The sequence below is a fragment of the Coccinella septempunctata genome, chromosome 3 (genome assembly GCF_907165205.1).
Source record: "Coccinella septempunctata chromosome 3, icCocSept1.1, whole genome shotgun sequence".
Classification (NCBI taxonomy): domain Eukaryota; kingdom Metazoa; phylum Arthropoda; class Insecta; order Coleoptera; family Coccinellidae; genus Coccinella; species Coccinella septempunctata.
In genome coordinates, this window is record NC_058191.1 from 19967566 (window position 1) to 20039654 (window position 72089).

A 72089-nucleotide genomic window follows, 5' to 3' on the forward strand; every position below is an offset into this window, starting at 1 on the left:
ATAATTGAAATGACTATTCCATATCATTCTTGATTCAAATCAGTTCAATGAAAATTCATAACATTCATTCAACCTGTATATATGTAATAGCCCATACAATCAGACTCAATAGAGTCTGTTTATTACTCACCTGAGTGTTTTCAGATACAAAAAAAATCTATGAAATTTCCATTTCAATAAATTGAACACATATCATTACACGAGTGAATTGAACACTTTGTGCAAACGGACCGTGAAGATCCTGAAATAATGATTCAACAGAATTTAAGCAAATATTGACGTTTAATAACGATTGATTTTTCATTTTTTGTGATTTTTCTGACTCCATTCACGGAATAATACATATGTATACCACAATATCTGAAAAAAAATCAAATATAAGGATGACCCCAAACTTGAAAAAATGTTTTTTTCTGGTTTTCTCCGGTCCAATAGGTCATATATACGAATGTATAGTAATGTATACAAAAAAAAAGCCACCTTAAATGTGTCCCCAAACTTGACGATTTACATACACATATATATATATATATATATATATAAAAATAAAATAATATATATATATATATATATATATGAGGTTGTATATATATATATATATATATATATATATACAGGGTGTTTCATCATAAACTGGACAAACTCATATGACGTGTAGAGAACATCGGGAGAATCATTTTTTTCTTATGAAATATTTCCCGTTTTCGAAGCATAAGGGAGATACACGGTGTTTAATGTCATTTTCGAGCGTTATTATATTGAGTGTGGTCGGTTATGTATAAGACTGGAAGTAATGGTTTCTTGTCATATCGTAGTATTTTCGGATGCTTCATTCAGAAATGGTGTAGAGCACCGAAAAAAAAATTACAAAATGGCGGAAAACCTGCAATGTTCGTGATTTTTTTTTTCGGTTGCCAAATTGATTTTCATTTCCTAAATTAACATAATTTTTAAAGGATATCTGTGAAAAAATTTTTTCAGAAATCGAACACAACTTTTTTTTTACATGTCTACAGCGAAAAAAAAATTCCACTCGAAATTGATGAAATTTTTCACGATTGTACTTACTTTCATACCTAACACGAATATCAAAACATAATCGAAAAATTGCAAACGGTTTCGTTTTTACAGCCATTCAAATGTCCCGTTCGAATATCTGAAATAATAAAAAACATGACACAGCTTGTGTTCTTAGGCCCATAATTTTTGAATTTGTATGTCGAAACATTCCAGATTGCAAAATGAATTTAAAAAAATCAGTGAAACTTCATTGAGAGTCGAACTCCCTACTCTGAGTTAAGTATTAATGTGAAATATGAGTCTGTTCTAAGGTTCTGAGTATGCATATTAATTTTCGTTGCCGAGCAACAGTAGCTGATAGAATTTGAAAGGGTATTTGAATTTTACTGAATAATTCGAGTATATTGAAACGATTTGTATGCAAACGAAAATGAAATATTCACTTTTAGAAAAAAATGATATGGTTCAGGCTTATTATGAAGCGAATTCCTCAGGGAGAAAAGCAAGGGAAATTTACGCTCGCAGATTTCCAAGCCGAAACGTTCCTAATTTTAAAACTTTCATAGAAACAGTGCGTAAATTACGTGAAGAAAGTATTCTTCACCGCAAGAAGAAGGAAACAATCCGAAATAACGAAGAACGTATCCTGGATTTAGTGAGTGAAAATCCGATGGTATCAACGAGAACTCTAACAAATCATCCAAGTGTGAATAAGAGTAAATCCACTGTATGGAGAGTTTTGAAAAGAAATCGCTACCATCCGTACCATTTCCATTCATGTCAAACCTTAGAAGAAGGTGATTGTGAGAAGAGGAAAGAATTCTGTGAATTTATTTTAAGAAGGACACGTGAGAATAGGAATTTCCTACGTCTCATACTGTTTACGGATGAAGCAACATTCCACAGAGATGGTTTCTTCAACAAAAAAAATAATATAATATGGCAAAGGGAAAATCCACATGCAACAGTAGCAAAAAATAGCCAGAAGAGATTTTCTGTCAATGTTTGGGCGGAAATGAAGGATGGATTCATTATAGGACCGTACATTCTTCCTGAAACATTGACTGGAAATGGCTATAATCAATTTTTGAGGGAAACTCTGCCCGATCTATTGGAAGATATTCCTTTGAGTCACTTTCAAGGAATATGGTACCAGCATGATGGTTGCCCTGCTCACACAGTGAGGAGTGTACGAGAATTTTTAGACTCTCAATACCCTCGCCGATGGATCGGCCGATTGGGACCTGTCGCATGGCCTCCTCGTTCTCCAGATCTTACACCTATGGATTTTTATTTCTGGCGTCATATGAAGAGTCTTGTTTATGATAAGCGAGCTCCAGTGACTTCGAGAGAAGAACTGATTCAAAAAATCGAATCAGCCGCCGAAGAGATTCGCCGAATCCCGGAAATGGTTCGTTCAGCGGTGGATAGTGTGGCGAAAAGGGCGAGAAAGTGTATCCTGAAAAATGGCAATATTTTTGAGAACGAATTATGAATAAATTTTATACTAATAGGTTTTTTTTGTTGCGTTTGTGAAATTGTGGAATTATTCGTAGAAATTTCCGCAATAATGCCATGCCATTAATATCTGGGAAGTATTAACCGCCAATTTCTACTCAAACTGCATAAATTGGTTTCAAAATAGTTGCAATATTATATTCAGTTAAATTCAAATACTCTGTCAAATTCTATGAGCTGCCATTGCTTGGCAACGAAAATTAAAAACCTTTGAACAGTCTCAATTCAGATTCCACATTTATTTTAATAGGTACTTAACTCAGAGCAGGGAGTTCGACTCTCAATGAAGTTTCACTGATTTTTTTTAAATTCATTTTGCAATCTGAAATGTTTCGACATACAAATTCAAAAATTATGGGCCTAAGAACACAAGCTGTGTCATGTTTTTTTATTATTTCAGATATTCGAACGGGACATTTGAATGGCTGTAAAAACGAAACCGTTTGATATTTTTCGATTCTGTTTTGATATTCGTGTTAGGTATGAAAGTAAGTACAATCGTGAAAAATTTCATCAATTTCGACTGAAATTTTTTTTCCGCTGTAGACATGTAAAAAAAAAGTTGTGTTCGATTTCTGAAAAAATTTTTTCACAGATATCCTTTAAAAATTGTGTTAATTTAGGAAATGAAAATCAATTTGGCAACCGAAAAAAACAATCACGAACATTGCAGGTTTTCCGCCATTTTGTAATTTTTTTTTCGATGCTCTACACCATTTCTGAATGAAGCATCCAAAAATACTACGATATGACAAGAAACCATTACTTCCAGTCTTATACATAACCGACCACACTCAATATAATAACGCTCGAAAATGACATTAAACACAGTGTATCTCCCTTATGCTTCGAAAACGGGAAATATTTCATAAGAAAAAAATGATTCTCCCGATGTTCTCTACACTTCATATGAGTTTGTCCAGTTTATGATGAAACACCCTGTATATATATATATATATATATATATATATATATATATATATATATATATATATATATATATATATATATATATATATATATATATATATATATATATATATATATATATATATATATATATATATATATATATATATATATATATATATATATATATATATATATATATATATATATATTTTTTTTTTTTTTTATAACCACCATATAGGAGAGGCAGCGCTGAGCTACCGGACCTACCACGAGGCCAAGGTAGTTCAGCATGTTGTTAGGAACTTCCGGACTATTCTTGTTGTCCCCAGTATAACTTCTTTTTGTGCAGTACTTATAGTTTCTTTGTCCAGGCCTAGGCTGTGAGTGATTTCCATTAGGTGCTTTTCCACCAGCCCATTGGTGGAAATTATTAGAGGATGGATCAACGCGGACCTGAGACCATGCATGTTCTTCATCTGAAAAGCTAGTTCTTGGTATTTTGAAAGCTTTTCGCTGAACGCTCTGGTCACGTTGTCGTCGGCTGGGACGGAGACATCCATAATTATGACCTGTTTTTCTTTTTTATTAATTAAAACCAAATCTGGTCTGTTGTGCGGTGTTGGTCTGTCAGTTTCAATAGTTACATCCCAGTAAAGCTTATATGTACAGTTTTCAAGTACGCTACACGGACTGTACTCAAATGGCTTCTTGATGTTACTTATGAGACTTACTCTCGCTGCAATGGCTTGGTGGTAAACCTTCGCCATTGCATTATGCCGTTCCGTGTATTCTGTTGGTGCTAGCATGGGACAACCGGACGTGACGTGCTGCACAGATTCCGTTGCTTGTGAACATCTTCGACATTTGTCTGTAAGTATATTCCTTCCAGTGATGTTTTTCATGTAAGCTCTTGTGGGAATCACCTGGTCTTGAATAGCTACCAGTCTGCCTTCCGTTTCCGGGAATAAGTATCCAGCTTTGAGGTAAGTTAGTGATTCCTTCTTGTCTATATTACTGTTTTGTAAATTTCCAGGGTACCGTCCATGGAGGGCTTTACTGTGCCATTTCTGAGTGAGCTGTTCGAGTGTCACGTCTCTTGAATCTTCTTCGCCTCCTAGATTTAGTGGGCTGAAGTTGTCGTCTTCCCTGCATACGGATTGGATAAATGGTGAGTGTTTGGACCTAAAATATTGTCGCAATTTAATTACCATCTTATTATGCGCGATTTCAACATTTTGTAATCCTCGGCCTCCTTCCTGCCTTGGTAGGTATAATCTGTTGGATGAGGCATGTGGGTGATGAATACCATGCCTGGTGAGAAGTGCTCGGGTTTTAATGTCGAGATCTTTCAACTCTGAAGCTGTCCAGCCAACTACTCCAAAAGAGTAGGAGACACAAGGAAGGGCCCATATATTAATTGAAGTGAACATGGCTTTTGAACTGAGTTTTGACTGGAGTATTTTCTTAAGCCTGGAAAAATATTTCTCACGGAAGATGTTCTTCATTTCCTTTGTTTTGATGTCTAAGGCCTGTTGCACACCCAAATATTTATATTGCTCTTGAGCACTCAGTCCCGGTATTTTTACGTCATCCGTTACCAGCATACACTCACCCTCCTGTATTCGCCCTCTCCTTACATGCACCACCGCACACTTATCCAGGTTCATTTGCATACCGATAGTTTTGGTGAAGGATGCAACAATTTTCAATAGTTTCTCCAGCTGCTCTTTGTTGGCAGCGTACAATTTCAGGTCGTCTATATACATTTGATGACTTATTTTGATATTTCTTATTTTGTCTACAATGTATCCGTATTGTTGTCTCGAGATAAGCCAGCTCAGAAAATTCATTGCCAAACAGAACCACAGAGGACTGAGTGTGTCTCCCTGGAGAATTCCTGTTTTGATATTGATTGTGTCTGTTGTGTAGTGTCCATCTTTTGTGTTCAAGACCAGATTGGTGCGCCAGGATCGCATCAGGTACTCCAGAAGATCCGTAATCGGTTTCGATATGCCGTAAAGTTTCAGCACTTTTATAAGCCATGTGTGTGGTACCGAGTCGAATGCTTCGCGGTAATCCACCCATGCAACCGATATACTTCTCTGCTTCTTTTTCACTTGCCTGGTGATGATATAATCTATGATCAACAGCTCCTTAGATCCCCTTGTGTTTCCTCGAACTCCATTTTGTTCGCGAGCTAATATATTGTTGTTGTTAACATGTTTCCAGATGTAGAGTGTCAGTACTGCAGTCAGTATTTTGTAGAGTGTCGGCAGGCAGGTGATAGGCCTGTACTTGCTGGGATCGGTTGTATTTTTATCCTTAGGAAGCATGATCGTGGTTCCAAGTGTGAGAAACTCTGGTATTTTGGTTGGATCTTTCAAGGCCTCACGAAATCTGTCAGCCAAATGCCTGTGCGTTGCTGTGAAATATTTCCACCAGTAATTGTGTATTTTGTCTACACCTGGGGCTGACCAGTTGCTTGTTCTTTTCAAGACTGCACTTATGTTATCTTCTGATATATTTACATCTTCCATGTGATACTTGGATGATTCCTCTTCAGCTTCCCGAATCCACTGAGCCTGATTATCATATGTTTTCTCTTCCTCCCATATTCCCTTCCAAAAAGCATGCATATTTTCCTTTGTCGGAGGTTTCCCCTGCAGCACGGGTTCCGTTTCAAGATTTCTGAAAAATTGCTGCTGATTTCTATGATACAGTTTGTTGTTTTTATATCTTTTTACTCTTTCATTGTAGCGCTTGATGCGGTTGCCTAATATTTTTATTTTCTGTTTCAGCTTATCATTCAAGATGGTCAGTTGTTGTTTGAAGGGTTCGTTCCGGGATTTTAGCTTGAATTTCACCGCTATACGGTAAGTTAGTTTCCGTAATCTCGGAGGAGGAGTCTCAGCGTCAAGGTAAGCTTGCAGTATCCCAATTTTTTTCCTGATCTCATTGATTTTTCTTTCCAGGCGGCGTTTCCATGGTGGAAGCACAGTTCCTTTAGAAATATCCGAAACTTGGATCTTTATACCCATCTCAGAGCAAATAGTTATTGCACCGGCATAGACATAATCTGTGATATCCTGAAGGGTATGGCTGGAGTTAATATGACGCTGCATTATCTCATCAATCTTCTTAACCTTCTCCAGCATGCTCTTGGATCCTCTCATTTTCGGTATTCTGGGTCTGTTGCCTGGTGGCATTCCAGCGTACATCAGATAGGTCCGGATGAACCTGCCCTCAAGTCCACCGACGCTAACCCTCGCCCTCGGACTGTTCGACGCGGTATCTTGGGCATAGTCTATAGTGTGGTCAGTGGATGCACCTCTAGGGTAGCAGCTGGCTCGGATTGCATCGAGTTCTATCAGGGTGAACTTTTCCCTTTCTAGTAGCCATCTCACTCTGTTGGCCAATAGGCCGGTGTATAACTGCTTTTCGGGTCTTATTTCGTTCCAGATCTTGGTTAGTGAGTTCCTATACGAGTCATCCGTTCTCTGTTCCAAGTCTTTAGAAATGAAGTGAACACGCATCAAGAGGACATTCTCCTCATCCGTCCATCGTGTTCTTCCATCCCGCCTTCGAGTCTCGTCAGCGGGCCGATCAGATGATTCGGCCAAACTTAGAGCTCCATCAGTTGGAAACTGGGGGGGATCTGGTCTTGCGGTGCCATCTCGGGGGTCTGCGCCGCTCGGTCCGCAGTTACCCCCATCGAGCTCTACCTCCGGACGGTTCCGAGAGAGGCCAGCCCGCTGCCCCTCACCGCCCTGTCTACCACTTCTTGTCTTTACAGCTGCGTTTAAAACTCAAATGCTTGAGGATGCTAACCTCAAGCATCAGGCGACTCGGGTACGCGGGGTCGTCACTCCCCGATAGCTCACAGCCACCCTGCGTATATATATATATATATATATATATATATATATATATATATATATATATATATATATATATAGTATAGTAGAAAATGTTAGGATACGAAATTTCTCCTACTATGAAAAAAATTAAGAATGAATTATTTACTTTAAAGTCCTAACCACACAAAGTTCCTTTCTTCAACGGCCTTAGGTACCTTTTTATTATTGAATATTTTTTCGTCACAATTCTGATTGGTATTGATTAAACTTATCTTTTTTCAAATCAATTAGTTTCCGAGATAGCGAATTCCAAAAATTACTCATCGCATGTCCGGCTTCAAAAAAATAATTAGGTAGGCTCCGTGTCGAAACAACACCCTGTATATCATTATATATAATTTTCAAAACGAGCCTCTATTACACATGCTCTGTAAGTACGTGACTGTCCGCTCAACATTTGCAACCCCTTTTTCAGCTACATTTGATTTCTACCGATTGCCCTGAAACGTGTAGCAAATCTTCAGATTCGGTGACAGTACAATGTACAATTATCTTCGTGTGATGGAAAGACTCGGTTAGTTGAACACAGTATATGGTGACTTGATCAGTCTTTTCTCATAACTGACCTAATTAAGGTATAAAATGAAGGAGCTCGGTTGTTCAGTTCAGGATGAGGCCGAGATTTAAGATGATCCTAGATTGATCTGACCGAACTGAACTGAAATGTCAAAATCAATCTAGGATAAACTTTAATCCCGAACTGAACAACTGGGCCTATTCATGTAGAGTTTCGGATTTTGCGAGAATCTACTACTTTTTCTTCAAAACAACAACTGCGCTGAAGGAAATGTGATTGACTGTTAGCGACACATAATATCAACCATCTAAATTCTTAAGTCTATACAATTTTTTTTGAACTCTCATTATACTATGTAGCAGTCTGATACTGAAATCCGTCATTTGACAAAATGAGTTGTCAGTTCATAGACTGACCAACATTTTCGAAAGCTATTGATCTATTAATTAAATCGTTCTATAAATGGTCCTAAATTGACAGTCGTATTGTGAACAACGATATGCAGCGGATTATCTAAACACGAAATAAATTCTGAAATGTTTCGGATCATGAGGTTAATTGAATAAGTATCTTTTTCGTATCATTTGTTGAACTTCATTATTCTAAATATTCTTCAATGAATGAAAATATAATATCAACACACATAATTTTTTGATTTATTCGTCATCAAATCATTAAATAAATCGTTTCTCGAAAAGTTTCGAGTCTTGAGGCAAATAGAATATTGAATTATTTACATCATTACTTGCCGAACTTCAAAGTTCTGAATGAATTAAAATCTAAACTTGACAATATACGAGACAGTTTTCGCAAGAGTTTCAATGAAATCTGAAAATTTTCATCATTCTGGAGCATTCTGGACATCAATAATTCTCGAATCATCCATGGCATAAATTCAATTTTATCCAATATAACACGCAAAACGAAATGTTACTCGAACGCATCTTGAGCAATTCGTTCCTAAAAAGCTCGAATCAGGTAGAAAAGTTTGAACCCTTCTTATCAGCATTAACACGTGTTTTGCAGTAAACAGATGCCGATTTCATTTCGGGCAACTTTTATATCAATTTTTGCATGCAATGTCTAGTTCCAAGACCTTGCCTAAAAAAGTTGTTTAATGTTGATTGCCTAGATTTCCTCATTTTGAATAATTATACATGGTGGACATGTGTTGATTATATGTCCTGAAGTAATAAACTTAGTAGAAAATGTTAGGATACGAAATTTCTCCTACTATGAAAGAAATCAAGAATGAATTATTTACTTTAAAGTCCTAACCACACAAAGTTCTTTTCTTCAACGGCCTTAGGTACCTTTTTATTATTGAATATTTTTTCGTCACAATTCTGATTGGTATTGATTAAACTTATCTTATTTCAAATCAATTAGTTTCCGAGATAGCGAATTCCAAAAATTACTCATCGCATGTCCGACTTCAAAGAAATAATTAGGTAGGCTCCGTGTCGAAACAACACCCTGTATATCATTATACATAATTTTCAAAACGAGCCTCTATTACACATGCTCTGTAAGTACGTGACTGTCCGCTCAACATTTGCAACCCCTTTTTCAACTACATTTGATTTCTACCGATTGCCCTGAAACGTGTAGCAAATCTTCAGATTCGGTGACAGTACAATGTACAATTATCTTCGTGTGATGGAAAGACTCGGTTAGTTGAACACAGTATATGGTGACTTGATCAGTCTTTTCTCATAACTGCCTCAATTAAGGTATAAAATGAAGGAGCTCGGATAGTAAAATTTAGTGAGCCACGAAAAAACCAAATCGAAGATGGACGCGCCATAAGATGGCGTTTTACATAGTCCATTTGCACAACTCCATCGTCATTTCCCAATGACGATCTGAATATTTTATTCTCACAACTCGCTCAGTTTTGGTATATACAGGGTAAGTCAAAAATGTGTACCGAGCTTTCTGGGGGTGATAGTACATTGAAAAGTAAGTATAGTCTGATATAAACTCCTAGTCCAAAATGCATATTGAAGTAGATATATCCTTCCAAAGTTGATAAAATTAATTTCTCCGCATAACTGTTAAACGGTTGAAATTTCGTGCATAAATGTATGTTGTTGAAATACATTTTTTTATTACACTTCTATATTTCTGTCTGATATTGTTAGAAAGGGTGTTCTTAGAGGGTGAATCATAATATTTTTGGTACTTCTTTCATTGTATTCGTTTTGTTGAAAAAAATAGAAGCATTCGGTGGAGCGAAGAAAATTACATAAAAAAGGTACTCTTCTCCAAATACAAAAAATCGAACCGTTTTCGAGATATTTGAGTTCTTGTTGTCACATGATGTCAGCAGATTCATTCATCGCGAGATCCATCGATGACGATGTTTTAGCAGGCCATGAACAATTCTGTTCTGAATTTTGTCGATGATATAATCATCTCTGCATAAAACTTACAGCAGCATTTGCATTTCCGAAGCACTCGCCAAGCATCAAAAGCATATCAGTTTGTTCAGAGAACGAATAACCTTCCATTTCTTAAAATTCCAGTTGAAAATAGCAAAAAATAAGCAGAAAAACCACACCACACACTACAACAATGTTCATGACATGAACGTCAAAATTAAGAACAAAATTGATCATGGCCTGCTGAAATATCGTTATCGATGAGTCTGGCGATGAAAGAATCTGCTAACATCATGTGACTACATAAACTCAAATATCTCGAAAACGATTCAATTTTTTTATTTGGATAAAAGTACCTTCTTCATGTAATTTTCTTCGCTCCATAGAATGCTTCAGTTTTTTTCATCAAAACGAATACAACCAAAGAAGTTGTCGCAAAAAATCACGATTCACCCTCTAAAAACACCCGTTATAACAATATCAGAAATGTAGAAATGTAATAAAAAAAATGTATTATAAGAAATACATTTATGCACGAAATTTCAATCTGGTGGAATATACCGGTTAGAACTTATGCGGAGAATTCTTTTTAATTTTATCCACTTTGGAAGTATATATCTTTCTCAATATGCATTTTAGGCCATGAGTTTATTTATCAAACTATACCTTTTTTTCAATATACTATCACCCCCAGAAAGCTGAGTAGGTACACATTTTTGACTCAACCTGTCGATTAGGTTAGACTAGTTGAATACAGTACACTACTAAAAAAGTTTCAAATTCTAAATGGCCACCACCAAAAATTGGTAAATGGAAAATTTTATAGAACTCCCTTAGTATGGGTTTCAAATTTTCAGCTCAACTCATAGAATAGAGTAGAGTAGAACAACTTTTCTTCTCCCAAATTAAAAAAAATCGTTTAAATGAATTTTCTCCAAGACTGATGTAAAGTAAAGCTCTTCTAGTTTCGAATTGTTTGATCACAACATGTAAGCATTCCATCACTTGATTATTGATACCGAGTGTGATACATAATAAAATATTGCAGCACCTGATTCCGAAAGCACTTTGACTGAATTTCATACCATCACTTGTTACGTAATGAACATTAGGAAATACATTCGGAAACATAGAGAATAAAATCTTTGATGATCTCTCATATTCATTGGAGTATTCGAAATGTTTTATTCATTTTTCAATTGAATGATTCAATATTTAGCGTGGCGTGGAAAGTATATTAATCTGTATCTCGGTTAGCATGAAAATTCGATACTCTGATGATTCACTCGCATCGGATATTCATTCTTACCTTGACACATAATATACAACTCCCTAATGTTACAACTGCAGCTGCAGGAATGTCCTGGTAATTAAACATTTTATATGTTCAAAAACCATCTCTCTCATGCATAAATGGGTTAATATACCTGAACAGAACGAAGAAAGTAGAAGGGAAACAGGGTGTTTTACAGATAATTGCACAGGCTTTCAGTGCAGATGCAGGACATTTTGGAAAGTCTGAATCAGTTTTCGAAATATGTCCTGAGTATATTCATTCGAGAGATGTTTTTTGTAAGTATGTCATCAAAAACTTTCAGTCGGCATAACTCTTGAACACCTTTATAGGTTTTCGTGGAAATGTCAACAAATAAAAGCATTGGAAAATGACGATGATTCAATTATAATGATTTTTTGATAGCGCGGGTCCGTACTGAGAGTTTTTTTATTTCACATCTTGTAGAACACCCTGTACATCAAATTTTCAAAAAGCACAATTATCTCCAAAATTTACACAAAATTAAATGTCTTTTCCAACAAGCTTTCCATACAGCACATGACGTCCAATAGACGCACATTTTATATCCAAATGAAGTACAAACATCCACGGACCTTACTTGGTCCAAGTCCAATGGATGTACATTGCTGGACCTTTACTGTACGTTCATAAATGGACGTTTTACGGATGTCCATTTAACTTTAAATAAGGGATGTTGGACAAATATCTATATGCGTTTCTTATTGGACATCTTCTGGATACACAAATCTGGATCTTTATTGTACTATCATAAATTGTACGATAGTGTACGTCCATTCAACCTACATTTTTGTATCAACGTAAGTTATTCATGATTGTACATCTATTGGAAGTTCGGATCTGGATCTGAATATCTGCTTCCAGAAATTGTACTTTTCTCTACGACAACTGGATGTATCATTTTAGAGTATTCATAATTATTCATTTCTCAACATTCGTAGGATGTACAGGACCGTATCTTATTTCTACAATCAGCATGGTTATTCAGCAATATTTTTAGATTAACGTGAATTATCCATGATTGTACATCTTTTGGATGTTCAGAATTGTATGTCAATTATTTGCCTCAAGAGATTGTACTTTTCTGTACGACAACTGGATGTATCATTTTCGAGGGTCCATAATTGTACCTATATTTCTCAACATTCGTAGGATGTGCAGCACTGGATCCTATTTGTTCAATCAGAAAGTGTACGTTGATGTACGTCCATTCAACGTACATTTTTGGATCAACGTAAATTATTCATGATTGTACATCTATTGGAAGTTCGGATCTGGATCTAAATATCTGCTTCTAGAAAGTGTACTTTTCTGTACGACTACGACAAATAGATGTATCATTTTCGAGCATCAATAATTATTCATTTCTCAACATTCGTAGGATGTACAGGGCCGGATCTTATTTCTACAATAAGCAATTGTAAGTTAATGTACGTCCAGTGGATGTACATTTTTGGATCAACAAGAATTCTCCATAATTGTACTTTCCTGTATATCCATAGGAAGCCCAATGCACTTTCAATAAGGGACGTCCGTCGAACATCCATATACGTACGTTATTGAACATCTTTTGGATATTCAGAAATGGATCGAAATATCTGTTCTTAAAAATTATACTTTTCTGTACGACAACTGGATATATCATTTTCGAGCATCCATAAATTTCTGAACATTCGTAGGATGTTCAGGACTGAATCCAATTTGCACAATCAGAAACTTTATGTTTGTGTACTTCCACTGATGGATATGCAATACTGTATCATCGTGCATTATCCATAACTTTGGGTGACCAGGCGTCCCTCATTGTGACGGACAGTCCGTCAATCGTCCAAGAAGTCCGTCACTGGAAAACGTCCGTCAAAATCTTGAATTTAATTCAGTATATTTCTAGAGAAAATTTGAGATGGATAATAAAAAAATAAAGTGCAAATTTACGGAAGATATTTCAAAAGAATTTCCATTCCCTAAAAAGACAAAACTTGATTTTCCAATGTACGAAGGGTCAATTCAGCATTTTATTTGGAGAAATGTTTCAAATTACAAACATAAAAAAATAGTTAATGAAGCGTCTTCCTCTCTAACCAAATATTTCAGACATTCGAGTTTTGGGCAACGCCTGAAGCCCTATTCTCATTCCACAGTGTAATGAACAACCATTATATTAAGATTATAATATTTTCGTTTTTGTGTTGTGATAAACTTGTATTATTTTTCTGTTTTCAATAAAAAAAAAATTTAAGCATATACAGAGTGAGTCTTTGACTCGTACAAATATTTTACAGTAGATTCTTGAGGTCAAAGGAAACACTTTTTTCCTTTACCATTTTTTCCAAATCGGCTCGGTTTAAAAAATAGAGGTTGTTGAAAAACATAATTAAATGTTATTATGTTTTCGAGTAATTTGTCGTTCATAAATAAGAACTATAGGTGAAATTCGAAAAATTGGCTACTTTGATCGCATGCAATTCTTTTAAAATCTACCTATATCTTTTTATCAGGGCTAAATCGTAAAAAATATTGTACATGAAAATTTTTTTTCTTTCGACCTCAATAATTTACTGTGAAATATTTTTACAAAGCAAAGACTCGCCCTGTATATAAATATATACACATTCACCAGGTCCGTCCGTCATTGACGCCTATGCAGTGAAATTTCCGAATGTTTATATAATGAATAGAGGACAAAAAGAGCTTTAGGGAGAGGAGAAACTTTCTCTTTGGTATTACTTATGACATTTCGGTATTCAGAAAAACATCGATGACGTCACAACTCCTAGCCCCGAAGACGTTATAACTTTAGAAGCTTTATCGAAAGTTCGCAAGTTGAGAAATTAAAATTTACCTATTTCATATTTTTTCTCGAAACTCAATGGACATATCATCAAGATCAAGTATCAGTCGCTTTAGTACAGGTCTGCCCTTGCTATGAATTTCTTTCGTATAAGAATCAAATACATGTATATAATACCGTATAATTGCATTCAGTATGAATATTTCCTCTTTCAAATATTAAGAATGAGGGGATGAATCTATAATAGAAATACCACAGTTCTTTTACATTCCACTGGAAATGCGTTTTGATAGTTTGGAAATAACAGGAATGTGTATGTAGTATACTCCATTCACTTTTATTTTAGCACTCGGTTGGACATAAAATAATTTTCTCAAGTTTTTGTAACTAGAACGGAGTAAGGTTGGCACTCATGAAATGTCGCTAATGTCATAACGCCGTGGCCACAACTAATATTCATTAACATTACAAAAATGACGAAAGTGATTGAAAAAGAGAGAAGACAGGGTTTCAGGAAGTGCTATTTAGAATTCAAGTCCGCTCATTTAAATAGTAGGTAACCTTACACCCTCTATCTACAATATATCTGACCGTAGCAAACATATTCAATGTAAGCGAATTTATATAATGATTCATCTGAATCTCAACGACTTATATTTCAGCTGATTGTTTTCACAATCAGAAATATTGTGAGTGAAAAGAATGACAAAGAATTTTCTTCTATTGGGAGACCCAAAAAAGTGGTGGCATTTGAGAATTTTATTTTATGGTGAACGAATGCGAAAAGTTACCACCTTACAGGATTTTCGATGAATCTCATCGTGGAATAAATATATAATTATTATCATATGAAAGTATTAAAAATAAACTTCTATGAATGCGATCCAACCTATTAATTGTTAATTCATCTGTTCCTCTTGCCTTGAAACTTCCTTCAATTCTTTCGACTTCTATTGATGCAAGATGATTTTTGTTGAAGAATTTAACATTCTTGTAATTATCCGTTAAGTCCTTCGAGAGATTCCCAACTACTGCATCATATGCATGTTGATTTTTTTGAAATCTACAACTGATGTAAGGTATTCAACTTTTATCTAAAGAAGATAACCAACATTAACTCTCCTGAAGCTACTGCAAATTATCTGTCAATAATTTCGAAACATCTAGGTTTGAATCAAGCTTACAGGTATACATTTAATCTCACTTATTTTTGTCTAGTCTTTCCAATTTTGTGAACAAGATTTCAAAATATTCATATACAAGGTGTTGTTTCGACTCGAAACCTACTCATTAAATTTTTTCGAGGCGGACCTGAAATGAGAAATTTTTTTATTATGGTAATCGATAGCACTCCTGACATTGAACATACGAATCAAATATCACGAAATGTATGTGGTGGTTGATGAGTTAAAATTAATTCAAAAAATTGAGAAAATTAGTTAACCAGTTTGTATCATGGTTACAAAGAATGGTAGACCCATAAATACCATGAGTGTATGCGAATTTCCCAATAAATCACCCTGTATAATAAAAGTTTTGACATTTCTCGAATTCACGATAGCTTAGGAAATTAATATTTAGCATATATCAGTAAATTGAAGATGGAGTCCTTTGACGTATTTGTCCTCCATTCATTCGAAAAAAAAGCCACTATGATGACTATATTACTTTTCAACAAATTTTCTCGTGAAATAGTCATGTCGAATACTAATCGACATAAAAATTCAGGCTTAATATTCAAGGATTTTGTTGTTCGGCAAATTCGCCCATGACATTTTTTTCCAAATCATTTGCCTCATGGCTCGTGATTATCAACATTCGCAAAATTGCCATGCACCAAGCTTTCATATTACAATCGACAAACTTTGCTGGCAAAATCTCTGGTGCTTTTACATATATGAGAAAACCATTTTCATTCCTTGTGTAAATGGAAATGCTTGTGCAATATTTCTGGTTATAATACTGAGAAGAGAATATAGCACAATATTCTATAAAACGAAAATGAGATAATGAAAACGTATTCAATCTTTTTCGCAGGTGATCATTATTCCTGAGTTGCAGGATTTCGAATGATTTATAGTGGAATTTGAAAAAACGCAATTGGGATTAATTAAACGTGAGAAATACATATTTCTATATTCGAAAACTACAATGCCAAGACCGTCCTGGAAGTAAGCAGTATATTACCCTAATTAGGGTCTTGGAAGGCAACATTAGTCATAATATCAATTCCAAGACTGTCTTGGAACTGATATTTGGGTCCTGGAAGTCGACATTAGACATAATGTCAATTCCAAGACCGTCCCGGAACTATACAATTGTCTTGGAACTAGCCGTTAGCTGATAGGAAATGTCACGGAACTCGACGTTAGTCATATATATATATATATATATATATATAATATAATAAAGAGTAAATACCTCATCAGTGTGTTGATCGACATCCCTTATTGAATAATATATATATATATATATATATATATATATATATATATATATATATATATATATATATATATATATATATATATATATATATATATATATATGTATATATATATATATATATATATATATATATATATATATATATATATATATATATATATATATATATATATATATATATATATATATTAATGATGTTGTTTACAGTTGCCCCGAAGAAGAGACGAATCAGTCTCGAAAGCTTGGCTGTATGAATAAAGATTAAAGATATCTTGCTGTTTATTGATCGATATCCCTTAGTTTTTGGAGACTACATACTTGCGATCATTATTTGGATTATATATATATATATATATATATATATATATATATATATATATATATATATATATATATATATATATATATATATATATATATATATATATATATATATTATTTAATAAGGGATGTCGATCAACACACTGATGAGGTATTTACTCTTTATTCATAATAGCCTAGCTTTCGGAAACGGTTGTTTCCTTCCTCAGGGCAGCTGTAAAATTATAAAATTATACCATGAAAAAAACAGACAAACAAAAACATCATAGACCTCCTACCGAATACGAGCTCCAGTGTTATACGGCAATATAGTCATGAAATCAAAGCAGCCAGAATCTAGAAGGAAGGAAATTATCTCCTTAAAGTCCTCTCGAGACATACCACAGCAAGGTTCAATTTTATCCCAGTTGAAATCAATAGCTGTTAGCACCAGTCCTTTGGATATATTCCCGAACAAGTTAACCACATCTAACGATATGACCACATGCTCCGGAGGTAGCTGTAACCCACTGACTTGGGTTGAAAAGTCAAAAGAGTCTTTCACATAATATGGGTTATTCTGGTCATATGCTGCAGTCAAAATTTGTGCAACATATCTTGACAATTTAATTGTAGGACCCTGTATATCCGAAACAATTGGTCGCATTGGAAAGTTGTTCTTGTGGACTTTAGGGTTACCGTACATTCTCGGACTGATGGAGTTGTATGTTCTCATCGACCTCCCTTGTTCCTTGCTGATAATATTTCGTTTTTCAAGAGTTGTAATTATTGTGTTTGTTTTCTTTTGTATGGTCGCTGTTGGATCTTTAGGAATTCGTTTGAAACTGTCAGTGTTTATAATAGAATACATCCTGTCTAAATAATCTGTTTTTTCCATGAGAACTGTCACTGATCCTTTGTCGCTATTTAATACCAAGAGATGATCGTTGGTTTTTAAAAATTCTTTTGTGGTTTTATATAATTGATCTGAATGGTTAGTAACATTTTTATTCCTGTGTAGAAAACTTGTTATGATGTTGGTTGTTTTCGCTCTCAAGGTGTCACGTATGTCCTCTTCCACCGTATCCAGAATGCCTTCCACGTCTGCTATCAAATTTTTGACTTTAACTTCTCTAGGATTGATTGGGACACTAAATTTTCCACCCAACGAGAGGACTGTCTTGACCTCTTCAGGGATCTCCATCGTTGATAAATTCTTAAACCATTTTTCTTTGACTCTATAGTCTGTCTTATAAGATTTCATCTGAAGATTCTTTACTTTATTTAGGTTTGTGGTCTTTATTTTGTTGAATATTCTCTTATAAGTGATCTGTTGACGTCTGTAAAACTCCAGCAAGGTAGTTGATGGTACAAGATGTTCCAATTTCTCCTCTATGTAGGCCTTTTCTTTTTGAACATGTGAAATCTTGAGGTGTGTATGTTCAACCTCTAAGGACAGTAATTTGTGTACCAGCTTTTTGTTGAAATCGGTGACTCTTCTATTAAATTTGTTTCCTACATAGAATTCAAACAAACTGAGTACACTTTTCACTCCTGCTCCTATGTGGTTAGGTGTCAATTTTAATCTCTTGCATTCTAATAAGAATATTTTTCGATTTAGTAGGCCTGCTATTTTCCGGTTGTTATTACTCCACTCTTTCATGAACATCTTGTACCATCAACTACCTTGCTGGAGTTTTACAGACGTCAACAGATCACTTATAAGAGAATATTCAACAAAATAAAGACCACAAACCTAAATAAAGTAAAGAATCTTCAGATGAAATCTTATAAGACAGACTATAGAGTCAAAGAAAAATGGTTTAAGAATTTATCAACGATGGAGATCCCTGAAGAGGTCAAGACAGTCCTCGCGTTGGGTGGAAAATTTAGTGTCCCAATCAATCCTAGAGAAGTTAAAGTCAAAAATTTGATAGCAGACGTGGAAGGCATTCTGGATACGGTGGAAGAGGACATACGTGACACCTTGAGAGCGAAAACAACCAACATCATAACAAGTTTTCTACACAGGAATAAAAATGTTACTAACCATTCAGATCAATTATATAAAACCACAAAAGAATTTTTAAAAACCAACGATCATCTCTTGGTATTAAATAGCGACAAAGGATCAGTGACAGTTCTCATGGAAAAAACAGATTATTTAGACAGGATGTATTCTATTATAAACACTGACAGTTTCAAACAAATCCCTAAAGATCCAACAGCGACCATACAAAAGAAAACAAACACAATAATTACAACTCTTGAAAAACGAAATATTATCAGCAAGGAACAAGGGAGGTCGATGAGAACATACAACTCCATCAGTCCGAGAATGTACGGTAACCCTAAAGTCCACAAGAACAACTTTCCAATGCGACCAATTGTTTCGGATATACAGGGTCCTACAATTAAATTGTCAAGATATGTTGCACAAATTTTGACTGCAGCATATGACCAGAATAACCCATATTATGTGAAAGACTCTTTTGACTTTTCAACCCCAGAGGGTTACAGCTACCTCCGGAGCATGTGGTCATATCGTTAGATGTGGTTAACTTGTTCGGGAATATATCCAAAGGACTGGTGCTGACAGCTATTGATTTCAACTGGGATAAAATTGAACCTTGCTGTGGTATGTCTCGAGAGGACTTTAAGGAGATAATTTCCTTCCTTCTAGATTCTGGCTGCTTTGTGTTTGATGGAAAGTTTTACCTGCAGACATTTGGCTGTATTATGGGTTCACCACTCAGCCCAATTCTGGCCCTCTACGTTATGGACTATTTACTGGCAATAAGCATACCAAAGTTGACGTTTACACTGGCGTTCCTCAAGAAATATGTAGATGATCTTATAATAGCCTTACCGTTGCTAGGAATTGACGAAATTATAGAAGTGTTCAACAGTTTTGACCAGAACTTAAAATTCACAGTGGAGAGAGAAGATGATAATAATTCAGTCCCATTTTTGGACACTAGAGTTTGTCGAGTAGACAATACAATAAAACTTGATTGGTACCAGAAGGGTACGTCATCGGGTAAATATATACATTTTCTATCTGATCACCCCATTGGTATAAAAATAAATTTCATAAGAGAACAAAAGAACAGAATAAACAGAATATGTGACATCACATTTAGAGATTCTAGTATTAGAAGATTGTGTGGATTGTTACTTGAGAATTCCTATCCGAAAACAATGGTGAACAAACTTCTGTTCTCTACATCAGATATACCGAGACATAGAGAAGAACCACCTCAGGATGTAGACATAGGAGAGACGCAGGTGGTGTATCGTAGTTTACCCAATATTCACAACCTTACAAACAAAATCAAGGATTGTTTCAGAGACCGCAAAGATTTAAGAATAGTTTCACAATGCAAAAAGAGAGTGTCCGACCTATACTCCAGGTTAAAAGACCCAGTGCCAGTGAGTCTGAGATCAAGTGTAGTGTATGAAATCGAATGTGATAGTTGCCATGAAACTTATGTAGGCCAAACGTCGCAATGGCTAAAAAACCGAATAACATTACACAAAAGTGACATAAGGACTAATAACCCAAGGTGTGCCCTCTCAACCCATGCAAACCGCCTTTCCCATAATATTGACTTTGATAACGTTAAAATTCTAGACACAAATTCCAACTATAGAAAAAGATGCATCTTAGAAATGATTAATATAAAAACTCAAAGAAGTCAAATTAATAAAAAAAACAGATACGCAAGGTTTAAGTCCCATCTATGCTTATCTGTTAGAGTATACAAGAAACAGACCATTCTTCGATGGTCCAGTTGACGGTTAATAATAAAAATAAAACTCTATGTTCTGTACGTTTCTAACCTTGATTGTTTTTGACACTTCCAGTACATGTGATTGATTTATTAAGAAATTGTAGAAGCTCAAATTGTTTTTAAGTTTTGATTTCATGACTATATTGCCGTATAACACTGGAGCTCGTATTCGGTAGGAGGTCTATGATGTTTTTGTTTGTCTGTTTTTTTCATGGTATAATTTTACAGCTGCCCTGAGGAAGGAAACAACCGTTTCCGAAAGCTAGGCTATTATGAATAAAGAGTAAATACCTCATCAGTGTGTTGATCGACATCCCTTATTAAATAATATATCATTCAACGATCATTATCTAAAGTATTATATATATATATATATATATATATATATATATATATATATGAACCTGTAGTTCGTTGTTACCTCCGTTAAGTTCATTGGGCGACCTGACCTCCGGGTGAAGGAGTTTTTTAATTGGAATAATTTTTATTATATATATATACAACGTGTCCCAAAATTCAACGATAAGCCGGCGCCGTAGGGTGTACATGGTCGTGACTACTTCAGAAAAAATAAGAAAAAAAATCCAGCTCACTTTGTTATTTAATTACAAAATAACTTAGAAATTCTTCGAAAATTAACAACCTTCATGACATTTTAAGTTACTACGGCCACAATTTTTCAAAAATTTTTGTAAATTTTTTTGTGTCGGCAACTTGAGTAGTACTGCTGCCCACCACGATTCCTAAATCTCCTAGAATACTTATAGTTTTTACACAAAAAATAATCAAAATATGTTTTTCCCATAAAATTTTGAAAGATTTTTCCGTTCAGCCCACTTTCCCTCATTGTTTTGTTAAAAAAAGTATGGAAACTATGGCGGCAAGTTTCTCTAAAAATTTACACAACTAACCAAGATTCCAAAATAGTATAATAATCCAAGAAAAATAGTCGCAAAAAAAATATGCGTACCATTTCTTAGAAGGACTGAATTACTTAATTGTTCTCGTTCATAGTGACAATATTTATTATGTGCCGAAATGAGATTGTGTAAAGTCATTTCTTGAAATTTCAATGGGGTAAGTGTGTTGTTGATGAAATTTAGAAATTAAAGAGAAAAATATAGCGAGAGATACACCTTAGAGAAGGATAGTAGATGTTCTTTGTTTAATAGCAATAGCACTGATAAAGAAGTTCCTATTCTCGGCAAAGTCAGTACCAATCTCAGAACATAGATACATGGAATGGACATTCTATGCTACGGATGAATTTTTTGTAGTTCACACATTCGATGTTCCTCTGTCTAGCACGACACTAAGGCAGTGGCGTTATATTGAAAAATTTACATACTTCCTATCTATTCGTACTGAAAATTGATGTTAATGATGTCCGAGTCAACTGTCTCAATTTTGATTGGCAACACTAAGCAACTATCTCACTCCAGTCTTTGGAATGGTTATTTTCCATTCCATGTTTCTATGTTCTGAGATTGGTACTGACTTTGCCGAGAATAGGAACTTCTTTATCAGTGCTATTGTTATTAAACAAAGAACATCTACTATCCTTCTCTAAGGTGTATCTCTCGCTATATTTTTCTCTTTAATTTCTAAATTTCATCAACAACACACTTACCCCATTGAAATTCCAAGAAATGACTTTACACAATCTCATTTCGGCACATAATAAAAATTGTCACTATGAACGAGAACAATTAAGTAATTTAGTCCTTCTAAGAAATGGTACGCATATTTTTTTTGCGACTATTTTTCTTGAATTATTATACTATTTTGGAATCTTGGTTAGTTGTGTAAATTTTTAGAAAAACTTGCCGCCATAGTTTCCATACTTTTTTCAACAAAACAATGAGGGAAAGTGGGCTGAACGGAAAAATCTTTCAAAATTTTATGGGAAAAACATATTTTGATTATTTTTTGTGTAAAAACTATAAGTATTCTAGGAGATTTAGGAATCGTGGTGGGCAGCAGTACTACTCAAGTTGCCGACACAAAAAAATTTACAAAAATTTTTGAAAAATTGTGGCCGTAGTAACTTAAAATGTCATGAAGGTTGTTAATTTTCGAAGAATTTCTAAGTTATTTTGTAATTAAATAACAAAGTGAGCTGGATTTTTTTTCTTATTTTTTCTGAAGTAGTCACGACCATGTACACCCTACGGCGCCGGCTTATCGTTGAATTTTGGGACACGTTGTATATATATATATATATATATATTTACATCCCCGCATCTATAGGTCCTCACCATATGATCCAGCAATAGGTCCTCTACCAGAACCCATGAATATATATCAGATTTCTCTGCGTATATTGGTTATTTGGCAAGGTTCGAATGTGAATCCGCCCTAATACTGGTCAAGAAAAAAAAAAATTTCTTCGCATTTTGCTATGTTTGGGTCCTCCCACGAAAATGTTTACTTTGGCTCCTCCATGTGTATATATTTTTATCCATTTTACGATCCTTCAGTCTTCCGCTGTATATAGAATATCCAAAATGTGGTGGATAGTTCTTCCGATGTATAATTTTCTTTTCATTTCACAGTGGAACAGTCCTCCGACAGTGTTGCCGGAATTAATGATCATAAAATTGACGGTTTTTATTATTCGATTCGTTTCACCAGTAGTTTTGTCTGTAGTGAATCATCACGTGTTGTGGTAACAAGAATATTTCGAATGAAAGGGGGGTACAACTCTCGACTTTTTAATACAGAGGATTGTCCATATGATACATCATTTGAAAGCTCATTCTTTCAACTTTTCATAATTTGCAGCTTTTTGTACAATTGAATTGAATTTTAATAATTAATGGTTTTTCATCATATCCCCTAAGAATATTTCCTGATTCGTGCTCTTGCATGAATCTTTTCTCAAAGATGTCATATTTTGCGATTCTGTTTATTATTAAGTTTTTTGAGTAACTTGAATCAGCAAATATTTGCTTGCGGAAAAGTCAGAAAGTCTTTACGTCTGGAAAACCAACAGAAAGTTCAACTTCAGTTTGAAACAGATACTATGTGAATTAGTTTTCCAAAAGAACGTTGCCATAAGTATTTTTTAAGAGAGAGAATCTCGAGTAAGAAAATTAATTTAGTGAAAACTATAACTAATTATTGAAAACTATTAGTTTCACAAATGTTCGAACCGTTGAAGAACATTTTGTAACATCGCTGGGGTCATTTGTTGACATTCGTTTTCAATACGATGACGTAATTCTTCTGAGAATTCGGGATGAGTAGAATGAATTCTATTTTTTATATGAACCCGCAACAAACAACAAAAAAATCGAGTGGTGAAAGGTCCGACGATTGTGAGGGTCATTCTGAAGATCCTCTTCTTCCAATCCAACGATTTGGAAATCTATTGTTGAGTAACCCCATTCCGCTGAAATACCAACTCATCTTCTGAATACTGCTCATTATTCTCGATAATGTCAGTAAACATATTGAATCAATGTGGTTTTGAACGTATCTCCATTCAGATTTCCTGGTAAGAAAAAGGGCCACTTATGCGATCACCAAAGATTCCAGCCGTAACATTCAGTTTTTCTTGGTGATGTGTATGAATTTACAAAGTTAATTTGGGATTTTCATCAGCCCAACCGTTGAGGGAAAACGAACATTCATCTGTTAAACAAATATTAAAAACGAAATTTAGATCATTGGCCAATCGCTCACTCATCATTTCACATGATCCGAGAGCTGGCAATAAAAATGGTCCAGAGTTTTGTAATGACCCAAAATTAAATATTATTTAGTTTTGGGAGTGTACATGAGTCAGCACCCACTCGCAAGGTCAGGTAGTGGAATGCCTGGCGGCAAAGCGTTTTGATGTGGGTATGAAAAATTACAACATGTTCTGAAAATGTTTTATAATAATTGAAAATTTTCAGAAAACTAGTATATAGTGCAAAGAAGATGGAGAAAGTGGTAAGACCGCATTTTTTGTGGAACACGGCGGGTGAAAATTTTCAGAAAACTAGTATATAGTGCAAAGAAGATGGAGAAAGTGGTCGGACCGCATTTTTGTGTAATACAGCGGGTCAGCATCCCTCATAAGTTGTCGCCGAGTTTGTCGTCATAACGATGTCAGTGGAAGAGTTTTGTAATGGCTGAAAATGATTTTACTGTTTAATTATCATATATTATTTGAGAATAGAGGAGTCAGATGAATAGAACAGAGGCAGTCAGCATACGCTCAAAATGCGGATATTGTAATTGTTTATACAGCAATGCGCGTCGCTGACAGGTGTCTACCTACCTACCTACCTGAACTTGCGAGTGGTTTGTGACTCATGTACCAACACCCTCAACACTAAATCATATTCAATTGTGAGCCATTACAAAACTCTTGCCGATTTTACACCTAACAGAATTTGAGATGAGAGGGAAGGATGCGTTTTAAAGCCTCTCCACTCAAATGCCAAACTTACCTACTCGCAGTTTTTACAAACGAGGCTCTGGCGACCGAACACGAGCGGTATAACATCGACAGGTCGAGCAGTTCAAATACTTGGGAAGCTTCATTGACACTCTAGGGCTAACCTGAATACAGAGTGTTTCAAAATGACGACCTCAATCTGAAGACTAAAACAGCTGTTTAGTGGTCCTCCCAACGCTTCTTTAGGGAAGCAAAATCTGGAGGCTCAACAGGCGACATACTAAATAGTTTGAACAAAAAAAACAACGTCATATGAGACATTATGCATATGCATTATGCACATGGTTCCATAAAGTTTCAAATGCAGAAGTCTTGCAGCGCCCAAGTTGTATAACTATTGAGACTCAAGTAATGAGGTCCCGACTCAGATGGAGTGGCGACATTCTGAGGATGCAAGACACAAGACTCCACAAAAAAGCTCTGTGTGGCGAATTCACAGAGAGAGCTCGGAAAACAGGAGGCCAATATGAGCGGTTTAAGGATATACTGCATCAATCCTTAAAATCAGTTAATGCCAATCATAACTGGGAACAACTAGCGTTAGACAGATCATAGTGGAGGTCTCTGGTCCACAGTTATAATGAGAAATACAGCGGCGGCCAGATCTGGTCAGTTGCTATCCATGCCCGCAGTGTGGAAGGATCTATGGGTCACGGGTGAGTTTTTTCAGTCACAGGGGGGCACACAGTCGCAAGTAGCCCTAAGGAATTGTTGGTTTGATCGCACCGACAGTTTTTTTTTTTTTGAGTCTTTTTGAAGATATATTCTTGGTAACGGGATACAGCAATAAATGAATAAATGAACAGAATTTCAGATGGCACGGTGGTCAAAATCATCTGCAGGGTATGTACAAGATGGAATTTGTACAGTTGGAAAGTATGGCGCTTCGAAATGCTACGTTGAGAACCAGATTCTGTTGCAAGTTGCCTCGTACTCGATCTTGGATTGAGAACTACTGGACCAAGAACTGTCACATTCACCCCTTCATTCATTTTTACATTTCGCTCTTTACTACACACTGAACCAGTTTATCGGAACTTTGCCATGAACTCGAATACGTACTTTCGATTTACATTTCCATATAAATGAAGCTGATTGAATAGTTCAGCCGTTCTCTTAGCTTAGCACATAAGTTATTTTCGAAAGAAGTGAAAAAATTTCCAACCTCTCTTTAATCGTGTAAACCATGATTTCGACTGAACGCATTATAAACAATTGAACTAATCGACGGAAGAAATTAAGTAAAATGAAAATCGTGGTTTCATTGTTATTCGATTGCAATTAACGGCTGGAGGACACAAGAATAATCTTTATAAGATATAACAAAAGAGGAATTATCAACAGTTCTATTCCGAACACGAGGTAAATCAAGTGCCGATATTTGTAGCAGGAAATGGAAACTCTTCGCCTATAAATGTCGAAGTTACAGAAACAAGTACCAAATACAGAAGTTCGAAATAGAAGAATATGACATCTTTGAGAAGAATTTATGCAAGATCACGAATCAGGAAATATTCTTAGGTGTTTCGAGGAAAAACCATTAATTATTGAATTTTATTAAATAATTTTTCATATTAGATAGCTTAAGTGATGTGCTTACAAATGATGTATCACATGGCCAATTTTTTCCTATTGAAAATTCGAGAGGGATAACCACCCCGCTTAGGAGATGGCTGTTTCACTTCTCAAATGTCTTAGAACCTATAGTTTTTTCGCAATTTTAAGAAAATATTCTGTAATATTATGAACATCCATTAATTAGTCAAATTCAATCCGATTTTCGAAAAAAGTACAAAAATAGAAATCTGACTTCATAAGCTGTCATAATATGAGGTATCACACAACCTGTCTTCCCTATTAAAAATTTGAGGGTTGCAGCTGCCACGTTCAAGGGAAGGCTATTTTACTAATAAATAATTATGAAACAAAAAGTGTCCCCCTTCAAACAAAAATCGCCGTTTTCAAGGAATGTGGCCAATTCGCCGCATTCTGTTTCGTTTTCAAATGGCCCTCCTGTAAGTTCACCGTGACTTATACCCATACACCTGCGAACAAGATATTGAAAACAGAATCTCATGAAATAATCCAACATCTACACACAGCGTAATGTACGATTCACGAATGAATACAGTGTTGCCGAAAACACGGAAGACCTAAGTACGGTGACTCGAAAAATTTTGTATAATCGAGGAGGACCGATCCTATGTAGAACGCTCAAAAATATACAACTCAATATACGCGTGAAAGCGCCCTCCTGGTCCAACGCGGCAACTGCCGCAACTAAAGTATTCAAAATCGACAAAAATCAGCTCTAAGTCGTCCCGCTGAAATTTTGCCAGGTGGTTGCCTATGCTATGAGGAACCATTTAACACGCGATGTGTTAGGTCCTCCGTATACGGAGGACTTATCGCAGCCGGAGGACCAATACCATGAAATCGAGCTATTAGAAGAGGACCTATTTACCGCAGGATAAATATATATATATATATATATATATATATATATATATATATATATATATATATATATATATATATATATATATATATATATATATATATATATGTATATATATATATATATATATATATATATATATATATATATATATATATATATATATATGTATATATATATATATATATATATATATATATATATATATATATATATATATATATATAATCACTGTAGTTATAAGAGCCTTTTAATAATATAAATTCGACGATAAGGGTCTATCGACTCTGGTTTGGCGTAGAATAAAGAGTACCTCATTCACTCCCCAAACCAGAGTCGATAGACCCTTATCGTCGAATTTATATATATATATATAGACCTGGAAGTGTTAATATTTCATTCGTTTTGAAGATAGATCTACAACTCTCTCGATATTTTCTACCAGTTATCACTCTTATGGCCCATTTCTGCTTCACGAACATTCTATCCATGACTAAAGTTCCACCCCAAAATATGATGCTGTAAGTCGCCAGTGATTGAAAATTAGCATAGTGAATTGTCCCCAGTACATCATCATTAACCATCCTCTTCAAGACATTCAGCGTATAAATGACGGAATTTAACTTCTTTCCCAATTGATCCACATGTTCTCTCCATTTCAAGTTTTGGTCTACTGCAACCCCCAAGAAAGACACCTCCTCCTTGACGTCAACATCACCATCTTTACATCCTAGAGCGCTCGGGAAGATCTGTGAAGATCGATCTGTAGAGAAGTAAGTGCATACAGTCTTTTGCATGTTCAAGATTAGCTTGTTCTCGTGGCACCAGCTGCATATCTCATCCAGCACTGATCTAAATAAATCAAGTGAGTCCTGGAGGTTTTTACACCTTATCAAGATGTTAGCATCGTCAGCAAAGTTCACAAGTTTACAGTTTTCCGGTAGTGTTAGGTCTAGGTCATTAATATAGATTAGAAAAAGCAGGGGTCCCAATATGCTGCCTTGTGGGATGCCCATGTTTATTTCGATGTCCTCTGAGGTGAACTTCTCACTATTTCTATTAATAAGAACTCTCTGTTTCCTGTGTCTCAAATAACTTCTCATTAGGTTCAGTTGTTTATCCCTTATACCAGATCTTTCAAGTTTTTCCAACAGTAGTAGATGATCAACGCAATCGAACGCCTTAGAGAGATCAAGAAACAAGCCCAAGGCAACATTATCCCCCTCCAAGTCCTCTAAGATAGACAATGTCAGTTCATAAATGACAGTTTCTGTATTTTTGTTTCTCATATAGCCATGTTGGCAGTTTGAAATGACTTTAAATTTGGTGAAAAATTTCGTTAATGGCGTTGCTATAATCTTTTCAATGATTTTTGAGAACGAACTAAGTAAGCTTATGGGTCTATAGTTACCCAATTCCTCCTCGTTTCCCTTCTTGAATATGGGTCTCACAATAGCTACCTTTAGAGCATCTGGAAAAATTCCTTCCTTCAGTATACAATTCACGATGTAAGTTAATGGAGATACTATACAAGAAATGCAAGCCTTCAACAAGCTGATTGGTTCTTCATCATAACCACATGCATAAGTGTTCTTCAGACTCCTCACGACTGACATCACTTCTGTCTCAGTGACATCAAAAGCGAAAAACGACTTCTCTATTATTTTTTGCTTCTTAGTCCTATTGGTCTCATTGGTAGATTTTTGAATAATGATGGAGCAGCATTAGCGAAAAATTTGTTGAATTATTCCGCCAGTTGCTTCAGATCGTCTGTTTTTACGGGATATTCATTGCTCTTACCTTGCTTTCCTGTTAATGAGTTTACTAACCTCCATGTTGCTTTGCTTTTATTATCCGTTGTTGCAATTAATCTTCCTGTGTGAGCACGTTAAGCCGCTGAGATAGTCATATCATATTTCCTCTTCATTTTGTTGTAACTACTTTTTAATTCTTTTTTTGTTGTCGATGCAATTAGTAGATAATCTAAGATATTTTTCATTCTTTTTAATTCAGGAGTTTCTATAAATTTATTATCTTTTGGTTGGCAGTAAGACGCAAGTCGTTAGCCATTTGCTATAGCAATAAATTTTCTCTCTTTCTCTCAGTTCTTTTTACCGAGGGAAAACATTTATCGAATAAAATTTTGAAATTCTTTTCAAAACTGTTCCACATCTTATTCACATCCTTTGTCTCAAATTCAAAAATATCCTGCCAGTCCTGCTCCGAGAGGCAGTCTAGAAATTTTTTTGTTGTTTCCTCATTTATTTCTCTTTTGAAGTATTCGATCTTGCTAATACCCCCAGTTATATCACAAACAAACCTGAAAATACAGGTAGAGTGATCCGATATGTGATTTTCAATCACTTTAGATTCTCCTTCTAGACTTGTCATAAAATTATCCAAACATGTTCCTGAGACCGGACGTGTACGTTCCCTGATAGTGAGATTTAGACTGAAATATTCTGCTATAGAAATAAACTCACGTGTTTCTCTTTCATCAGATAGTATATCTATGTTGAAGTCTCCCCTTCAAGCATTTCTGGAGAATGGTTGTTATTTTCTCGAAAAATATGTTAACATCAGCTTTAGGAGGCCTGTTAACACAAATTGCTATGATTCTAGTTGATTCTAAGTCTAATTGTATTGCCGAACACTCAAAAATATAGGCAATACTAATCGATGTTATATCTTGTCTCTCCTTAAAATTATAGGAATTGAGCATGTATAGGGCACAATCGCCATGTTTACCTTTCTCTCTACAAAAGCTTGAAGCCAATTTATAACCATCAAAATGGATCGCTCTGAGTTCATTGATATCCTGCCAATGTTCCGTAATACCGAATAGATCTGGTTTTTGTTTGCTTATAACTAAATCAAATTTATTTAAAGCTGTATTTAAGGCTCAAACATTTTGTTGCATAAGGCATAACTTTTTGGAGCATGTATTACTTACTTGACTAAAATTTATCTCTTCCGGTGTGGAAAAAAATTCTTAAATGAGAATTCTCTTAGGATGACTCCTGCTGGCCAGAACTCCTTACTGTATACAGTCTTATAAACTTCCTCTGATGGTAAACCCACACTGAATGCAGAGTTAGAACCTTTTGTATCTAGTTTTTTCACTACTATGTTCCCTAGTCCATCAGTGTTTTTCAAAAAATTTTCAATTTCTTCCTCCGTGACGTCTCCGCCAGCAATTCTTCCTACATAAAGCCATTTTTTTTTTGTAGCTCCCGAAATCGTAGTTTGTTTATCATTTATTTTTGAACCATCGCAGACTAACTCATTTTTCGACCTCGGAGGATAAGAGGATCTGATCTTTTTCTTTTGATATGTCACTTGTTTCCATTTTTCTCCATCCACTTCAGTTACATTTCCATCCTGTTCCATTTCTCTGTTTACATTCACGTTGACTTCGTTGACCTTTTGTTGTTCGATATTTAACCTCACGTCCGGATGTGTCACCTTGCGCTTTTCTGTGACTACTGCGTTATTCTTACATTCAACTGTCTTTCCTTCACCAGCTACTCTGTCGGCGTAGGATACGACTTTTCTGTTGTTAACATTGTTCTTATTTTTTTGTTGTGAACCGATATTTTTTATACTGATGAAATTTTCGATAACACTTTGCAATAATTTATTATTGTCATGAAGCGTTTTATTGTTTTGATGCATTTCGTTCAATTTATCTTTTAGAAATTCTACTTGCTGCTTCAGTAGTATGTTTTGCATACGTAAATCGCCTTGAGCTGACATTTCTTCGGATCTGATGGCTTCGTGTTGGCACACCGCTGATCCCCTGTTTCCATCTCTAGCCATGCACGACGGATGAAAAATTCCAATACATTTTGCACATCGAACGAAATCAATAACTTTTCGATTACCTACAAAAACTAGGGGAGAGTTCCTTTGAATCGGACGGCCCATGAACCGGACGCTACAGTTTTCTACTACACTCGATAGTAATTTAGCATCCTTTACGTAAATCCTATTTTTGCAACATCGATCGATATCTCTTGGAAAATGGCCGACCCTGTGGCTCGCGCCTTGTTGCAAAAATGGTATTTACGTAAAGGGTGCTAAATTACCATCGAGTGTAGTAGAAAAATGTAGCGTCCGGTTCATGGGCCGTCCGATTCAAAGGAACTCTCCCCTACATAAATGATCCACTTGATCCTCAATTCGACGAGAAATCGCGGAGCGATTCTCAGACACCTCTTCACTCGGCAACGACATATTGCTAGAGGTCATAAGGATGACCTCAAATATAACAAAGAGGCCGATGCCCTTATTGCTGGTTAAAACCCAGAATAAGGGTATCTTCGAGGTGATAAGGCTCTACAACATGAACTGTGTTGTTGAACCTAAGAGAAGGACGACCGGGCCTGGACAATGTTATCGCTGTCAGCGATATGGACATGCCCAAAGTAAGTGCACTTTTCCATAGAGGTGCGTGAAATGCTCGGCAAATCACAGCACTAAGGAGTGCACGCTCACCAGGGAGAACGAGGAGCGAAATGCTTCTTGTGTTCTCTGTGGAGAGCAAGGACATCCAGCCAGCTACAAGGGATGTAGCGAATGGAAATTGGTCACTAAAAAGACCAAGAGATCGCCAAGATCGAACCAAACCAGCTCGAAGCCAACACAAAATACTCCGAAGCCAGCCCAAAACTGATGATGGAACCACCGGAAACCGAAATCATTCCAAAACCGTCTTCACCAACAGAGATCATAATGAAATTGAAAAACAGGAAAGCGCCGGAAGAAGATAGGATAACGAATTATATGTTGAAGAAATTGCCTAGAAAAGGAATAGCAGCCTTGACGAATATTAAAAACGCAGTGATGAGGTCCGAATACTACCCAAAGAGATGGAAAACTGCACAAATGATAGTATTCAACAAGCCTGGAAAGGAACGGAAATTTCCTCAAAATTATAGACCAATCAGCCTACTATAAGCACTAGGGAAAATCGTCGAGAAGGTTATCGCTAAAAGGCTGAATGAGGAAACAGAAATGTTGAAGATAATTCCACCCGAACAATTTGGATTTTGACGAGAACATTCGACTGAACTACAATTGCTATGGCTCATAGAATACGTCAACGAAGGAATGCAGACCAAACAGGTCACAGGATTAGTTCTGATGGATATCGAGAGAGCTTTTGATCGAGTATGGTACGAAGGCCTAATCTACAAGATGAAAAAGGCAGGATATTCGGCCAAGCTATGCAAGATTATAAGGAACTATCTGAGGAATAGAAACTTTTTTTAAGATAGATGGAGCAACCTCTCAAACCAGACAAGTGGAAGCGGGAGTGCCTCAAGGATCGGTACTTGGACCTCTGCTTTACGTAATATACGTTTATGATATCCCGAAGAATGCTAGAAATATGCTCATCTTGTACGCAGATGACACGGGAATAGCGTTCAGACATCGACGCCCAGAGATCATACAAATGAGACTGCAGGAAGCCTTAGATGAATTACTCAAATGGTGCATCAAATGGAAAATCCAAATCAATGGAAGAAAGACTCAAGCAATATTACTGCAAAAGAGAAGATTGAGGATATAAGAAAACCTCGAATTTGATGGAGAAGAGGTTGAATGGAAAAATGAAGCAACATACCTAGGAGTGAAGCTTGACAGAGGACTCACATGGAAAAACCACATCAAATGTGCAGTTGATAAAACAAAAGCCGCAATGAGTAGACTTAATTCACTCATAGGCAGAATAAGTCATATGAATAAGAACATCAAGTTGACGATGATTAAAACTATCGCGCGACCACAACTCACTTATGGATCGGCGGCATGGGGCTTCGCAGCCAAGACCCACATCAAGAGAATACAGGCCACTGAGAATAAACTCCTTAGAATGGCGATGGATGTACCCTGGTTTGTTAGGAACAAACAAATCTACAAGGACTTGGAATGGGAACCAGTTACAGAATTTATGAAGAGAAAGGCGGAAAGGATATTCGACAAAGCCAAACAACATCCAAATGAGGAACTACGAAGATTAGTCAACTACGATCCAACGGAAGAAGCTAGAAGGTCAAGAACCTACCGAGAGACCGAGAGATCAGTTAAGGATTTAAATGAAACCAGAGAAGAGCTTAACAGCATACAACTATCAACACGACTATGATCGTGTGCGAGTCCAGAAACAATAAGAGTCAACTGGTTAATAGGCAAAATGCCCGGAACCTATGAAGAAGCAGTTGAGGGTTTTTAGTGGGTCTCGAGCTCAAAAGAATGAGAAACCCCACACTTGTTCCCCCTCAGGAGAGGGTGGTTCGTCTGATTTGCAGATTTTCCCCCTGCTACACCAAAAAAAAAAAAAAAAGCTGTTCCAGATTTCGATCTAACTGACATTCCGTTATCACGACATTCCCGATGGCAATTAGTTCAGCGCCTTCAACAGGATTTTTGGCCCAGATGGAAATCTGAATATTTACATACGCTGCATCAGCGTAATAAGTGGATGATTTCGTCTGCCAATCCTACGATTGGTACTTGGTACCATTCCCCTTGCAATGGCAAATGGGTTGCATTGTAGAGGTTCATCCTGATAAGGTTGCACGTGTTGAAACGGTAAAGGTAAAAACAGGTGTCTTTAAAAGGCCTCTCAATAAATTATGTCCCCTACCATTGGACTAACTTGAGAACATAACTGGTGGTATTTTTTTGTAATTGATAATTTTTGCCAATTTTTTTTTCGATTGTTTTCTTTTTTTTATAGCAGGGGGAATCTGCGACCATGAAAACACGGGGCTCTATCTCTCGCCCAGAGGAACCCATTTCTAAGGGAACACTGTGGGGTTACTCACTCTTCCGAGTTCGCGACCCACTAAACCTAAACTGCTTTTTATTGGTTCCGGGCATTTGCCTATAAAACATTTATCCCTTGATCGGTTAATTTCTTCTTGCACATTTTCGTGCTAGGGTTTTCATGTTCGTCCATTTCGGATATCTCTTCTTAGTATAGTTTTAATAAGTTTCCGTTCTCATTTCAATCTCTCAATTGATCTCGCGGTCTCCTTTTGTAAATTCTTATTCTTCCTCTGTCTTCCTCCGGATCGTAGTCCACTAGTCTCCTGAGTTCTTCGTTTGGATGTTCCTTCGCTGTTTCGAATAACTTTTCAGCTTTCCTCTTCATAAATTCGGTGATGGTTTCCCACTTCAAATCTCGATATATCTGTTTGTTCCTGACAAACCAAGGCGCATCTATGGCACATCGTAGTAGCTTTTTTCTGTTGCCTGAATTCTTTGTATATGGCTCTTTGCCGCGAATCCCCAAGCCCCCGATCCATAAGTCAGTTGCGGTGTAGCAACGGCTTTGATTATTTTCAATTTTGTCCCATTTGACATGTGGCTCTTTCTACCATCTAACTCTAGATTTGTTGTAGTTTTCAGTCTCCCCTTTTGCAGGAATATCGCTTGGCTCTTTTGTCCGTTGAGTTTTATTTTCCATTTAATACACCAGTCATTTATTTCATCTATAGCTTCTTGTAATATTCCTTCTATGATTTCTGGCTTGCGATGTCGCATTGCGATTCCCGTGTGGTCGGCATATAGTATCAGCATAGTCCTTGGAGATTTTGGTATATCGTGAATATATATGTTATACAGTAAGTATAACATATACCCAAGTACTGACCCTTGAGGCACCCCTGCTTCTATATATCTGGTTGTGGAGTTTTCTCTTTCCACTTTCACGTAGAATCTTCTGTTCCTCAAATAATTCCTAATCAACTTGCACAGTTTGATTGAATATCCAGCATATCTCATTTTGTAAATCAATCCTTCATGACATACTCTGTCGAATGCTCTGGCGACATCTAGTAGTACAAGACCAGTTGCTTGTTTATTTTGGAATCCTTCTGTTATGTATTCTGTGAGTCTCAGTAATTGCTGTTCTGTTGAGTGATCTCTTCTGAATCCGAATTGCTCTGCTGGAATGAGATCTAGATTTTCAGTTTCTTCTGTAAGCCTCCTAGCGATTACTCTTTCTACTACTTTTCCTAGGGCGGACAACAAAACTAATCGGCCTGTAGTTCTGGTGGAATTTTTTATCTTTGCCTGGTTTGCAAAACACTATGATTTCTGCAGTTTTCCACTTTTTCGGATAGTGTTCAGTCCTCATTATACCGTTTGCAATATTTGTGAGAGCAGCTATACCTTTTCTAGGTAATTTCTTCAACATAACATTCGTTATTTTATCACTTCCGGGAGCTTTTCTATTTTTCTGATTATCTCCTTTATTTCGAATGGAGATGTTGGTTTTTCTATTTTGTCGTCTACTGTAATTCATTCTCGATTCTCTTTCGATCGAGTCTGCCAGTGCTTCTGCTTTATCGATATTCGTATATGCCATTCCTCTTTCTCCGTGGAGAGGTGGTTTTTTATTCTTTTCTCTTCTCAGACATTTTTGCATTTTCCATGCAGAATGATCGATAGTATTTAGTTCTTGAACTCTTTTGTTCCATCTATTTTCTCATGTCCTTCAGGGCAGTTTTTAGAACTTGGCTTTTCTTATTTATATCTGTTTTGTTGAGCCTGTATGTTTTTCTTAGTCTCCGATTTTCCCTGATGAGATCTTTGATTTCTCTGGGTGTATCACCGTGTGGATGTATCGGTGCTGGTCTCGTTATTTTCATTGTGTTTTTTTTTTTTGTAGGCAACTAGTATATTCTTTTCTAGTTTATCAACTGCTCCGTCTAGGTCTTCCGGTGTGTTGATTGTTGGTATTTCTGTTACCTCCGATTGTACCAGATGGCTATATTTAGTCCAATAGGTATATTCTCTTGTTTGCATTAGTTCTCTTCTTGGCCCTTCTCCTATTGTTAATTCGATGGGGTTGTGGTTAGAGGTTCCGTCCCACAAGGTCTCTATCGAGAATTCTCTAGTAATATTTTTCATAATTGCGATATCAATTATATCTGGTAATCCATTTCCGAATGCTAGGTACGTTGGTTCTTCAGGTCCAATAACGATAGCTTCATGTTTTTCAGCGAGATCTTTCAGTTTTCTGCCATTTCTGTTTTCCATCCTGCTGTTCCATTCTGGAGATTTGCAAATAAATCTCCGATGCAGATTTTCGGGTTTGTTCCATCTTGTAAGTTGTTGATTTCTTCTTCCAATAAGTTATTTGGGGGTCTTTTATATGCCGATGTGACTTCGACTCTTTGTCGATTTATTTCAGCAACAATCGTCACTGTTTCTATTTGTTACTCGTCAGATTTTCCTTTAAAATTGTGTTTCAGATCTCGTCTAACCAGTAAGGCAACACCTCCTCCAGTGTTTGCGATTCTGTATATCTCATAATTCATGATGTTCAATCGCGTATTTGGTTTTATTCTTGTTTCCTGTAAGGCTATAATATCTGGTTTTCTCTCTGATATTATTTCTTCTATCTCGGATTTTCGAGTTCTGACCCCGTTTATGTTCCAGGAGACTATTTTAAGAGAGAGAGATGGAGTTTTTTCTCCATCTCTCTTTCAATTTTCAACATGATTTTGTTGAAAATTTTTTCAGTAAAAGTGTCTAAATCGTCGGCGGATTCAGAGACTCTTCTGTTTTCTTTTGTTTTGTTGATCGTAGGTTTAGCTTGGGGCATTTTCTGTTGCTCCTTCTTCTGTACTGGTTTAGGTACTTCTTTTTTCTTGTCGTCTACTTTGGGGAGGGTGGGCTTCTTTTTCTCCTGGACTTTTTGAGGAATCGTGCTCTGCTGAGCCGATTTCTGGCCTGTTTTTCCCTTCCTTGTCACTAATTTGAATTCGCTTCATCCTTTGTAGCTTGGTGGATGGCCTTCTTCGCCGCACAGAACGCATGTGGCATTTCACTCCTCACCTTTTCTGGTAAGTTCGCAATATTTTGTGCAATGATTGCCCAAACATTTAACGCATCTGTATGGAAAAGAGCACTTGTTTTGGACATTTCCATACCTCTGGCATCTGAAGCATTGACTTGGATTTTCTGCCCTTCTTTTTGATACCACTACAATGCAGAGATTGTAGAGGCGTCTTATTTCGAAAATCTCGTTTCTCTGAGTTTTGACCAGGTATAAGGGTATAAACTTTTTGGTTTTATTGGATGTCATTTTGGACACCTCGGCGTCATGGATTCCTTGGACTTCTAGATCATTTTTGATTATATCTAGGTCAGCATCTATTGAGAGATGCCTTATGACTGCGTAGATCTTTTTCTCTTCCTCCATCTGGTAGGTAAAGTACTCCTTACCAATCTGGTCAAAATATTTCGTAATGTTTCTGTAGTCGTCCACAGTCGAGGCTACGATCCTTATTCCGTCTTTTACGACGGTTGGTTTGGTGTAGCTGAATTTCTTCATGTAGAGAGCTGCAAAGTGTGACTCTGAGATTGATTGTACGCAATTCGGTTTTCGTAATGCACTCGGCACCAGAGACGCCATATTTGCCTTGCAAGTTTTAATTCAACGCTGCAGAGACACAAATAAAGATGCCTACATCTGCTTTATTGACTTTGCAAAGGCTTTCGATAGCGTCAAACACGAACTTCTCATATCCATACTAAAAAAGGTAGGTCTTGACAGTAAAGACATAAGAATGATAGCCAACCTCTACTGGGGACAAACTGCGTGTGTGAAAGTAGGTAACTTCTCTACTGAAAAGGTCCAAATAAAGAAAGGTGTACGCCAGGGTTGCATTTAATCTCCCCTCCTTTTCAACCGATATTCAGAGGAAATCTTCAGGGGAGCATTACATGATGCTGAAGTGGGCATAAAACTAAATGGCGAACTAATAAACAATATTCGATATGCCGACGATACCGTAATACTTGCCAACAGTATCGAGGAACTTCAATATCTACTGAGAAGGATTCAGACCATCAGCGAACAGTACGGTTTGAAGCTTAATGTTTCAAAAACCAAATGGATGGTTATCAGTAAACGACAACAACATGCAGAACAGCTGATACTTAACACGGAACTTGTGGAGCAGGTTGAGAAATATTGCTATCTTGGATCAGTAGTGAACTCTTAATGGGACCAGTCTAGAGCAAGAATTGAAAAAGCTCGTACAGTGTTCAACAACATGAAACCTTTAATTACCTGCAAAGATATATCCCTGAAGACCAAAATCAAATTAGCTAAGTGCTACATATTTTCAATTATGTTATATGGGGTAGAGGCATGGACGATGACAGACCGAATGATGGAGAAATTTGAGGCCTTCAAAATGTGGGTATACCGCCGCATTTTACGAATATCCTGGACCGACCACATCACCAACGGGGAGGTTCTGCGAAGAGTCGGTAAACAGAAAGAGATCTTGTTCACTGTTAAAAAACGTAAAATGGAATACCTTGGGCACATAATGCGATACATGAGAAGTATCGTATCCTGCAGCTCATCTTACAGGGCAAAACAGACAGCAAAAGAGGACCGGGTAGACGAAGACACTCATGGTTGCATAACTTGCGCAAGTGGTACGGACTTACTTCGGTAGAACTGTTTCGGAGTGCAGTGAATAAAGTTAAAGTGGCCATGTTAATCGCCAACGTCCGCAACGGATAGGGCACCACAAGAAGAAGAAGAAGAGAGCTTTTGAGATCTCTACCCAATCGGCTGTACCCATCGTCGTGATGGGTGGAATTTTATCTTTTTTAGGTAACTCCGTTGTTTTTTTTGCTGTCTCTTCGTCTGAAGATGAACTTTCTTTACGCGCGCGTTTTGTGGGCGGCGCGTTCTGGGTTTTTGCAACTTGAGTTGCAAAATTTTTCTTCTTTTCCGGTTCTGGAGCTACTTCCTGTTTGGAGGAATTTTTGGGGACCGCTACCGGCTTTGCAATTTCTGCAAATGTGGGGGATTTCTGTGCCGTAATCTGTTTTGCAATTTCAGCAAAACTAGGGGATTGAGGCGCTTTATCCTTATTAACTTCCTCTCTCAAGAGGCGTATCTCCCCGACCAACTGAACCACGGTTTCAGTTAGTTTATTTATTTGAGCCTTTATATGCCCATTCTCTTCTTTGAGCCTTACAAGCTCCTCTGCTTCTCCATCGCTGAATTCTTCGGTGTCCGTAGCTTCCATGTAGGAGCTCTCATTGTCTGAGACCTCCGACATGGTTTTTTGTCCGTATTGAACTATATGAGGTATTTCTGAATAATAATGAATATTGGAAATCCTCACTACTATGTTACTACTAAGCTATGTGGCTGAGTTATATATTTTCTATACTATCATAAAAGTAAATCGACTCACCAGTGATATACGTGGAACCAACGATCTTGGAGATAATCTGGACTCAGACACTGAATACACTTGATTTGAACGAATTTCCGCTCTATAACACATACACTTATAGAACTTACAAAAAAGTTTCATAGACGGAATCAAAAATTCCGTAGCTTCGCTAGTGTACACTTTCACTTCGACTTTCTCTTCCACTTTCTCTTTTACAACACGTCCGCTCTTGTCGAGTTCTCACACAACAATGAAGGAGAAATTAACCGATCAAGGGATAAATGGTTTATAGGCAAATGCCCGGAACCAATGAAAAGCAGGTTAGGTTTAGTGTTCCCTAGAAATGAGTTCCTCTGTGCGAGAGATGGCGCCCCGTGTTTTCACGGTCGCAGATTTCCCCTGGTATATAAAAAAAAAATCCTTGAAAAAATTACTTCGAACTGTCATCACCATGTCGCTGCTAAGATGTCTAAAACACTGGTGTGTGCACTTGTCACTTTTTGCAAGCATCAACATTTCAGAAAATCGGGATATGGGATCAGTTTCGTGGCGGTGCCACCATGTCATTTGCTTCGTTCTATCCTATCGAATATCGATCAACGAGTGCAAAATATGAACTGGCCCATTTTGTGAGTATTTACTGTTCTTCTTCAAGATAATTTCCGTTTGACAACTTGAATTCGTTAGGAGGAGTAATTCAATATGATTTTTTTTTTCGGAGGGGAACACCTCCCCTAAAAACAATAAAGTAAATAAGAAAGAATCCCAACTGTGTTTGCTGCATCAGAATATTCAGTCAATCAATACGTCGTTTTTTAAATTACAACATGTTTTATCCAGCCATAATGTAAACATTCTATGTCTAACCGAACACTGGAAATCCGAAGAGGAACTATCAGTATACACTCCTCCAGATTACGTCCTGGCTTCCTTCGACTGCAGAGATAAGGGTCTACATGGTGGATGCGCCATTTTTTTGGAAAGGGGTACGAAGTTCAATGATAGGAAAGATTTCAAACAACTTAATGTAACTGGTTCTTTTGAATGCTGTGCAACTCAAGCTATTATTGGCTCAGAAAAATATTTGATTATTTGTGTTTATAGGCCGAATGCTTTTCCTGCTAGTCGTGTTGATATTTTCTTTGAAAGTTTTACGATGATACTTGATAAATGTCAAACTGAAAATGTGAAATTTATTATTGCTGGAGATTTTAATGTGAGCTTATTATCTGTACACCGTGATTCGAAAATGTTTTTCTCAATTTTGGAGACATATGACTTGGCAGTGTCCACTCTTGAACCCACTAGAATAACGCCAAATAGCGCAACTTGTGTTGATAATATTATATCAAATATAGACGGAATTACTGATTTTATTGAGTAACACTTGGCTGACCACTCCGGCCAAAAATTTACATTTTCTCGTGGAAGCTGTCTCAATGTACCCTGTCGAAAGAGGAATTTTAGGCAATATGGTGGAGATAATCATCAACTATTCGAGAAGTTACTTGTTGGTGTGGACTGGTCTGACCTATATGAAATACCGGAACACAATGTGAATGAAATGTGGGAGTTTTTTACAGAAAAGTTTGTCACCTGTTTCCAAATGGCATTTTCGATGAAATCTATTGATTTCTCCAAAAAAAAAAAAATTCGGCCCTCCCCAAAATCGGAATCATTGAAAAAACAACTTGATGTACTGTTTGTTATCTCCAAATACAAACCAGAACTTGAAAAAAATTATAAAATAGTGAAGCGCCTTTATGAGGAGTTTCAATTCGTCTCTCATAGATAAGGCTGATAACAAATCTAAAACGGCGTGGAAGGTTGTTGGGAAAGTTACTAATAGGAATAAATCAGATCATAGTTCAGTACTTCCTGATGGTGATCTCAATATGCTAGCAGATCAATTCAACGACTTCTTTATTAATATGTCGAGTGCTACTTCGAGTGATACCGGACACAACATTAGGACTTGTAGTAAACCTAGAACTGCTAATTCTTTTTGTCTATTTGAAGTTCTAGAAATCGAAATTTTATCTGTTGTCAGAACGATGAAAAACAAAAAATCATTTGGGTATGATGAAGTCCCAATGACGGTGGTAAAGAAACACATTTCATTAATAGTCAAGCCTCTTTGTTTCATGCTGAATTGTGCATTCAAGTCTGGAATCTTTCCAGATGCTTTGAAAAAGTCTATTGTCAGACCTTGCCACAAGAAAGGGAATTTGAATGATCTCTCCAATTACAGGCCGATTAGTCTTATAACATCATTTGCCAAGATTTTTGAAAAAATTCTGGTGAATCGTCTGCTGAACTTCTTCAGGAGTCAGGGGTGTGGCACTCGATCTGTTCGGGTGCTACTTGACAAATAGAGTTCAAGTCGTGATGTTGCACGATGGGGGTGGTTGTCGTGTGTCGTCTGAGGGTACCTTATCTAAGGGTGTATCTCAAGGTACGATGCTGGGACCCATTCTTTTCGTGGTATATATTGATGACCTACCGGAGATCTTCCGGCTGAAGAATGAAATTGCGCTAGAGCAACCCATGAATCAGATTGATTCGAGATCCGGTCTCCATCATGAGAAACAGCCTTGCTCGACAATAGGTGTCTCTAGGAAGATCGTCTCTGACCAACCTAGCACCTCTTCGGACAATGATGTAGCGGTAACAATAGAAGAATATCTCTATGCCGATGATACGAATATTCTGGTGTCCTCTAGAACTGTTGAGGGTACATCATTTCATTTAACTGAAGCAATGTCATTGATTGAGGGCAGGTGCAGAGAAAATCGCCTTGTTCTCAATAGTAAGAAAACTAATGTAGTAATGTTTTCTAGTAATCGATCTAACTTGACTTGCCCTGAGAATATTGGTTTCAGTAATGGTGTGGTACAGGTGAGCTCGAGTACGAAACTTTTGGGAGTTCACATTGATAGTAATTTAAGTTGGTCAGTTCATTGTGAATCACTAACAAGCAGATTAAACTCAACAATATATATGTTGAGAGTATTACGAAACCAAGTTGACAGTATCACTCTTAAGGTTGTTTATTTCGCAAATTTCTAGTCAGTTATGTCTTACGGAATAATTTTTTGGGGGGGAAGTTCCTCAGCAGAACAGGTATTCGTCACGCAGAAACTTGCTATTAGAACTATTTTCAATATGGAATTTAGAGAATCATGTAGAGGTACATTTAAGAGGAATCGAATTTTGACGCTGCCTGGTCTATATGTTTATAGAGTTTTACTCTTTATTCATAAGAACAGACATTATTTCCAGGATTGTAAAAATTCACATTACGTATTTCCAATACAATACAGTTTCTTTGAAATATTGCTGAAGTTGCCATAAAACTTAGCTATATCCGTCCCGAGTGTTCGTTCATCTGATTTGGTTCTGCCTCAAATTCCAACAACACCTTATTCTTAGCTGTAGTTCTTGATTGTCCACACAGAAAACTAAATGACATGTTGAATGAATGTTCTACACTCCTTTCTTGAAACTGATACATTTTCACACACCAATAATGGCTTAAAAATACAACATATTCGTAGGAAAGTATTCAAATTATTTTCAAATATCAATTGACCCTGCTCTGTCAAATTCTAAACATCGCTACGCTACCTACAGTGAGAAAAACTAAACTGATCCCATATCCCCACGAAATTGAAAACAAAATCGAATCAGTGAATACACCAGAGTTTTAGACATCTTAGTCGCTGCAATCTTATATAGTCCATTCAAGAATGATTGACATCCCAGTAGGTTTTGAAAATCTAGGCGCAGCTTAATATCTGGTCACAAAAGATTTCCAAAAATTTCTGTACTTTCAATCACAGAACTGGAATATATTAATATAATCTAGAGTATATGAAAATAAGAAATATTCAAATTTGCAGCATATAAATCGGCATTTCAAATTGACACAACTATGTTTCCAATTTGTACGATTAAATTAAGAACATCAACAGCTCTACAAAATTCAAATAACCGTCGATAAGTGCATAGATTCACATATATTTGGTATATACATAGATCAATGTTTATTAACAATACCAACCTGAATTCCGCAACACAAAATCTCAACTTATGGGCTATTACCAATTTAAATTCGATTTTCCATAGCCACACGAGATGTCAATCATTCTTGAATGGACTATATATTTGAATTCCCAATCGATTAAGTTTGTTCTATGGAGTCCATAGTTTGTTCATTCATAAATGTGCATTTTGAGTTTTTTTCTTTTTTAGGTAAGTTTATGAAGAATCTGGCACAAGTTTTGAATTTCAAGAAAAATTCGGCGTATGTTATTTCATAATGTGAAACGAAATCTATTTTCTTACTTCAACTTTAGAATAGATAGATAGATTTCATATAAATTTACCTACAAATAAAAAAATCAATCAAATCGGACTTGAAATGAAGGATTTGTCAATGAACAAACATCCTAAAAACAATTCTTTATGATGACTTTCCGAGTGTTTCTTCGATTATGTTGGGAATGATATTTCATTATTATTATTTTGAAAAATACTTCGTTTGAACCGCTAATATTATGAGATCAATTTTAAACTCGTTCAATGCTGTCAAATATAACGGTACGGTGCATAAAATATTTCAAACTTAAACGAGATTAACGGCCAGTTTCATGATCAATGTCCCTTCGAGCTTAAAATTTCTTTCAGTGCCATTTTCAATCTATATGCACCGTTATATTTGACAACATTAAACTAGTAGGACTAAAGGAAGCTTTGAAATTAAAGAGACTTTTAGATTGATTATGAAACTAGCCGTAAGTTTAGGGCCAGTTGCTCAATCAAATTTAAAGTCCCTAAGCATTAGGGCAAATTTCACCATGGATATAAACCGAGATTAGACGGAACTGTCGTTAAGCATAAGGAAAGAAACTCGCCGATTTATGTCCAATTTAAGTGAAGTTAAGATGCGTCATCTTAACTCAACAAACGGTGATAAATTCGCTCAACTTGAACTTAGATTAAAGTTCAAACAGACTGTTTCTAACATTCACATTTACTTTGTCTATGAAATAAGGAGAGGAGGGTAAAGAAACCACAAAACACAGAGACACTCCATTTTAACTGAAATTAAACAGGCCTAATCGAAATAAATCAGCGAGTTCCTTTCTTTAACGCCAGTTACGTCTAATCTCGCTTTATATCCTTGTTGAAATTGGCCCTGAAGCTTAATTTGGTGTCATTTTTAATAGAGCTTAAGGAAACTTCAAAATTAAAGGTAGTGTAAGTTTTATTGTGAAACTGGCCGTTAAACTTATTCAACACACGGCGGTGCATACGGGCATTAGCACCTGAAGTGAATTTTGTGTTTTTCACAGATGGCATACATTACCTCATTATGAAAACTCAAAATGGCTAAATCTTTTTCTACAGGTAGAATTTGAAATAAATGGTGGAGAAAAAAGTGTCACCCTGTATATTCGTCTACTGAACAATGGGTAATTTAAACAATTTTATAACTAGATCTCAGAGGGCTTCATCAGTAAATAGTAGATCTTGAGTATAATCAAGTTGGCCACCCCTGGGGATTTTTATATTTTTTTTCATTAACCTAATTCCAGCGAACTATATCATGTATGGTCTATTATGAACAAAATTGATGAGAATAAAGGATCAGTTTACTAATCATTATTTCTCAAAACTGCATTCTAAGATATGGATCGTTCTCTGTTAGCTCCTGCACAAAAATAATTTCATTTTCTAACATAAGGACACAAAAATTTTTATTCTGAGGTAGTTCTACCACACAATGAACCTATAAATTTTCAATTCAATTCTTTTGTTAATGGGCAAAAAACAGGTGATGGTTCCGAATTTATAGGCATCTGAAATTTTCAAACACCTTCAAAATGTTATTTTGAAAGCAAAAACCTACAAGATTCTAACTTAAATGGATCTGAATTTCTGGAAATATTGGAGAATACATTTTTTCCTGGAGCCAGTCAGTTCGGTAAGAGTTCAGTACATAATATACAGGGTGTCCGGGGAGTAACTGTACATACTCATACCAGAGATAGAGTTGGACTAGCTGATTACGGATTAACTATAAAAAATTAATTTCTGGATTTCCATAGAAAGCTACAGGGTGATTTTCCAACTTCATGGAAATACTTAGACCATCATAAAATACAAACTTATTGACGGATATTATTTAAATTTAGGAGGTTATTGACATATGCCATGGTTGAGTTAGAAAGATATCAATTATTCCATTATTCCAGGGCCGGACTCATTAATCTTCATTTAAAGTGTTCAGGATAAAAAAAACACTTTGTATTTCGAATTACAAATAATTGATTCGCTTTTTAGAAAGAAGCTAAATTATGCTTTAATTTTTGGTATTGCTCAAAGTTGTCACATCAACGATTATTTTTTTATGAATTTCTTAATTTGGATAAAGTTCGAAAATCGCAATTTATTTATCTGAACAGAACTTAGTCATCTTGTGCAGGTCGAAAATAAATAATAAATTTTCTTAAAAAAGTCACTGAAGGTGAAGAAGACTATAATAATTTCTTGATATACTGGGTGGCCACCCCAGAGGCGGATTTCACTTTGAGGGAGTAAATGAAGGTATTTTGAAGAAAAAAAAATTGGTGATGTGTGTAGGGTATACAGAAGCATATTTCAAAATTATTCTTTTGTATACCGAGTGTTCGACAACAATGATATAGACCAAAGTTACACTTCTTCCAATGTAAAAACCTCTATATGAGTTCAAAATTGGTATGGCAAGTTCAAATAATCATGAGTTTTATGATTTTCAGTTTGGGAGAATGTTACAAAATATCTAACTAGATTCAAAGATCAAGCTCAAAAATTCAGAAAAATGAAGTGCTTATTAAAACTTTGAACTTTTTTGTAAATTTTCTACCAATACTGTCGCATTTTATATTCAAACATGAGATTTTCAGTTCTCTTCATGGTGAAAAATTCAATTTTTCGAACTTTATCCAAATTCAGAAATTCATAAAAAAATAATTGTTCATGTGACAACTTTGAGTGATATCAAAAATTGAAGCATAATTTAGCTTCTTCCTAAAAAGCAAATCAATTATTTGTAATTCGAAATACAAAGTGTTTTTTTTTTTTACCCTGACCACTTCAAATGAAGATTAATGAGTCGGGCCCTGGAATAATGAAATAATTGATATATTTCTGACTTGTTCTTAGCATGTGTCAAAAACTTCCCAAGTTTCAATAATATCCGTCAATAAGTTTGGATTTTATGATGGTCTAAGTATTTCCATGAAGTTGAAAAATCACCCTGTAGCTTTCTTGGGAAATCCAGAAATTAATTTTTTATAGTCAATCCGTAACCAGCTAGTCCAACTCCATCTCTGGTGAGAGTATGTATAGTTATTCCCCGGACACCCTGTATATGAATGATGGAATTGAACGCCCAAAAAATACTAACTCCAAGTCAATGCTTCTCTATTTCTTCATCTTGCCACCCAGTACATTCGTTATGTTAATACGCACGTCTGAAAACATGCATTGTTTGAATTATCGAAACTCCAACGTGCTCTTTTGAACATTCAATCGAACCAAAACATTTATCCAATGTTTACCTTGAACGAATAATAATAAATGGGTCATCATAATCGATACTGTTCATTTAATATTTTGGCAGTCTGAGTGACTCAGTAGTTTACACATGATGAAGAAAAAACTTTTGTGGTTGTTATATCTGCTAATTATTCTCGATGTGGTTCGAGCATTCCATTTGGAGCCCTTGTACGTAGATCCCACGGAGCGTCCACCAGATTCGTCAGGAGAGGATCAGAAAATGCTCTTGGTGCCGGTTCTGGATTATAAGGGGTCCATGAAGCCAGAGAAGATAACGAAACTTGTGAAGGATATGTTCAGCCATATGAAGATCGATGATGAAGGAAGTGAATATCCATAATAATGTAAATAATGAATATGTATTTTCAACTCAATTTTGCTTGACACCATGTCGTAATAATTGAATTTTAATGAATTATATAATTCTTTCATTATTTATGGACTATGCAGCATCTAAAATGTATATTTTCGCCATAAATAAAATTTTCCACATATTCAGGTCACATAATTTTTTTTTGGAATTTGAGACTTTGTATTTTTTTAGCTTATTCAACTTTTCAGGATATATCGATACATTATATGCTATTTATAGATCTATCTTAATGACGAAAAACGCAATTGTATTTTTTTTAATTTCAACATATTGCATTTTGTCTGTATTCAGTTACAAAAATACCGATTTAAAAAGTGTTCTCTTACAAACATGATACGTCGTTTTTACAATAATATTTATTTATTATATTCTATATCGATAATGAGGCTTCGAAAACTGAAACAAGCTTGTTGCAGGAATCGACTTCAGAGCATGTGCATTTGAATATTTTCGACCCCAAACAATATAGTCCAAGATTAGAAAATTTTTGAAATCTTTGAATATAGTGATATTGGTTTAAATCAGGTTCAAACTCAGGTTCAGATTACATAGTACCTTGAATTTTATCCTTGATTTCTAATCATTAGAAGTCAAAATTCATGAAACTTCAACATATGGCATCACTAGGCGCTCGGACCATAGACATATATTAAACACATGGACACGGCGTAGAGAGAGAGAGAGAGGGGGGTGCGACCGCAATAAGATAGAGCTAGTAAGGGCAAAACATTCGTTTGCACTTTGTATTTATCGAAATTTTCTCATAAATTTTAGATCAACTTTGAATGTCTTATTCTTTTTCAGTTATGAAAATAATAATGGTGTCCTCGTAGAGTGCAATTAATAGTACGGCATGAGTTGAAAAGACAGATAAAGTGAAATTTAACAGGTAAAGTACCTTCGATTTATTATATCATAGTTGAATTATTCATTTCGAATCAATAAATGTTTGTCAATTTTTTTCTCATCTAGATCTCCGAAAAACGAGGTCATGAGGAATCATTGTATTATGGCTGTGAAAAGAAAGGACTTAAATCTGAATGAAAAGACATTAAAGGTAGTTATATTTGGTCATCATTCTCCAGAAACAGATTAAAAAACCCATTTTCACGAATAGTTGATGTTGAAAAAAAAGAACTGTCGCATTGGTTTTCAATTTCATGGTGCATTTGATTGTAAAAAATCATCTCTAACAATATTGCAGTGAACAAAACCAATATCTGATACCTAAACGAATAACAAATCTAAATCTAAATTTATTCCTTTACTGATTACAGATATAACACAGGTATCCTGCAAGTTTCAAAAGAAATCATATACAGGGTGTTTCATGAGTCGTTGGCCATAGCCCAATGGTGAATGTAGGTCATCCAGGCCATTCAGAAAACTTGCTTGTTTTGTATCCTAAAGCTATTAGTTTCGGAGATACGGGGTGATTCATCAACATTGGCATAAATTTGCGATACCCATAACTCTGCAATGCAAGGTCCGATTTCGATCAAATTTTGGGTGATTTGTTCACTTCAGAAAGCTCTTCCAAACGGTTCACGAAATATCAATATATTCAGGGCAGTACTGAGAATATCATGATTTTTCATTCAAGCCACAAAATGAAATTTTTTACATCCCCCACAGAAATTTCGTTATTGACATGAAAAACTACATAAACCATTCTAACGAATTCAGTTTTCACTTTGCATGGCACACTTGTCACAAGGGAATAGGAACCGGACGAATTCATATATTATGTCATTTTTTCGAAATGCGATCCTGTTTTTATTCCTTCGGTGATAATATTTATTGTCCTTTGACGAGATTTTGAATTTTTTTAATTCTGTTCAATTCTTTTTCATTTTGAGCCCTCAACACTGAGTGTTCGTAAAAAAGTGTTTAAGAGTATGCAAAGTCGAGCTGTGAATTCTTTTGAAATTACATATATTGTATTTAGATACAAACGATTGAAACCCTCTTGTAAAATGTAATCCGTAAGTGCATTTGCTTTATAACACACACAACTATTAAAATTTATTTTTCCGAAAAACCTTAATCTTTTTATTTCCTTTCATAAAACAACAATGAAACCGGAACCGGACGAATTCATGTTTTATGACATTTATTCGAAATGCTGTCCTGTTTTCATTCATGTGGTGATATTATTCATTGTCTTCGGTCGAGATTTTAAATTTTTTTTAAATTCTGTTCAAATCTTTTTCATTTTAAAGCCTCAGTTCCCACTGAGTGTGCGTGAAAAAGTGACAGACACTTCTGACTTCACTAGAGCATTTGCGGCAGAGGATAGAAGAAGCCTGTGCAGACTGCAGACGTTAAACAAAATCACGATATGATAAGCAGGGCAATATTTATTGCCCTTAAAATCCGATTATTTAATCTGATTTTAAGCGCTAGGAAATGTGTACTCTTATGATAGTACATTTTCATCGTTGAAGAATAAATTTCAATACTTATGTGTGTTCTGAAGCAAATACATTTACGATTTACATTTTCCAAGATGGTTTACATCATTTGTATCTAAATACAATATGTAATTTCAAAAGAATTCACAGCTCGACTTTGCATACTCTTAAACACTTTTCTACGAACACTCAGTATGTGCTGAGGGTTTAAAATGAAGAAGAATTGAATAGAATTTAAAAAAATTCAGAATCGCGGCAAAGGACCATAAATATTATCACCGAAGTAATAAAAACAGGACCGCATTTCGAAAAAATGACATAAAATATAAATTCGTCCGGTTCCTATTCCATTGTGACAAGTGTGCCATGCAGAGTGAAAATTGAATTCCTTAGAACAAATTATGTAGTTTTTCATGGCAATAACGAAATTTCTGTAGGGGATGTAAGAAACATAGATTTTGGGGCTTGAATGAAAAATCATGATAATCTGAGTACTGCCCTCAAAATATTGATATTTCATGAAGCGTTTGGAAGAGCTTTCTGAAGTGAACAAACCCATAAAATTTTATCAAAATCAGACCTTGCATTACAGAGTTATAGCTTTCGCAAATTTAGGTCAATATTCATGCATCACCCCGTATCTCCGAAACTAATAGCCTTAGGATACAAAACAAGCAAGTTTTCTGAAAGGCCTGGATGACCTGCATTCAGCATTAGGCTATGGGCAACGACTCATGAAACACCCTGCATATATTCATTCACATCGAATACAGATATGTGAAAAAGAAGGTTAAAATGCTGAAAACTTTTTCTGAATTCATTGAGAGAGGCTGATACATGTAACTTAGTCAGCCCGTAATAATACAATGATGTTTGTAGAAATACTAAATGGCATTCATTTCCAAGCTCCCATTATCCATAGTTGATTGATCGTTCCATACTTTTTTGATAATCGGTTGATCAATCTTCATTTGCTATCAGAGGTTGTCCCGTAACCATATTTACATAATGAAGATATCCTTATCATATTTACATATTTAATTAAATTCCGATTAACTCGCCTACTTTGAACATGTAAGTATAAATTTGCTTCAAAACTGAGTTGGTCTGACCTAGCTGATGGATGTCAAAGCTCAAATTCTGTTGAGGTAACTTATGGACTAATCCTTGCCTTCCTCCGCTCCAACTAAGTAATGTGAATTTGTCCTGATTATATTATCATAATAGGAAAAAGGTGATTGCAAATAAAAGTTGGCGTTCCAACTTTTTTTTCCGTATCGTTATACGGAGCAAATATTGTAATAATAGTCAAGAAGCACTTGAGTTTAGAAGAAGAAATGAATGCCCAAAATGCAAGCTTTTCCATTGGGACAAAATGTAAATATGCTTTCTAAAAATGATCCTTAGTTGAAGAATTACATAGTATACCTGTTAAAAATTGAACGAAGCCCCCCTCCGACCTCTCTCTAGTCGACGCTCCTGACCAGCTCCGGTGGTCACGTATGGTACCCCGATTCTGCGGTGCGTTGGTTTAACGACGCAGGGCCCCACTTTCAGTGTTTTTCAGAAGTGAAAAATTACAGATTTACACATTTTCTTAAGGATTCTCTTTGTTAGCACCGTAGAATTAACTTCTCGCTGTTACAATTTTTGATTTGTATCACCTCGTTTAAGTTCACCTCTTTTAGTTAATCTCATTTTTCAAGTCTTCTCGCACAATCCTGGTGCTAAATTGTTCTTCTCATAAGGTAAAGTACACTCAGATTACTCAAAATTTTTAATTTCACCATTTTCATGATAATTTCATTCTGATGAAATGAGTCCACGTGCAAGATATTTCAAAATCTTGAAATAGAAACATAATACTTGCTAGCACCGCTCAACTGAAACGTCCACTCAAGACAAAATCGAACAATTGCCTTCTCAGAAATATATATTTTATTATATTTCATAATTTATATAGATTTTCAGACTTCTCTAGATCTTCTCACATGAAAGTGGGTATGTAGCACCAGGATTGAAACTTCTCAAGTCCATCTCAATAATATTGATTACATGATTAGGTACTGATTGATTGTCTACTCATAATATTCCTTTTTATTAGAATCAGTTTGATCATTTTTTAAGACAACTCTTATGATCACCTCTATGTACATATGACTTATTACTGTTGTTGAGTTTCAGATGAATGAATCCTTATATTCTCCAGGGTGGACCCTGGATGTAGCTGTTTTCCTCAGGACAGGATGTGAACACCTCAACTTTGGTTAAACGATCATTGATATTGCTCGATACACCTCGACCTAGGCTTCACCCTGGAATGTCTGCTCGAGTCATAGACATATAGACATGGACTGTGCCTTCCCTTTCTATCTATGCATGAAATACGGTCAAAAAAAGTGACAGAGAGAAACTCACGTCGGGAATGCAGTTGTCTCTTTCTAGAATTTTGATTGGTCTACACTCACCTCTATGTGAAAAAAAAGAGATAGGTAAATTCCCGACGATCATTTCTTTCTTTCTATAGAAAAAGCCAATTTCATGATGACATTGCTCAGTCCATGTCTCTATGTCTATGGCTCGAGAACTCGTGTACACTCATTTGGTATGAACTACTCTTTAATTACAAAATCATAACACCCTCGATTTTGAACAATGCCGATTTAATGTCTATTTTTCAACCTTTTGATCAATATTGATGAATAAGAAGAATAAATTGAGTTGCTAATAATTATGATTGTTTCATTATTTTCATCCAATCTTAAAATGTAAAAGATATATCATCAGGATGAACTTATTTTTAGTCAAAAGTGAAAAGTAATATTACACAATTTTTTTTCAGATATTGATAAAAAAGTGCTTAATTATTTTTATTCAAATCAGTTTATTCACAAACTTTTCATGAACTTATCTGTTGTATTTTCCGAGGAATATGTTGCCGAAAGCAAAAATTGTGCTCTTTAGTTTTAATTGGATTATAAATCGCAATCTAAATGATACTCATATACGTTCGATTTTTTTTATTCAATTATAGGTACCGTCAAGTGGGGTAACTTCGGACGAAATATGAAGTCACAAAAAAACTGACATGTGAAAAAATTTTGAAAACATTAATATGGATTCTTTGGTATGCTCTCGAAACATATTTTTCATATTAAAAATAGTCGAAATTAGGGTCAATATTGTTTTTTATTTAGATATAGTGTCCGAAATTACCCGCAAAGGTGGGGTAAATTCGGACAGCATCTAAATTGCACGTAAATTGAATATTAAACGTGTGTTTAATGAATTCGGTCACCAAAACTACTAAAATAAGCATATTTTAGAGGCTTTCAATGGAAATATTGAATAAAAAAACATGTTTGGATATTTTTAAAATAGGTGCTTTTATTATTATAATTTTGTCAGAAATTACAGATTTTGGCACACCATATTTTTTGGCCGCTTTCTATATACTTAACTCTAGTTTTTTAACGTCTCTAACCGCTAAATCAACATTTTCGGCATTATAATAGTTATATGGCCTCCCTCCCAATACTTTTCTGTAGTTTCTGATCATTCTGTAGATGTCCGAATTTACCCTACAAAAGAACTATTTTTTATAAAAATCCACATATCATTATCGGCAAAAGAAGTATTAACGTTAAATTCGGCCAGAACGTAGTTTATACCTCAGTTTAGAACGACAAATGGTTATTTTAATCTTTTTCATCAGTGCTGCAGGTTTGTACTAGTTATAAATGGTGATTTGCATGAATGTTTAATTTTTATTTACTATTAAACTCACTTGTACGAGAAATAAACACTACAACTACAACGGATTTTCACTTTAATTTGAACAGTGAACATAATTACAAGGATACACATGTTCAGTTACCCATTATGAGATGGCACTGCCGCTAAATTTGATTTTACATCGAATTGTCCGAAATTACCCGTACCTACTGTCCGAAGTTACCCCACTTTACCGGTATTTGTTTTTATCTCTAACGCGAGCCAATATAGGTATATAGCTCGAAAATTAATACCTGAATTAAAAGAATTATGTTCATAATCAATTATCGAAATATTTCCAAGCAAATTTCATTTCTAATTTTCCATGAATATAATATACCTAAAAAATCGAAATAAATCGTATGCGCTTAGCGCTAAGGCGTTCTATGGGACGTTTTCTTGCCCATACTAGCTCCATCTCTCTCTTCGCTTATGGCTTATGGCGTTGGCCCCACTCGTGACTATTGAAAGCAAAGATTATAGAGTTAGGTTAACTCTATAATCTTTGATTGGAAGGGCGCGTCCATGTGTTTAATAGGTCTATGGCTCGGACTCATAACAGAAGTGGAATATTTTATGTTTTGTAAAAAAAACTTGCGTAAATTAAGAAATTAAGAAGAGGTATTGAATCAACAAAATTGTAGGTCTGTGAAAATATTTTCCTAGAGCTTAGTTACTTTCATGATTTATCTTCCAATCAATTGAATATTTTCGACTCCTAACAATACAGTGATATTGGTATAAATCAGGTTAACATTAGGTAGTACCTTGAATTTTATCCTTGATTTCTAATTAGTTAGAGGTCAAAATTTATGAAACTTCACCATATGGCAATACTAGGCGATCGGACTCATAACAAAAGTGAAATATTATATGTTTTCTACAAATTGAATTAAACAGAATAGATGTTGAATGAACAAAATTGTTGATCTGTGAAAATATTTTTCTAGAATTTGGTTACTTTCATATATATGAACACAATATATATTGTATGTATTATATCCGGATGAGTGTCTGCTAGCGTCTTGAAGTTCGATTGTCTTTGGACGTTGTAGTCAACTGCTTTTTTTTTCAATACTGCCATTGAGTATTAAACCCCCTAGAGGAAAAACGCGGTTCAGAGAAATGAAGCCAAAATAAGTTCCTTCTCCGGTTAGTGGGGCGCGGCTCTGCCTCGGAGAACTGAAATTTTTTACCCTAGAATCTGGCGGTGTGTGACTGAACTATTAGGCGATGTTTCATGAATAGGCTAAACGGCCTAAACGCTGAGTTGATGATGTTCAGGTCCGGCGTATGGAAATTTCCGCTGTATTTCATCACAATGAAAGACTGCGATGGTGAATAATCATGAAAAATAATGAAGTTTCATTCTCAGTTCCATTTATTTTCCGTAGAATTGCTTTCTTTCTTCAAAAAATCATTCAAATAAATGAATGAAAAACCTTTCTTGAAAAATACTCAATATTATCATCGAGTTACAGAGTGTTCGCTAACTGAAATATTGAAATTGAATTAGCATAAAAAACAACCGTTTCGAGGATAGGTTTCAAGATACTACTAATTTGAAAATAGGTATGATGAAGGAGAAGTAATAGTTTGTTGTCCAAATACATATGGAAATATTGCATGAAATCATTGAGTATTATAAACCACAATGATAAATAGTCAGAAGCTATAAAATCAACCTGTACTAGAATAAAATGATAAAAAGACAGAATTTACTGTCAATTAAAGGAAAACACGAAAACAATAAATATTAAATGATTGAGACACCTCTTAAATTCCACATCGAATGAAGAGTTCACAAAATGATTTGAATAGAAGCGATGTATAATATTCATATTCACTCAATTAAGGATTCAGCAGCAAACCTATTAATTTCTATCTAATATTTATTAAGCTGTTAAAAGAGATATCAGCGTGCTTGAACTTCAAATATTCATCAACACAATTATAAGGCTTGTTTGTAGAATGGTTCACAACGGTTGTGAACTGTACAGAGCAAGAGCAAATGGATTTTTGTCATCCTAAAATAGAATTGCGCTTGCTATGTACAGTTCGCAAATAATAAACCTATTGTGTTTCTTGGGGGGGCATTTAAAAAACGTACCTACCAAGTTGACTCGAAGGAGTCGTGTCAACCCAGACGCCTTCAAGGAAGTTAAGATTAAACTGGCCAACTATGAGGTCTTCAGCAAAACCTTGTATTCATCCATGATGACAGTAATTGCAACTAATGCCAGAAACAAGTGTCCTTTCAACCGCAGAATCAATTCTGAAAATGAATCATATTTTAACTGCCAAATTCCCAAGGAAAAATGGATGGCAATTATCTCCAGAGTCTTGAAGAAAAAGGAACAACCTTACTTGATTATGAGCCGGTTGAGTCGGACAATAGCGAGCCTTGTGAGGAGGAGATAGTGAATGAAGAATTTATTGAAGCACAAAATACACAAGATACAATCTAAATAATTTGAAGAAAAACAGATTTTTAATGGATACCTCAGATGAATTCCATATGTGAAGAGCATACATATCCAATATACATATACCGTAAAACGGGGCTACTTGATACACTTTCCCAAATTTAAGGTCCTACCTAGCTGTAACAAAAATACGTTGATCGAAATTAAAATTATTTTAGCTTACTTTGTGTTAAGGTCTATCACGTGTAATACTCAGAAAACATCTAGCCCTCCCCATATTGGAGGAAAAAAAATAAGAGACATTTTTCAAATAACCCAATGATGGGGCTAAATGAAATTTGTTTGGAAATAGCATTTAAACACCAGTATACTCACAATTGAGGCTATTTGAACCGCAAAATACCTTTTTGAAATGTTGATAAAACCCTTAGGTAGGTAGTTCATTCAATAAAAAGCACAGTAGTTATAGCAAAAAAAAAATACTTTTTTTTAGTGGTAAGTAGGAACTTACAACCTGATTACAAAAATATTAAATGTGAAATAAAAGAAAAACAACTACAACGATTCTAAATCAAGTCTTTAAATTTTATTTGACCTTTTCCTGAAATTTCGTATTGGAGACGCCGTTTCTTTATTTTATTTTTTTCGACGATGCCGATATATTCAACGCTTAAAAAAATGTAAGCTGAAGAGTTTCATTATCAGAGTCTCGATATTTTCGACTTCCTGGCTTGCTTTTGTAAAATCGCACCATTTTCAAGTAGCCCCTGAAATGACAATAAAAATGAATTTCTACACCAATGGCTAGTTAAATACGAGATATATGTTTTGATATTAGATTGTCTAAGGGAATGCTGGTCTCTTTCCAAAAAAAAATGTGACTGTGTTACATTGCTCATAGGTTTCTTCGAGTAACAGGAAGTGTACAGACAAATAAAGAATATATAAAACTTACTTTTTTTTTTAAAGCGACAAAATCACTATTGGCCAGCACAACAAACCTCCCGCTTATCATCTAATCTACCAACTGACAAGTGTAGAAGCGTTCGCCTCTCATACATACCTTAAATTTCACACAAGAAGCCGGTAGCATGTGACTTAAGCAATGACGAATGAAATTTTCAAGTTACCTCGACGTTTTCAAGTAGCCCCGTTTTACGGTATTGGAATTAAATTTATTCAGCGAGGGTATCTCAATCTTTTCTGTATGATTTTTCCTAATATTATTAGAGTAATATCGGGTAATATGGCACTGTTAAAAAATCTGGGTGTTGAGATTTTTGGCAATTACTTGAAAGTGGACTGTAACCAAATGATTGAGTTGAAGATGGTAAAATAAAATCTTTATTGTACATCAAACACTTCACATAATAAATAGATACTCGCATGAAGTAAAATTATATAGCATCTAAACAGAGTGCACCTATTAACAATTATTGAGAAATTATAGAGAGAATTTGAGAATAATGTTTCAACGAGAAATTCAGAACATTATATTTGCTTGAGAGAAAAAGCAGGTTAAATGAATTTCATGTATCATGTAACAAGATCAATTATTATGTCTTGGATAAGAATTGAGATAGATATACATCAAAACTTGTTCACGTATTTTGAGTTGCATAATAATTGAGCTAGATATTTATGAATTGATGCTATACTTCATTCACTTTTATTTTAGCAGTCAGTTGGCCATGGAAATTTGACACATTTCACTTTGTATAGTACGAAATTGTGGGGTTATGAAGCTTGTCAAAACATTTTTGGATTTTAAATCCACGCTATGTTGCCCGTTCTACGTAAAAGTTTCTGTTATTACGTATTTTATCACAATGTCGAATCTCTTCGGAAAATATGTGACGACCATAATTGAAGTTTATACAAACTGATTGAAGGCATACCAAATCCAGTTATTTGCATGGAAAATACAAGAGATCAGTATAATATCATAATATGCACTAGCTTGAGGAGAGTTAATGTTCGTTATCTTCTCTGGCTTACATCATTTGTAGATTTCAAAAATATTAAATCGAAGATGAAATGCATATTGTTCGATCTTGTGATATTTTTCACTCGATCTACTTGTGAATTGAGTTGAATAAAAAACAGTGAATAACCTTATATCTATATTCGTTGGATTTGGTTACATGAGTGATGTGAATGAATAGACTTCTTATTCTAGAAATGACGCTGTGTGGTACTGATACGGCCCCTATATTTGTGGACAGTACGGAATGTATATGCGCATGGTACATATGAGTTAAGATTTGAATGTAAACAATACATGCCGCCCCCCTTGAAAGGGTTGGCTTTCAACAATATAATGATAGCTGACTTATTGTTCTAAGAGTTTATTGGTAGGACACAAATCTTCGACACTGGTCTTTTAAAGACTCCATTAGCGGTTTTCACATTCACAACACGCACTATTCCGTCTTTGCCGGGAAACACATCGATGATACGGCCCATTTTCCAGCATAAGGGAGCTGTATTGTCGTCTTTGAGTAGCACCAAAATGCCTGTTTCCAGATTGGGAGTAGATTGTCGCCATTTCATTCTTTCTTGGAGATGGTTCAAGTATTCATGTGACCATCTTTGCCAAAAATGTTGCATTTGTTTTTGAATATTCTTGAAATGAGACAAGCGGTTGCTTGCCACATTTCTGACGTCATCTTGAGGTAAAGTGGTCAATGGTTCGCCAATAAGGAAATGACCAGGAGTTAGAGGTGAAAGATCATTAGGATCATTAGACATTGGGGATAAGGGTCGGGAGTTGAGGACTGCCTCAACCTGAGTTATTACAGTGTATAGACCCTCAAAAGTCAAATGAGTATTACGCAGAGTAGAGGAAAAATGAAACACCGTCTTCGTCTACTGCTATGGCTCGACTAACTTTATTCTAGAAACTACCACAGTACTACAGCAATTATATATGCAACCGGTAATACACATGTAGTTCACATGACTATTCATAGATGGAGCTACTTATACATTTTGGGCACAAACTCACAATGAGAATTACCAACAATTTTTTTTAGATGAAATTTTGTTGATTTTACGCATGCTTCCCACAAACCTCCGAAATTAGGAGCATGTGGTGCAGAGAAGTGCCAATTTATTTGATTCAAATTGAGAAAGTTATTGAACTGGCTATTGTTCTCGAGGTTAGATAAAACAATTTTCAATTCACGTTCAGTACCTACAAAATTAGTTCCATTATCACTATAAATGTCGGTGCAAACACCCCTTCTTGACACAAATCTGGTTAAGCATTTAAGAAATGACTCTGACGAGAGATCTTCAGACAGTTCGAGATGAGCTGCTTTCGTAACGAAGCAAACGAAAATGCATAAATAGCATTTGATAATTTTTCTATTTTTCGTTCTGCCATCTTTAATGTGAAAAGGACCTGCAAAATCTATGCCTGTTGTTGCAAATGGGCGTTGTGGTTGTTGTTTCTTTGGTTGAAACAACACTTGCTTGAAGTTTTTAGGGCAACTGAACGACCAGACTCAGAACGTTCAAGGGATTGTCTTAACTCCACAGTTGCTCAAGAGGTATATTGATCAAACTAAAGATGAATGATGATTTTATTAATTACAGTCTAAGCTTATATACTAAATTGAATAATGACGATAGAAATAACATTGCCATATTTGGTATTACTGCACTGACGGAGTCCCCGGTTGCATCAATTGTTTCTAGCCAGTCAGCAGAATTCGGTAGATCGACGGCTCGCTCGGCGTGACCCAGTTTTGTGAATAATTCAGATGGAATTTTCCATATTATTGAACTTGATTATTTTTTAGAATAATGTTCGAATTTCGAACATTACTCCCAAGGCCGAAATGCTGCAGGCTATGATGTTGGAGCTCCAGTGTTGGCAATCTGTTACTTCTATTGTCCTATTTCCTAATTTCCTAATTCTAATTCGTGCGACACTCGATCGAGTGCCTTATTGGGCATGGTCATGAATGGGTGCTGACGTCCGGAGTTGGTCTCTCGTCTTATCGTTTCTTCTTTCTTCTTGCTCGACCGGAAGTATGCAGATTTTGGTTATAGGTCTTCTGATCTCTTTCCCATCTTTGCATCGTATCGTAGCTACTCTCACAAATCCGTCTATTCCTGGGTGACACTGCGTCACTCTTCCCAAGGGCCAATAGTTGGGATTAATGTTGTCCTGTTTGTAATGTTCGATATCTCCTATTTTCATGTTTTCTTTTTTATCCGTCCATTTGCTCCTTTGTTGCAATCTGGAGAGATATTCCGATGTCCATTTCTTCCAGAAGTCTTGTTTCATTTTTTGTATAAGCCTCCATCTATCTTGTAGGGTGATATTCTTTTCATTGATTTCTGGTTCAGGGATTGAATGTAGTGATCTTCCTATGAGAAAATGTCTAGGCGTCAGCACATCTAATTCTTGTGGATTTTCGGTGATTGGGATAAGAGGGCGAGAGTTGAGGCATGCTTCTATTTGTTCTCCCAATTTTTCTTCCATGTTGGTTGAAGGTTTCATGAAATCTCTGCTTTGAAGATTTTTTTTCTTGGTGATTTTCCGGAAGGCTAGTTCACGGGCTCGTAGTTGGCGCTGGAAGGCTTCTTCGCGGATGCGGGTGTTGGCTCTGGAGGGCTTCTGCTGGCGCTAGATTTGGCTCTGGAAGGCTTCCCCACAGGCGTTGATGATTTAATTGAGATGAGGGTCGTAAATCCTTAGCTCTTATTTTTTCCAGTGGACTCGGTGTGTTCCCTGGCTTTTTTTTTGATCCGGAAGGCTTGTTCACGGGCTCGGATTTGGCGCTGGATGGCTTCTTCACGGATGCTGGTGTTGGCTCTGGAGGGCTTCTGCTGGCGCTGGATTTGGCTCTGGAAGGCTTCCCCACAGGCGTTGATGATTTGATTGAGATTAGGGTCGTAGATCCTTAGCTCTTATTTTTTTTCAGTGGACTCGGTGTGTTCCCTGGCTTTTTTGAATTTTTGATCCGGAAGGCTTGTTCACGGGCTCAGATTTGGCGCTGGATGGCTTCTTCACGGATGCTGTTGTTGGCTCTGGAGGGCTTCTGCTGGCGCTGGATTTGGCTCTGGAAGACTTCCCCACAGGCGTTGATGATTTGATTGAGATAAGGGTCGTAAATCCTTAGCTCTTATTTTTTCCAGTGGACTCGTTTTGTTCCCTGGCTTTTTTGAATTTTTGATCCGGAAGGCTTGTACACGGGCTCGGATTTGGCGCTGGATGGCTTCTTCACGGATGCTGTTGTTGGCTCTGGAGGGCTTCTGCTAGCGCTGGATTTGGCTCTGGAAGGCTTCCCCACAGGCGTTGATGATTTGATCGAGATTAGGGTCGTAAATCCTTTCTCTCGATCCGGCTCGAAGGACCAAAAAATGTTGTTTCTTTGGTTGAAACAACACTTGCTTGAAGTTTTTAGGGCAACTGAACGACCAGACTCAGAACGTTCAAGGGATTGTCTTAACTCCACAGTTGCCCAAGAGGTATATTGATCAAACTAAAGATGAATGATGATTTTATTAATTACAGTCTAAGCTTATATACTAAATTGAATAATGACGATAGAAATAACATTGCCATATTTGGTATTACTGCACTGACGGAGTCCCCGGTTGCATCAATTGTTTCTAGCCAGTCAGCAGAATTCGGTAGATCGACGGCTCGCTCGGCGTGACCCAGTTTTGTGAATAATTCAGATGGAATTTTCCATATTATTGAACTTGATTATTTTTTAGAATAATGTTCGAATTTCGAACAGTGGTTTTAAACGTGAATTTGGGATATCTCCCATTTGATATCGACTTTCTATTGGTTTTGATCTGAAGCAAGTTACAAAAAAAAAATTCATTGCTGTTTCCCGTTACCGGGAGTAAATCTACAAAAAGAAGAAGAAGAAAAAAAAAAAAAAAAAAAAATTCGAACAGACTTATTATATTATTATTATTATAAGTAATTTCTTAGTGCTAGTTGCGACTGTGTGCCCTCCTGTGACTAAAGAGACCCAACCGTGACCTGCAGATCCTTCCACACTCAGGGCATGGATAGTCACCAACCAGATCTGGCCGCCGCTGTATCCTTCTCGATTCTCCATTATATCTGTTTACCAAAGACCTCCACTGTGACCTGTCTAACGCTAGTTGTTCTCAGTTATGGTTGGCATTAACTGATTTTAGGGATTGATGTAGGGTATCCTTAAACCGCTTATACTGGCCTCCTGGTTTCCGGGCTCCCTCAGTGAGTTCGCCGTATAGAGCTATCTTGGGGAGTCTTGTGTCTTGCATCCTCAGAATATGGCCGCTCCATCTGAGTCGGGCCCTCGTTACTTGAGTCTCAACTGTTGTACAACTCGCGCGCTGCAAGACTTCTGCATTCGAAACTTTGTGGAACCATCTGATGTGCATTATCTGTCTTAGATGACGTTGCTGCGTCTGTTCAAGCTGTTGAATATGTCGCCTGTAGGGAGTCCAGCTTTCGCTTCCGTAAAGAAGCGTTGGGAGGACCACTGCTCTGTAAACAGCTGTCTTGGTCTTCAGATTGAGGTCGTGATTTTGAAACACTATGTCCTTCAGCTTCCAGAATGCCCGTGATGCCGAATTGATACGGTTGTGTATTTCCGTGTCAAGGTTAGCCCTAGTATTTATGAAGCTTCCCAAGTATTTGAACTGCTCGACCTGTTCTAGAGTTTCATTGTCCAGGCTGATATCTGTTTGAAGACTTTCTGGCGGACTTACCAGGATTTTGGTCTTGTCAATATTGAGTCTAAGGCCTAAAGCTTCGTATATATGTTTATAGGTGTCCATCATTATCTGTAGATCCTCTGAGCTGCTAGCGATGAGTGAACAGTCGTCTGCATATTGAAGTTCCGTGATAAACTTGGTACGGGTTTTTGCTCTGAGGCGCTTCAGGTTAAACAGGCCTCCATCAAATCTGAATCTTATCCCAACACCTCTTACGGGCATGCTCATGTCAGCAATTATCGATACAGCTATCGCGAAAATATTGAACAGTAAAGGCGCTAATACGCAGCCTTGTTTTATTCCAGAGTTGGTTGAGAAATGGTCGGTTGTAGAGCCATTATGCTGTATTCTAGTGGTGTTGTTGGTATGAAGGCTTTTACACACTGCTAGGAATTTTTCGGGTACTCCTAGACGTGCCATGATTTTCCATAGCGCTCTCCGATTCACCGAGTCGAATGCCTTGCTTAAGTCGATGAAGGCTGTATAAATCCTTGATTGTTGTTCACGGGCCTTTTCTTGTAGCTGTCGCAGTGTAAACATTAGGTCCACCGTACCTCGATTTGGTCGAAAGCCGCACTGGGATTCAGGTAAAAGCTTCTCTAAGAGTGGAACCAGACGATTAGCCATAATCTTCGAGAGAATTTTACCGGCCACGCTAAGCAACGATATGCCTCTGTAATTGTTGCAATTCGACGTATCGCCTTTGTTCTTATAGAGGTTGATAACTAAAGCGTCTCTGAAGTCTTGTGGCACATCTTCCTGTTTCCAGATCTTGCGGAATAGTGTTAGGAGACTATTGAGAATGTCTTCATCTAAGGCTTTGAATATCTCCGCCGGAATGCCGTCTAGACCAGGTGACTTATCATTTTTCATATTTTTGATCGCACTTATGATTTCCGACATTGAGATTTCGTCATCAAGCGATGTCATCGGACTATACGCGGGGAGCAGGTCTAAAATGGATAAATCCGAGTCGTTATTTTGATTCAAGACCTGTGAGTAGTGCTCCTTCCATCTTTCGAGAATTTTTCTATCATCAGTTAGAATAGCTCCTTGAGCATCTCTTATAGGAAAGCTAGCTTTTCTGCTTGGACCGTAAACAGATTTAATAGCTTCGAAAAAACGCCTGTAGTCATGGTTATCGGCGTAAGCTTGTATTTCCCTAGCTTTTTCTTTCCACCAGCTGTCCTTGATTTTTCTTATTTCTTGACGGACCTCGCGTTTTATGTTTATGAAACTTATTTGGGCTGCAACATCGCCAGGCTTGTTAATTGCGGTTTTCATCGCTTTGTGTTTTGCGTCCAAAAGGGGTGCGATATGAGTTTCGCTGTCGGCAAACCAGTCTGGGGATTTTCGGGAGCGTTCTGTGCCCAGTATTTCTTTCGCTGTATTTGTAAGGGATGACTTGAAACGGAGCCAATGAGTCTCAATGTCGTCGTTATAATCCGGTGGTGTTAGGCTATCTTTGACGGCAGCTGTGAATCTTTCCTTTGTAGAAGGGTTTTGTAGTTTGGAGATTTGAAGGCGCTCTCTTAGATACTTTGGCTTGCGTTGGTATTTTGGGCGCATTGAGATTTTCATTCTCGAGATTACCAGTCTATGATCAGTCCAGCACTCCAGATCTGCTCTGGGTTTAGTGACCAACACCTCTTTCAGATCTTTCCTTCTCACGATCACATAGTCGAGGGTATGCCAATGCCCTGAGCGCGGGTGTCGCCAGGTCCCCCTTGAATTGGGTCTCGTAATAAAATAGGTATTCGTTATGCACAGATTGTGTTCTGCACAAAGAGCCAGCAGACGTTCTCCATTCGAATTAATGCTGTCTGTGCCGTGTTTCCCTATTATTCCCGGCCATAGTTCTGAGTCTTGACCTCTGCCCACTCTGGCGTTGAAGTCTCCAAGGAGAATAATTCGTTCCCGTTTTGGGATTTTTCTTAATGTAGCAACGAGTGTTTCGTAAAAAGTGTCCTTCAAGTTGTCAGAGGAGTTCAAAGTGGGTGCGTATACTGCAATGATGTTCACAAACGTGTTATTCGCTGCAGGAAAACGTAGGGTCATTAAACGTTCTGAGATACCAACTGGATTTTCGGTAAGTTTGGCGGCCAGGTCGTTTCTAATGGCAAAGCCTACGCCATGTTGTCTGATTTCGCCTTCCGGCAAGCCTTTCCAGAAAAAAGTATACGCTTGTTCTACCAAGCTACCTTCGTCCGAAAAGCGTGTTTCGCTTAAAGCAACTATTGCAATGGATGTTCGTTGCAGTTCCTTATCGATTAGGGCAGTACGCCTCTCTGGTCGGTCGGCCTTGGGGTTGTCTAGCAAGGTTCTGACGTTCCATGCTGCAAAAGCTATGTGCTTTTCATTGGTGTTTGTTCGATGATTCACTCGCTCAGGCACCCTCCCCCGGAGATCCGAATGGGAGGGTATTTTACCTCCGGATAAGAATTTTGTCCTGTTCGATTGATCCATCTTTTTGTAGGAGCTGCGTTAGAAGGTGTTCAAAAGCTGCACTGGTAACGCTGTCAGTGCAACTTTGGTTGCGGCTACGACTAGATTATCTTGTGGCACAGGTATCCTGAGACGACAAGGTCTGAGACGTAACTTGAGCAACGCAGAGAGCCATTTCCTGCTCAAGCCAATGTTTAGGCTACGTAATTGTGGGAAACAGAGTTATACCGCTCATGTTCGGTCGCCAGAGCCTCGTTCGTAAGAACAGGGTGCACCGCGAGTAGGTGAGGTTGGCATTTGAGGGGAGAGGCTATAAAACGCATCCTTCCCCCTTACACCCCAAGAAGCAAGTTACACACCTGCGTAAAACTCCTCGAACTGCGCTACGTCCGTTGATTAGCCAAAATTTTGATCTAACAGCTGCAAGAGTAGCTTGAGCACCTGCATGGAGATGCCTCAAATGCTCATGCCTTATTACCAATTTAGTGTAATTGCAATGATGAGGTAATAGAATTGGATGCTTTTGGTTGTAAGTGAGGTTGGAATGTTTGAGTCTTCCTCCCACTCTGATCAAACCATTTTTGTCCATGAATGGATTCAAAGATACAATTTTACTATTTGGGGATATCTGTTTGGATTTTTCTAGAGATACAAACTCTGAAGGAAATGCGTTCCTTTGAACAAGTTTACATATCGTATTAAGAGAATTATCGATTTCAGATTTTAATAGTTTACCTGCAAAACGATTTTCAGGAATTGAGATTTTTGAGTTATTTATAAACCGTAGGCAAAAGGCTATAACTCTGTGGAGTTTTGTGAGTGAAGAAAACCGATCAATGATACTGATATCTTGAGAGTCTGTCATTATGATTAGAGTAAGATCAGTTTTTTTTTATTTCAGGAATTTCCGATTGGGGCAAAATATAGGTTTTGGGCCAGAAAGATTTTTCTCGGGATAACCAAACAGGACCGTTCCACCATAATTTGCATTCCATTGATTCCTTTGGATTAATGCCTCGTGATATAATATCTGCTGGATTTGATTCTGAGGGAACGTGACCCCACTGATTTTTGTTTGAAAACTGCTGTATTTCAGTTACTCGATTCGCTACAAACGTTTTGAGTTGATGTGGTTCAGTATTTATCCAAGCTAATGCAATACTGGAATCACTCCAATAATAAGTGTTATCAATTTTATCAGTCATGGCTTGTAGAACCTTTTGAGAGAGCTGAACACTCAAAAGAGCCGCGCAGAGTTCGAGTTTAGGTAACGTTATCATTTTAAGAGGTGCGACGCGAGATTTTGCGCAAACTAAATGAATATGAATTTGGTTGAATTGATCAACAGATCGAAGATAACAACAAGTTCCGTAGGTGAGCTTTTTCCGAAGCATCTGCGAAACAGTGTAATTCAATGGAAATAGGATCTGAACAGATTATGTGTCTGGCAACGTTTATTGAGTGTAAATGAAGTATTTGACTAGAGAACTCGATCCATGCAGAATGTAAATTGACTGGGAGACTTTCGTCCCAATGTAAACCTAGTTGCCAAAGCTTCTGAATGATAATTTTGGCTTTGATTGTACAAGGTCCTATAAGACCTAAAGGGTCAAAAATTTGAGCCACTGCTGACAGTATCGTGCGTTTTGTGACATTAGATGATTGATTATAGGATACAGTGTATTTGAAAATATCATCTGCTGAGTTCCATATCAAACCTAGCGTTTTAGTTGTTTGATCATTGGTAATAAAGGTTTGCGTTGATTCAGATTTAACTTGAGTGATTTGTTCTAACATTTCGCAATTGTATGAGACAAATTTTCTTAGATTGAAACCAGCGGAACTTAAGATATGCACTAGTTCTAACAGAACTTTCTTTCCATCTTCGATGGAATCGAAGCCGGTTAGTAAGTCATCCACATAAAAACTGGACTTGATAACTTGACTAGCTTTAGGAAATTTTGTTTCATTTTCCTTAGCAACTTGGAATAAAGCTCTAATAGCAAGAAATGCAGCGCTGGCAGTTCCATGAGTAACTGTGTTTAGCTTATAATGACAAAGTTCTTGAGATTGGTCTGAACGCCATAATATTCGTTGTAGATCCCGCTGATCAGGTCGTATTTTTACCATTCGATACATTTTCTCTATATCAGCTGTCACCACGTACTTGTAAGTTCGAAACCTAATAACTATTGTAAACAAATCGTTCTGTATCGTGGGACCCACTTTTAAAACATCGTTCAATGAGATACCACTTGAAGTTTTTGATGAATCGTCAAATACAACACGAAGTTTTGTCGTCGTGCTGGATGTTTTCATTACCCCATGATGAGGTAAATAGAAGATTGTATTTCGAATTGAATCATTCGACGTATTTATTTTGGTCATGTGTCCGAGGTTCTCGTATTCATTCATGAATGAGACATATTGTTCCTTCAATTCAGGATTTTTTGAAAGTTTTTTCTCAACGGCATAGAATCGTTTGAGTGCGACGTCGAAAGATTCACCAAGCTGGTTTATGCTTTCCTTTGTAGGCAAACTGACAATAAATCTGCCCGTTTCATCACGAAACGTGGTTTCTAGAAAATGTTTCTCGCATTCTTCTTCCTCTGGGGAATATTGAGTTTGTATTGGATATTCTTCAATTTTCCAAAAGCGCTCTAGCAAATCATGAATATTATCATTTTGTAATGTTATATTGCAAATTGAACTTGAAGTGGTTGCATGTGATATCGGTAGAGGACCGGAAAATATCCAACCAAGTTTTGTTTTTTGTAGAATCGCTTGATGACCCGGCACATTTATGCGTCCAATAGAAATTAAATCCCAAAAAATAGAAGCTCCAATAAGTAAATCAATTGGACCGGTTTCATTGAATGCTTCATCTGCCAAAACAATATTAGATGGAATTTTGAGATTATTGATGTTGAATGAAATAGCAGGTAAATCCTTTGTTATTTTATCGGATATCAAAAAAGGTACATCCTTTAGAATATAAGAATTTGTTTTCGACTTCAAAGTAGCACATGTTTTATGGAGTACGGATGTTATGTTTGAACCGAAACCTTCAACTGAATGAGTGACTTTTGATGTAGGGAGTTGTAACATTTTGAATAATTTTTCAGTAATGAAATTTGACTGAGAGCAGTTATCGAGAATAGCTCGACATTTATGAGTATTTCCGTATTTATCAAAAATAAGTAAGATTGCTGTAGGAAGCATAACATATGAATCACTATGCGTATATTCCGCAGAGCAAGCAGTGAGAGTTGATTGTGAAATATTAGAAATAGATTGTGAATTTACTAGTTTCATTTTTTTGAGGAAGCGCTGAGTTGGTTTCTGTAGAAGATTTTTCCTTATCTAAATGTAATAGAGTATTGTGTCGCAGAGAACATTTTTTGCAAGAATGTTGATTTTTACAATCCCTTGATGAGTGTCCCTTACGTAGACAGTTATTGCATGCATTGAGTTTTCTGACTTCACTTATACGTTGTGGTACACTGAGTTTTAGAAAATTTTCACATGTGAATATGAAATGATCCTTTTTGAAAAAAATGCATACTGGATCTGTGGTAGCAACATGCGCAACACTCGAATCGTGAAAATTTCTTTTAGCTGGATGTCTTGGTGTTGAATTAAAGACTTTTTTGTTCGAGTGTAAACCCTCTAGCAATTGACATCTTTGATTTAGAAATGAAGTGAATTCTTTGAATGTAGGTAAATCTGATTTAATATTTAATGCATGTTCTTCCCATTCACGTTTAGTGGTTACATCAAGTTTGGCTGAAACTAAGTGAATAATGATGGTGTCCCATTTGTCTATAGGTAATCCTAAAGATTCAAGACTTCTGAGATGCTGATTGACAGTATCAATTATATTCCTGAGTAAAATATGAGACTCTTTTTGCACATTCTGAATATCAGTTATGGCATTTAAATGAGTTTGAATAATGACTCGTTTGTTTTGATAACGTTCGCAGAGGAGATCCCACGCTTTATCGTAATTTGCATCAGATACTTCCAAAGCTGTCAGAACATTTGCAGCTTCACCTTTTATACAAGATTTCAAATACCAAAACTTTTGAATTGTATTGATAGATTTGCAGTTATGAATCATTGCTTTGTATGTATCAGAGAATTGAAGCCACTTATCATATGCTCCATAGAATTCAGGTAAATTTAATTTTGGTAGCTTTGAATTTGTATTTTGAATTATCGAACTATTGGAATTATTTTGGAAATTGTGGGTGCTGAAAGAAGAGATTATATCAACAGGTGTAAATTGTTTTATCAACTTCTTTGCTTGGCCAATAGCTTTGAAATAAGAATTTTCAAGTTCCGTTCTTTCAGAAAGATGATCTTCAGTTGTCGTATTTTTATCAATGAACTCTAATTCAGTTTGAATATCATTTAAATGATTCCAAAGCGGTTCTATTTTTTCTAAACGTGTATTAAGCTCTTCTAAATTACTACCATCTGTTATGGTTACTAAAAATTTTGAAAAACGCGTGATTTGTGCTTTGATACTACCTCGTTTGAAATGTAAGGTTTTGATTTGTTCTTCAGACATTTTGACAAATGAGAATCTATAACATGCAATAATAAGCAATTCAGAATGAATCAAGGAATTCGGAAATTAAAGAAGGAAGGCTTACTTAAGATTTCTTGCTAAACACTTCGAGTTTTGAGAATGCTTTCGTCGGTTGACTAACTCTGTTGACGGGAACGCTGCTGTCTTGTTGATGAAAACGCTGCTGTCTTGTTGATGGGTACCGTGTTGTCTGCAGGTTCACAAAACTGGATCAGCTGATTTGGAAACACTAATTCGCACTGGAAATGGTTTCTTGAATGATGTATGATTTGTTTGAAGGACCTGAGTTGTTGTTTGAGTTTGATATCACTTGGTTCATATCGGGCTCGAAGCGACCATGTTCGATCTTGTGATATTTTTCACTCGATCTACTTGTGAATTGAGTTGAATAAAAAACAGTGAATAACCTTATATCTATATAATATCATAACGTTAAAGAAAAGAAATAAGGCATCATAATTTTCAGGTACCGTAAAACGGGGCTACTTGAAAACGGCGAGGTAACTTGAAAATTTCAGTCGTCAGTGCTTAAGTCACATGCTACCGGCTTCTTGTGTGAAATTTAATGTATGTATGAGAGGCGAACGCTTCTACACTGGTCAGTTGGTAGATTAGATGATAAACGGGAGGTTTGTTGCGCTGGCTAATAGTGATTTTGTCGCTTTAAAGAAAAGGAAGTTTTATATATTCTTTATTTATCTGTATACTTCCTATAACACAAAGAAACCTATGAGCAATGTAACACAGTCACATTTTTTTTTGGAAAGAGACTAGCATTCTCTTAGACAATCTAATATCAAAACATGTATCTCGTGTTTAACTAGCCATTGGTGTAGAAATTCATTTTTATTGTCATTTCAGGGGCTACTTGGAAATGGTGCTATTTTACAAAAGCAAGCCAGGAAGTCGAAAATATCGAGACTATGATAATGAAACTCTTCAGCTTACATTTTTTCAAGCGTTGAATACATCGGCATCGTCGAAAAAAATGAAATAAAGAAACGGCTTCTCCAATACGAAATTTCAAGAAAAGGTTAAATAAAATTTAAAGACTGGATTTAGAATCGTTGTAGTAGCGACATTTTTTCTTCTTTTCATTTAGCTCATATTCAAATTCGCATGATTTTCAATTCTTTTCTGTTTATTCCAAGTTTCGAGGTTGACTTAGTTATCAACCAAAGTTCTGGAGTTATTTTGACAATTTGAAGACAATCTTCCAAGATAGCAAAATGCCAAGCTCGCTTTTTTTTTCCCCGTAATCTAGCAAGGTGAGTTAATATATAATTATTGCTAAGGTTTCTCTGTTTCTTGAACCAAAGAACTAATAATGTCTTCCGTAAATCTTATAGAATGATATGTAAAATAGTCATTAAAGCATGGTCGATCTATGAATGGAATCTTTTTTGCAATGTGCTAATATTATTATACTTTCAGATCTAAGGAATGGCAAGGAATACTAGGAATGGAATTCACGGGTGAATCTCTGCATTCATTCAAGATCTGCAATAAGCATTTGTCACCAGATTCAAATATGGATCTAAACAGATTTAAGCTTCACAGATCCGCAGTTCCTATTCCTTGGCAAACCTCTGCAAGAACTATTAAGACACATGAAGTAAATATGGAATTTCATCTGTAGAATCTGAAAAAGGTATTTGAAACTTGC

General features: G+C 36.2%; 3 protein-coding genes across 3 annotated transcripts; 1 reads left to right on the forward strand and 2 right to left on the reverse strand.

Moving 5' to 3' along the window:
- Positions 1 to 17253: 17253 nt before the first annotated feature.
- LOC123310338 lies at positions 17254 to 18791 on the reverse strand. Its single transcript, XM_044893803.1, has 2 exons — positions 17422 to 18791; positions 17254 to 17357 (listed from the first exon to the last, which is right to left on the reverse strand). The coding sequence occupies exons 1-2, from the start codon at positions 18789 to 18791 to the stop codon at positions 17306 to 17308; spliced, it is 1422 nt and encodes a 473-aa protein (XP_044749738.1). The 3' UTR covers positions 17254 to 17305.
- Positions 18792 to 19724: 933 nt separating this feature from the next.
- LOC123309637 lies at positions 19725 to 21276 on the forward strand. Its single transcript, XM_044892839.1, has 2 exons — positions 19725 to 21088; positions 21145 to 21276. Exon 1 carries the CDS (start codon positions 19763 to 19765, stop codon positions 20918 to 20920), a length of 1158 nt encoding a protein of 385 aa, XP_044748774.1. The 5' UTR covers positions 19725 to 19762; the 3' UTR covers positions 20921 to 21088; positions 21145 to 21276.
- A 9074-nt stretch (positions 21277 to 30350) lies between these two features.
- On the reverse strand, positions 30351 to 31707 carry LOC123310057. Its single transcript, XM_044893425.1, has 2 exons — positions 30778 to 31707; positions 30351 to 30418 (listed from the first exon to the last, which is right to left on the reverse strand). The coding sequence occupies exon 1, from the start codon at positions 31641 to 31643 to the stop codon at positions 30789 to 30791; it is 855 nt and encodes a 284-aa protein (XP_044749360.1). The 5' UTR covers positions 31644 to 31707; the 3' UTR covers positions 30351 to 30418; positions 30778 to 30788.
- Between the last annotated feature and the right edge of the window lie 40382 nt (positions 31708 to 72089).

What these genes read in the sequence shown, in the direction of transcription:
- LOC123310338 (XM_044893803.1), bottom strand. Translation starts at nt 18,791, where the DNA reads ATGTTCATGAAAGAGTGGAGTAATAACAACCGGAAAATAGCAGGCCTA. An exon ending in AACACTGGAGCTCGTATTCG is followed by an intron (nt 17,358 to 17,421) that starts GTAGGAGGTCTA and finishes ATAATTTTACAG; the next exon opens with CTGCCCTGAGGAAGGAAACA.
- LOC123309637 (XM_044892839.1), top strand. Translation starts at nt 19,763, where the DNA reads ATGTCTCGAGAGGACTTTAAGGAGATAATTTCCTTCCTTCTAGATTCT.
- LOC123310057 (XM_044893425.1), bottom strand. Translation starts at nt 31,643, where the DNA reads ATGGCTAGAGATGGAAACAGGGGATCAGCGGTGTGCCAACACGAAGCC.